Here is a 72,089-nt window from a genome sequence, read left to right on the forward strand (position 1 = left end):
CGGGCGTCGTCTCGGGGTTATACCTTCAAAGCGTGTGTTGTCGGAACGGACCAAGTTCGATGCGGTGTAGGGGAAGTAGACGTTCTCGTCACGTTCGTAGTGGTAGTAGTTGTACTCATGCCGTAGTGGAAGTAGTGGTTCGCGTCGAAGGTAGTGGTACTTGGCAAAATGCATGTCGACAGCAGTTGTTCTCGTATCGTCGTGGAACTTGGCGCTTGCGGTATTGATAGCTCGAAGGGGTACTTGGCGTGTCCGAGGTCTCCGGCCATAGTGGTACTTGATGAAACGGGTAGTCGAACTTAACGAAAAACGGGTCTCCTCGGGGACTTGATGCATCCGAATTCTTTGGGTATGTAGTAGTACTTGGCGTTCGGAGTCCGGGTCTTGCGGGTGGTGTACTTGGTGCTTGCGGTTCCGATCCGGGGGTGCATGCGTCCACCGTAACACTGCATTGGCGCAAAGAGGCGACGACTTGGGCGGCTCTGGACAAGGACTCGGGCAGCTTGTGTATGAGCTCGATGGGGCTTGGCTGCTGCTCGTCTCCTTCAACAGGTGACAGAACGAAGGTGCAGCGGCACTGAACAGCGAAGCAGCAGCTACAGCGAGGCAGCGGTGCCATGGTGAGGTCGCAGGCGAGAACGACGACGAACTTGGCACGCTGGAGGTGGAGGGGAACACGACAAGGCGGACGACAGCGGCAAGCTCGCTGGCACGGCTGGTGGCGGAGCTCGCCGGGCGACGGAGGCGCGGCGCTGGCGAAGGGAGGCCACGGTAGAGGAACGGGTCTCCGGCGACGAGGCACAGCAGCGGCAGCGGCCATGGAGGACGGCGGCGTTGAGGCAGGAATGGCCGCTCGGCTCCGCAAGCTCCTGGCGGAAGAGGAGAAGTTGCAGGGGCGGAGTTTGGCGGCGTCTCCTTGACGCGTGCGGGGCTGGAAGTAGCGGAGCAGGGACGGCAGGGCGTGGTGCCTCGCTCCTCTCTTTGGTGAAGCAGGGAAGGAGGAGATCGAGGGAAAGGGCGCTGCCAGCGAGGGAGAGGGTGGCGCAGGTGGGAATGACCGAACGAGGAGGGGATCGGCCAGGAGATGGAGATCGGGCCTCTCCTGGCGGCGCTGGTGGGAAGACGAGGGAAAGGAGTGGGGAGCGAGAGGCTGGGCCTAGGTTTAGGAGAAGTGGCCTTGGAAGCCGGCCTGGGTGCGGGATGGGCCGGCGCTGGCTGAGCTAATGGGCCGGCCGGGTGGCCGAGGCCCAGGTAGCTGATGCCGCTGCTTTTCTATTTCTTCAGACAGAAATACAAAAAGGAAAAAGCAGGGGGAAAAGGAGAGGAGCTAGAGAAATATAAAAATATATTCATGATCCTGAAAATGTGCTCTATTTAACAAAATTGGTTTGGAGATTTTAAAGGAAGTAAAAATAATTCAAGTTTGAATTAAATTCAAACTTGAACCATTTTAAACCCTAACCAAAACAATTTCAAAAGAGATGAAATTTGACAGAGAGGTTGAGGGCATGGTCGAGAATTTATAGGAAAAGACTGAACATAAATAGAGAAGGGGAAAGTGGCACTTGCAAAAGAAAGGAACTAGAAGGAAAAGAGAAGGAGATGATGCATGGGACAAAGGCATTGGGATATTTTGCAAGTGTGTTTGCGGTAATTCCAAACGAGTGGAATATTTTTATTTAGCTCCCTAATATTGGGAGGATATGTTATAAAGAGAATCACCATGTGAATTCCCTCGATTTAAATGGACAGAAGATCCATGCAATTTATTTAGGTGAGTTACAAAAGATTTATGAGATGATGGCATGATGACATGATGCGATGCACATGATGCACCGAACCAAACAAAACACACGACGAAACCCGAAAACCACGGAAGGCATCTGAAGCTCTGGTCTTGGGGTGTCACATAGCCGTTGCATCTCAGTACGACCCCAACTACTATTATGGATATCCGCCAGGCCAGCCGTGGCCATAGACCAACTTAGGCCAAAAGCCTAAGCTTGGGGGAGTACGTATTTCCCACCGACATTACATTTATGTTTTCACACTTATTGCTAGATGTCGGTGCTCATACTTTTTCATTGTATCATCCATGCTAGTTTAATTTCCTTTTTGTGCTTTCTTCTTGTGCGTTTGATAAACCTTAAGAAAAACCAAAAAATTAGTTATAGCTTTAAATTAGTTTACTTTCCATGCTTGTAGTAGTAATTAAAAATAAAACCCAAAAAGATTTCTTGTCCTTCTTTTACTTGTTGGGAGCTCTCCCGTGTAAATAGTTTTATTTCTTTTCTTTTCTTTGGGGTCGATAGGAGAAGACCATAATTAAATTGTTGAAGTGGCTCTTGTATGCATACTTGTTGATCTGACAAAAGAGCCCATATTGCCTTGTCTTCTCTTGTTTATTGAATGCTTGCAGATTCCAGCTTAGTCGAATGCATGTGCACTATTATTATTATTCACATCGTTCGGTCGTGCAAGTGAAAGGCAATTATGACGATATATGATGGACTGGCTGAGATAAGAAAGGCTGGTATGAAGTCGACCTCTTTTGTTTTTGTAAATATGATTAGTTCATCGTTCCTGATTCAGCCTATTATGAATAAACATGTTTGCAATGACAACTAGAGATCTTAGTTTCTTGTGCCATGCTTGATTAGCTATGAGTTATAATGGTTTACCTTGCGTGCCAACATGCTATTAAATGGTTATGATGTGGTAAGATAGGGTGGTATCCTCCTCTGAATGATTTAAGTGACTTGACTTGGCGCATGTTCACGCATGTAGTTGAAACAAAATCAACATAGCCTTCACGATATTTATGTTCATGGTGGATTATATCCTACTCATGCTTGCATTCGGTGTTGATTAATTTTAATGCATGTTCATGACTATTGTCGCTCTCTAGCTAGTCGCTTCTCAGTCTTTTGCTAGCCTTCACCTATACTAAGCGGGAATACTGCTTGTGCATCCAAACTCCATAAACCCCAAAGTTATTCCACATGAGTCCACTATACCTACCTATATACGGTATCTACCTGCCGTTCCAAGTAAATTTGTATGTGCCAAACTCTAAACCTTCAAATAAATATCTTGTTTTGTATGCTCGAATAGCTCATGTATCAACTAGGGCTGTCCGTATCTTCCATGTTAGGAGGGTTATCCTCAAGAGGAGTGGACTCCGCTCCTCACTCACGAGAAAGTGGCTGGTCACCGGGATGCCCAGTCCCATGCTTTATGCAAACTAAATCAAAATAATTGCAAACAAAACTCCCCCTGGGACTCTTGTTAGTTGGAGGCGCTCGTTGTTTCGAGCAAGCCATGGATTGATGCTTGTTGGTGGAAGGGGGAGTATAAACTTTACCATTCTGTTTGGGAACCGCCTATAATGTGTGTAGCATGGAAGATATTTCCATCTCTTCGTTGTTATGTTGACAATGAAAGTATACCTCTCAAAATATTATTCACCTCTATTTCAAAACCGAGCTCTGGCACCTCTACAAATCCCTGCTTCCCTCTACGAAGGGCCTATCCATTTACTTTTATGTTGGGTCATCATCCTCTTATTAAAAAGCACCACTTGGAGAGCACCGCTGTCATTTTCATTCATTATTGTTAGTTTACATTGAGTATGACTTGACTGGATCTCTTTTACCATGAATTACAATGTCTAGTCAGTCCTTGGTCTTTAAAGGTGCTCTGCATTTATGTTTTGCCGTCTCAGAAAGGGCTAGCGAGATACCATCTTGTTATATCATATTATGATTGTTTTGAGAAAGTGTTGTCATCCGAGATTTATTATTATTGCTCGCTAGTTGATTATGCTATTGATATGAGTAAACTTGAGACCTAAGCGTTATTGCGAATGTGGTTAGTCATAACCTTTGCTGAAAACTTGAATGTTGGCTTTACATATTTACAACAACAAGAGCAAACAGAGTTTGTAAAAGTTTTTCTTTATCACTTTCAGTTTGTCAACTGAATTGCTTGAGGTCAAGCAAAGGTTTAAGCTTGGGGGAGTTGATACGTCTCCGTCGTATCTACTTTTGCAAACACTTTTGCCCTTGTTTTGGACTCTAACTTGCATGATTTGAATGGAACTACCCCGGACTAACGCTGTTTTCAGCAGAATTACCATGGTGTTATTTATGTGCAGAAACAAACGTTCTCGGAATGACCTGAAACTTCACGGAGCAACTTTTTGGAAAATATAAAAAATACCTGCAAAAGATGAAGGCCAGGGGGCCCACCACCTGTCCACGAGGGTGGGGGGCGCGCCCCCCTACCTCGTGGGCCCCCTGGAGGTCCTCCGACTCCAACTCCAACTCTATATGTGTTTCGGGGAGAAAAAATAAGAGAGAAGAATTCATAGCATTTTACGATATGGAGCCGCTGCCAAGCCCTAAAACCTCTCGGGAGGGCTGATCTGGAGTCCGTTCGAGGCTCCGGAGAGGGGAATCCGTCGCCATCATCATCATCAACCATCCTCCATCACCAATTTCATGATGCTCACCGTCGTGCGTGAGTAATTCCATCGTAGGCTTGCTGGACGGTGATGGGTTGGATGGGATCTATCATGTAATCGAGTTAGTTTTGTTAGGGTTTGATCCCTAGTATCCACTATGTTCTGAGATTGATGTTGCTATGACTTTGCTATGCTTAATGCTTGTCACCAGGGCCCGAGTGCCATGATTTCAGATCTGAACCTATTATGTCTTCATCAATATATTAGAGTTCTTGATCCTATCTTGCAAGTCTATAGTCACCTATTATGTGTTATCCGTTAACCCCGAAGTGACAATAATCGGGATACTTACCGGTGATGATCGTAGTTTGAGGAGTTCATGTATTCACTATGTGTTAATGCTTTGTTCCGGTACTCTATTAAAAGGAGGCCTTAATATCCCTTAGTTTCCGTAAGGACCCCGCTGCCACGGGAGGGTAGGACAAAAGATGTCATGCAAGTTCTTTTCCATAAGCACGTATGACTATATTCGGAATACATGCCTACATTACATTGATGAACTGGAGCTAGTTCTGTGTCACCCTAGGTTATGATTGTTACATGATGAACCGCATCCGGCATAATTATCCATCACCGATCCATTGCCTACGAGCTTTCCATATATTGTTTTTCACTTATTTACTTTTCCGTTGCTATTGCTATCATCACTACAAAATACCAAAAACATTACTTTTACTACTGTTACCTTTTGCTACCGTTACCACTACTATCGTATTACTTTGCTACTAAATACTTTGTTGTAGATACTAAGTTTCCAGGTGTGGTTGAATTGACAACTCAGTTGCTAATACTTGAGAATATTCTTTGGCTCCCCTTGTGTCGAATCAATAAATTTGGGTTGAATACTTTACCCTCGAAAACTGTTGCAATCCCCTATACTTGTGGGTTATCACTTAATAGTGGAATCCACTAGATGCAAATTCAAATAACAATCATCATATTCATGGAAACCAAGCACATCACATAAAGTTTTCGGAATAGTGGAGACACTATCACCCAAATCACACAAAGCATTGCACTCATAATCTTTAATTGTAACCTTAATAGTAGGTTCCCACTCATCATAATGCTTTCTAGGGATAGGAACTTCCAACTCAAGTTTTTCTTCAAAAGGTTTCATCATAGCATCAACAATATGTTTAGTAAAAGCTTTATTTTGATTATAAGCATGTGGTGAATTCAACATGGATTGCAAAAGGGAAATACAATCTATCAAAGAACAATTATCATAATTAAAATCCTTTAAATCAAAAAGAGTGGGTTCATTGCTACTTAAAGTTTTGACCTCTCCAATCCCACTTTTATCAATTTTTTCATTAAGATATTTACACTCCGAATCATTGGGACGCCTTCTAGCTAAAGTTGACTCATCCCCGGTCCCATCTTTATCAAGATTTATATTAGAAAAGAAAGATTCAATAGGAGTCACGCCAATCACTTTAAGATCTTCATTATTAGTTTCACAAAAACTAGAAGAACACGCTTTTACAAACCAATCTCGCTTAGCACGCATCCTATCGGTTCTTTCTTTACATTCATCAATAAAATTTTAATAGCTTTCAGAGATTCATTAATATCATGCTTGGGAGGCATAGATCTAATCTTTAAAGAATCAGTCTCAAGAGAAATTCTATCAACGTTCCTAGCCAAATCATCAATCTTGAGCAATTTTTCTTCACCATAGCATTGAAAACATTTTAAGAATTAATGAAATCTTTAATATTATTCTCAAGATCAGTGGGTATTCTATAATAATTTCCATAAGAATTTTTGTAGGAATTACCATAATTATTAGAGGAATTACTAGGAAACGGCCTAGGGTTGAAATTACCTCTATATGCGTTATTACAAAAATTGTTCCTACCAACAAAATTCACATCCATAGATTCAATATTATTCTCAATCAAAGTGGACAAATGAATATCATTAGGATCAATAGGATCACTCTTACTAGCAATCAATTTCATAAGTTCATCCATCTTTCCACTCAAAGTATTAATTTCGGTATGCCATTGAGAGTAATTAGCCATAATATTATCTAGGAGTTTAGTAGCTTCTCCTAAAGTAATTTCCATAAACTTAAACCATGAGTAGGGCAATTTTTACTAGTGGAAGATCTTTCGGTATGCCATTGAGAGTAATTAGCCATAATATTATCTAGGAGTTTAGTAGCTTCTCCTAAAGTAATTTCCATAAATGTACCTCCCGCGTCGGAATCTAAAAGATTTCTAGATGCAAAATTCAATTCGGCATAAAAAAATTGTATGACCATCCATAAACTTAAACCATGAGTAGGGCAATTTTTATCATCAATTTCATCCTCTCCCAAGATTGTGCAACATGTTAATGATCAAGTTTCTTAAAATTCATTATATTGTTCCTAAGGGAGATGATCTTAGTGGGAGGAAAATACTTGGAAATAAAAGCATCTTTACACTTGTTCCATGAAACAATACTCAAGATGAAAACCAAGTTTTAGCACAATCTCATAGTGAGAACGGAAATAGCTTAAATTTAACAATATCATTATCCACATCTTTTTTATTTTGCATATCACACAACTCAAGGAAAGTATTTAGATGGGATGCGGCATCTTCACAAGGAAGGGCGGAAAATTGCTCTTTCATAACAAGATTCAACAAAGCGGCATTAATTTCGTAAGATTCCGTAGTGGCGGGAGCAATTGGAGTACTAATAAAATAATTATTATTAGTGTTGGAAAAGTCACACAACTTGGTATTTTCTTGAGACATCGTCACAAAGCAAGCAATCTAACACACGAGCAAAAAAAGAGCAAACAAAAAGATGAAGGAAAGGAGGGCGACAAAAAGGCAAATATTTTTCGGATTTCCTGAAAACATTTTATAAGTGGGGGAATGGAAAACGAGAGTCAAACGGCAAATAATGTAATGCAAGAGATGAGATTTTATGGTGGGTACTTGGTAGGCTTGTTGTAGAACCTCCCCGGGAACGGCGCCAGAAATTCTTCCTGCTACTTCTTGAGCTTGCGTTGATTTTTCCCTTGAAGAGGAAAGGGTGATGCAGCAAAGTAGAGATAAGTATTTCCCTCAGTTAAGAACCAAGGTATCAATCCAGTAGGAGGCACAAGCAAGTCTCCAATCTATGCACTTGCACAAACTAACAGACACTTGCACTCAACGTGAAAAAGGGGTTGTCAATCCCTTCATGGTCTCGAACAAGAGTGAGATCTAATAGAGATAGGTATAAACGATAAATAAAAATAAAAACTAAAGTAAATATAAATAAATTGCAACAAGGTATTTGAGGTTTTTTGGTTTATAGATCTGAAAATATATTATGGAAAATAGACCGGCCGCCATAGGTTTCACTACAGGCTTCTCTCTTGAAAGAAAACATACGGTGGGTAAACAAATTACTATCGAGCAATTGATAGAAAAGCGCAAAGTTATGATGATATCCAAGGTAATGATTATGAATATAGGCATCACGTCTGTGTCAAGTAGACCGACTCCTGCCTACATCTACTACTATTACTCCACACATCGACCGCTATCCAGCATGCATCTAGAGTATTAAGTTCATAAGAACAAAGTAATGCCTTAAGTAAGATGACATGATGTAGAGCGATAGACTCAAGCAATATGATGAAAACCCCATATTTTTACCCTTGATGGCAACAAGACAATATGTGCCTCGCTAGCCCTACTATGTCACTGGGTGAGGACACCGCAAGACTGAACCCAGAACTAAGCACCTCTCCCATTGCAAGAAATACCAATCTAGTTGGCCAAACCAAACCGATAATTTGAAGAGAAATACAAATATATTTAATCATGCATAAAATATTTCAGAAAAGACTCTAATAATATTCATAGATAATCTGATCATAAATTCACAATTCATCGGATCTCGACAAAGACACCGCAAAAGAACATTACATCAGATAGAACTCCAAGAACATCGAGGAGAACATTGTATTGAAGATCAAAGAAGGAGAAGAAGCCATCTAGCTACTAGCTATGGACCCATAGGTCTGTGGTAAACTACTCATGCTTCATCGGAAGGGCAATAAGGTTGACGTAGATGCCCTTCATGATCGAATCCCCCTCCGGCGGGGTGCCGGAAAAGGTCCCAAGATGGGATCTCACGGGAACAGAGGATTGCGATGGCGGAAAAGTATTTTGGTGGATGCTTCTATTAGTTTGGGAATATTTGGGAATTTATAGTGCAAGAATTAGGGTTGGAGGAGTCCCGAGGGGTCCACAAGCCCTTCCCCCCCCCCGGCACGCCTCGCAGGCTTGTGGCCTCCTCGACCATCTTCTAACACCCTCTCCAAGTTCCGTGGATGTCTTATGGTCCAAGAAAAATCATCATAAAGTTTTATTCCGTTTGGACTCCGTTTGATATTCCTTTTCTGTAAAACTCAAAAACAAGGAAAAACAACAGAAACTGGCACTGGGCTCTAGGTTAATAGGTTAGTCCCAATAATAATACTCCCTCCGTCCGGAAATACTTGTCACATAGATGAATAAAAATGGATGCATCTAAAAATAAGTATTTTCAGACGAAGGGAGTATAAAATAGCATATTAATGCATATAAAAACATCCAAAACAGATAATATAATAGCATGGAACAATCAAAAATTGTTGATCCATTGGAGACGTATCGCCCCCTCGGTCGCCTTCTACCTCCTCATACAGGAGGGTGACCAAGGGCGCCTGTGCCCATCCGTCCCCGTCGAACCGGCTCGCCGCCCCGCGCCACTACAACGCCAAGGGGATAAGGACGAGCCTCTCGGCCTCGTCCTGCCCCCCTCGAGATTTTTCCCTCTTATCCCTCGCCCTACATCGCTGCTCCCAACCTTCCGAACACCGTCGTCGCCATGGCCGCCTCATAGCCGCGCTCACCGTTGTCCCCGTGCCTCCTCGTCGTGTATGGGATCTCCGTCGCGCTTGTCCACATCCCCTGCATCGAGTCGTACGAGTCGGGGAGCTGCATTCACGCCACCTTCGTCGTCTTTGTCTACGTCAACCATCATGAGCTTGACATTGATTCACCGCCATCTTGCGCTCCGGACTCTCAATGGGCCTTCGTGCGCCTGCTAAGTGAGCCGCGCCTCCCCTTTGCCTCCCCCTTGAGCTCGGACTCGAGCTCTTGCACGCACCCCGTCGTAGCCGTAGCTCCACCGCCGCCGCACCTTGCTATTGCCATGGCAAGGGCTCGCACCCATTGTCGCCGAGCGCGACAACGCACTCCTGGCCCTCCCGGGAGGCCAGCGAGCCCATCAACTAGCCCGCTAACACCCCACAGCCTTGCGGCCGTGTAAGGCCGAATGCCGGTCGCCGCTCCACTCGTCACCGTCGCCCCTGTGGACCACCTCAGCCCACACCCATGTCGCCACGAGGCTCACTCCGCCCGTTTGAAGGGGACCGGTCGCACCCATTTTGGCGGCCAGTAGACAAATCCCGACGTCATCTGAGCCGCGCCGTTGTTGTTTTGGTCACCGGCTCCTCGCCGTCAACGCGCCACCGCTGCTGGGTCACCAACAGGTGGGCCCGCATGGGTTAGCCACTAACCCCCAACCAAACCTTCACTAACGCATGGGCCCCACTGTTTTTAATTAGGTTAGTTTAAAACTAAACATGTTAATTAATCTGACGCTGACAGAGTGGGCCCACTGTTGGGGAACGTAGTAATTTCAAAAAAAATCCTACGCACACGCAAGATCATGGTGATGCATAGCAACGAGAGGGGAGAGTGTTGTCTACGTACCCTCGTAGACTGGAAGCGGAAGCGTTATAACAACGCGGTTGATGTAGTCATACGTCTTCACGGCCCGACCGATCAAGCACCGAAACTACGACACCTCTGAGTTTCTGCACACGTTCAGCTCGATGACAATCCCCGGACTCCGATCCAGCAAAGTGTCGGGGATGAGTTCCGTCAGCACGACGGCATGGTGACGATCTTGATGTTCTACCGTCGCAGGGCTTCGCCTAAGCACCGCTACAATATTATCGATGATTATGGTGGAGGGGGGCACCCCACACGGCTAAGAGATCAATGATCAATTGTTGTGTCTCTGGGGTGCCCCCCTGCCCCCGTATATAAAGGAGTGGAGGAGGGGGCGGCCAAGGAGGGTGGCGCGCCCAAGGGGGGGAGTCCAACTCCCATCGGGAGTAGGACTCCCCTTTTTCCTATTAGGAGTAGGAGAGGGAAGGAAGAGGAAGGAGGGAGGAAGGAAGGAAAGGGGGCCCCGGCCCCCCTCCCAATTCGGATTGGGCTTGGGGGTCGCACCCCCTCCCTTGCTCCTTTCCCCTCCTTTCCACTAAGGCCCAATAAGGCCCATATACCTCCCGGGGGGTTCCGATAACCTCCCGGTGATCCGGTATTGTCCCAATCTTACCCGGAACCTTTTCGGTGTCCAAATATAGTCGTCCAATATATCGATCTTTATGTCTCGACCATTTCGAGACTCCTCGTCAAGTCCGTGATCACATCCGGGACTCCGAACAACCTTCGGTACATCAAAATATATAAACTCATAATGAAACTGTCATCGTAACGTTAAGCGTGCGGACCCTACGGGTTCGAGAATAATGTAGACATGACCGAGACGCGTCTCCGGTCAATAACCAATAGCGGAACCTGGATGCTCATATTGGCTCCTACATATTCTACGAAGATCTTTATCGGTCAGACCGCATAACAACATACGTTGTTCCCTTTGTCATCGGTATGTTACTTTCCCGAGATTCGATCGTCGGTATCTCAATACCTAGTTCAATCTCTTTACCGGCAAGTCTCTTTACTCGTTCCATAATACATCATCTTGCAACTAACTTATTAGTTGCATTGCTTTCAAGGCTTAAGTGATGTGTATTACCGAGAGGGCCCAGAGATACCTCTCCGACAATCGGAGCGACAAATCCTAATCTCGAAATACGCCAACCCAACATGTACCTTTGGAGACACCTGTAGAGCACCTTTATAATCACCCATTTACGTTGTGACGTTTGGTAGCACACAAAGTGTTCCTCCGGTAAACGGGAGTTGCATAATCTCATAGTCATAGGAACATGTATAAGTCATGAAGAAAGCAATAGCAACATACTAAACGATCGGGTGCTAAGCTAATGGAATGGGTCATGTCAATCACATCATTCTCCTAATGATGTGATCCCGTTAATCAAATGACAACTCATGTCTATGGTTAGGAAACATAACCATCTTCGATTAACGAGCTAGTCAAGTAGAGGCATACTAGTGACACTTTGTTTGTCTATGTATTCACACATGTATTATGTTTCCGGTTAATACAATTCTAGCATGAATAATAAACATTTATCATGAAATAAGGAAATAAAATAATAACTTTATTATTGCCTCTAGGGCATATTTCCTTCAGTCTCCCACTTGCACTAGAGTCAATAATCTAGTCCACATCGCCATGTGATTTAACATCAATAGTTCACATCACTATGTGATTAACACCCATAGTTCACATCGTCATGTGACCAACACCCAAAGGGTTTACTAGATTCAATAATCTAGTTCACATCGCTATGTGATTAACGCCCAAAGAGTACTAAGGTGTGATCATGTTTTGTTTGTGAGAGAAGTTTAGTCAACGGGTCTGCCACATTCAGATCCGTAAGTATTTTGCAAATTTCTATGTCAACAATGCTCTGCGCTAAGCTACTCTAGCTAATTGCTCCCACTTTCAATATGTATCCAGATTGAGACTTTGAGTCATCTAGATCCGTGTCAAAACTTGCATCGACGTAACCTTTTACGACGAACCTTTTGTCACCTCCATAATCGAGAAACATATCCTTATTCCACTAAGGATAATTTTGACCAATGTCCAGTGAACTAATCCTAGATCACTATTGTACTCCCTTGCCAAACTCAGGGCAGGGTATACAATAGGTCTGGTACACAGCATGGCATACTTTATAGAACCTATGGCTGAGGCATAGGGAATGACTTTCATTCTCTCTCTATCTTCTGTCATGGTCGGGTTTTGAGTCTTACTCAACTTCACACCTTGTAACAAAGGCAAGAACTCCTTCTTTGACTGTTCCATTTTGAACTACTTCAAAAAAACTTGTCAAGGTATGTACTCATTGAAAAACTTATCAAGCGTCTTGATCTATCTCTATAGATCTTGATGCTCAATATGTAAGCAGCTTCACCGAGGTCTTTCTTTGAAAAACTCCTTTCAAACATTCCTTTATGCTTTGCAGAATAATTCTACATTATCTCCGATCAACAATATGTCATTCACATATACTTATCAGAAATGTTGTAGTGCTCCCACTCACTTTCTTGTAAATACAGGCTTCACCGCAAGTCTGTATAAAACTATATGCTTTGATCAACTTATCAAAGCGTATATTCCAACTCCGAGATGCTTGCACCAGTCCATAGATGGATCGCTAGAGCTTGCATATTTTGTTAGCTCCCTTTGGATCGACAAAACCTTCCTGTTGCATCATATACAACTCTTCTTCCAGAAATCCATTCAGGAATGCAGTTTTGACATCCATCTGCCAAATTTCATAATCATAAAAAGCAGCAATTGCTAACATGATTCGGACAGACTTAAGCATAGATACGAGTAAGAAACTCTCATCGTAGTCAACACTTTGAACTTGTTGAAAACCTTTTTGCGACGATTCTAGCTTTGTAGATGGTAACACTACTATCAGCGTCCGTCTTCCTCTTGAAGATCCATTTAATCTCAATGGCTCGCCGATCATTGGGCAAGTCAATCAAAGTCCATACTTTGCTCTCATACATGGATCTCATCTCAGATTTCATGGCCTCAAGCCATTTCGTGGAATCTGGGCTCATCATCGCTTCCTCATAGTTCGTAGGTTCATCATGGTCAAGTAACATGACCTCTAGAACAGGATTACCGTACCACTTTGGTGCGGATCTCACTCTGGTTTACCTACGAGGTTCGGTAGTAACTTGATTTGAAGTTACATGATCATCATCATTAGCTTCCTCACTAATTGGTGTAGTAGTCACAGGAACAGATTTCTGTGATGAACTACTTTCCAATAAGGGAGCAGGTATAGTTACCTCATCAAGTTCTACTTTCCTCCCACTCACTTCTTTCGAGAGAAACTCCTTCTCTAGAAAGGATCCATTCTCAGCAATGAATATCTTGCCTTCAGATCTGTGATAGAAGGTGTACCCAACATTTTCTTTTGGGTATCCTATGAAGATTTACTTCTCCGATTTGGGTTCGAGCTTATCATGTTGAAACTTTTTCACATAAGCATCGCAGTCCCAAACTTTAAGAAACGACAGCTTAGGTTTCTTGCCAAACCATAGTTCATACGGTGTCATCTCAACGGATTTAGATGGTGCCCTATTTAATGTGAATGTAGCTGTCTCTAATGCATAACCCCAAAACAATAGCGGTAAATCAGTAAGAGACGTCATAGATCGCACAATATCTAATAAAGCACGGTTACAACGTTCGGACACACCATTACACTATGGTGTTCCAGGTGGCGTGAGTAGTGAAACTATTTCACATTGTTTTAACTAAAGGCCAAACTCGTAACTCAAATATTTTACTTCTGCGATCATATCGTAGAAACTTTATTTTTGTTACGATGATTCTCCACTTCACTCTGAAATTCTTTGAACTTTTCAAATATTTCAGACTTGTGTTTCATCAAGTAGATATACTCATATCTGCTCAAATCATCTGTGAAGATCAGAAAATAATGATACCTGCCGAGAGCCTCAATATTCATCGGACCACATACATCAGTATGTATGATTTCCAACAAATCTATTGCTCGCTCCATTGTTCCGGAGAACGGAGTCTTAGTCATCTTGCCCATGAGGCATGGTTCGCAAGCTTCAACTGATTCATAATCAAGTGATTCCAAAAGCCCATCAGCATGGATTTTCTTCATGCGCTTTACACCAATATGACCTAAACGGCAGTGCCACAAATAAGTTGCACTATCATTATTAACTTTGCATCTTTTGGCTTCAATATTATGAAAATGTGTATCACCACGATCGAGATCCAACAAACCATTTTCATTGGGTGTATGACCATAGAAGGTTTTATTCATGTAAACAGAACAACAATTATTCTCTAACTTACATGAATAACCATATTGCAATAGACATGATCCAATCATATTTATGCTCAACACAAACACCAAATAATATTTATTTAGGTTCAACACTAATCCCGAAAGTATAGGGAGTGTGCGATGATGATCATATCAATCTTGGAACCACTTCCAACACACATCATCACTTCACCCTTAACTAGTCTCTGTTTATTTTGCAACTCCCATTTCGAGTTACTACTCTTAGCAACTGAACCAGTATCAAATACTGAGGGGTTGCTATAAACACTAGTAAAGTACACATCAATAACATGTATATCAAAATATACCTTTGTTCACTTTGCCATCCTTCTTATCCGCCAAATACTTGGGGTAGTTCCGCTTCCGGTGACCAGTCCCTTTGCAGTAGAAGCACTTAGTCTCAGGCTTAGGTCTAGACTTGGGCTCCTTCACTTGAGCAGCAACTTGCTTGCCATTCTTCTTAAAGTTCCCCTTCTTCCCTTTGCCCTTTTCTTGAAACTAGTGATCTTGTCAACCATCAACACTTGATGTTTTTCTTTGATTTCTACCTTCGTCGATTTTAGCATCGCGAAGAGCTTGGGAATCGTTTCCGTTATCCCTTGCATATTATAGTTCATCACGAAGTTCTACTAACTTGGTGATGGTGACTAGAGAATTTTGTCAATCACTATCTTATCTGGAAGATTAACTCCCATTTGATTCAAGCGATTGTAGTACCCAGACAATCTGAGCACATGCTCACTGCTTGAGCTATTCTCCTCCATCTTTTAGCTATAGAACTTGTTGGAGACTTCATATCTCTCAACTCGGGTATTTACTTATTAACTTCAACTCCTGGAACATCTCATATGGTCCATGACGTTCAAAACGTCTTTGAAATCCCGATTCTAAGCTGTTAAGCATGGTGCACTAAACTATCAAGTAGTCATCATATTGAGCTAGCCAAACGTTCATAATGTCTGCATCTACTCCTGCAATAGGTCAGTCACCTAGCGGTGCATTAAGGACATAATTCTTCTGTGCAGCAATGAGGATAAACCTCAGATCACGGATCCAATCCGCATCATTGCTACTAACATCTTTCAACTTAGTTTTCTCTAGGAACATATCAAAAATAAAACAGGGGAGCTAAACGCGAGCTATTGATCTATAACATAGATATGCTAATACTACCAGGACTAAGTTCATGATAAATTTAAGTTCAATTAATCATATTACTTAAGAACTCCCACTTAGAAAGACATCCCTCTAATCTTCTAAGTGATCACGTGATCCAAATCAACTAAACCATAACCGATCATCATGTGAAATGGAGTAGTTTTCAATGGTGAACATCACTATGTTGATCATATCTACTATATGATTCACGCTTGACCTTTCGGTCTCAGTGTTCCGAGGCCATATCTGCATATGCTAGGCTCGTCAAGTTTAACCTAAGTATTCTGCGTGTGCAAAACTGGCTTGCACCCATTGTAGATGGACGTAGAGCTTATCACACCCGATCATCACGTGGTGTGTGGGCATGACGAACTTTGGCAACGGTGCATACTCAGGGAGAACACTTTTATCTTGAAATTTAGTGAGAGATCATCTTATAATGCTACCATCAATCAAAGCAAGATAAGATGCATAAAAGATAAACATCACATGCAATCAATATAAGTGATATGATATGGCCATCATCATCTTGTGCTTGTGATCTCCATCTCCGAAGCATCGTCATGATCACCATCGTCACCGGCGCGACACCTTGATCTCCATCGTAGCATCGTTGTCGTCTCGCCAATCTTATGCTTCTACGACTATCGCTACCGCTTAGTGATAAAGTAAAGCATTACAGGGCGATTGCATTGCATACAATAAAGCGACAACCATATGGCTCCTGCCAGTTGCCAATAACTTGGTTACAAAACATGATCATCTCATACAATAAAATTTAGCATCATGCCTTGACCATATCACATCAAAACATGCCCTGCAAAAACAAGTTAGATGTCCTCTACTTTGTTTGTTGCAAGTTTTACGTGGCTGCTACGGGCTTAGCAAGAACCAATCTTACCTACGCATCAAAAACCACAACGATAGTTTGTCAAGTTGGTGCTGTTTTAACCTTCGCAAGGACCGGGCGTAGCCACACTCGGTTCAACTAAAGTTGGAGAAACTGACACCCGTCGGTAGAACCAGTCTCGCGTAAGCGTACGCGTAATGTCGGTCCGGGCCGCTTCATCCAACAATACCGCCAAACCAAAGTATGACATGCTGGTAAGCAGTATGACTTATATCGCCCACAACTCACTTGTGTTCTACTCGTGCATATAACATCAACGCATAAAACCTAGGCTCGGATGCCACTGTTGGGGAACGTAGTAATTTCAAAAAAATTCCTATGCACACGCAAGATCATGGTGATGCACAGCAACGAGAGAGGGGAGAGTGTTGTCTACGTACCCTCGTAGACCGGAAGCGGAAGCGTTATAACAACGCGGTTGATGTAGTCGTACGTCTTCACGGCCCGACCGATCAAGCACCGAAACTACGGCACCTCCGAGTTTTTGCACACGTTCAGCTCGATGACGATCCCCGGACTCCGATCCAGCAAAGTGTCGGGGATGAGTTCCGTCAGCATGACGGCGTGGTGACGATCTTGATGTTCTATCGTCACAGTGCTTCGCATAAGCACCGCTACAATATTATCGAGGATTATGGTGGAGGGGGGCACCGCACACGGCTAAGAGATCAATGATCAATTGTTGTGTCTCTGGGGTGCCCCCCTGCCCCCGTATATAAAGGAGTGGAGGAGGTGCCGGCCAAGGAGGGTGGCGCGCCCAAGGGGGGGAGTCCAACTCCCACCGGGAGTAGGACTCCCCTTTTTCCTATTAGGAGTAGGAGAGGGAAGGAAGAGGAAGGAGGGAGGAAGGAAAGGGGGGCGGCCACCCCTTGTCCAATTCGGACCAGAGGGGGCACGCGCCTTCTTCCTTTTGGCCTCTCTCCTCTATTCCCGTATGGCCCAATAAGGACCATATACTCCCCGGCGAATTCCCGTAACTCTCCGGTACTCCGAAAAATACCCGAATCACTCGGAACCTTTCCGATGTCCGAATATAGTCGTCCAATATATCGATCTTTACGTCTCGACCATTTCGAGACTCCTCGTCATGTCCCCGATCTCATCCGGGACTCCGAACAACCTTCGGTACATCAAAATATATAAACTCATAATGAAACTGTCATCGTAACGTTAAGCGTGCGGACCCTACGGGTTCGAGAACAATGTAGACATGACCGAGACACGTCTCCGGTCAATAACCAATAGCGGAACCTGGATGCTCATATTGGCTCCCACATATTCTACGAAGATCTTTATCGGTCAGACCGCATAACAACATACGTTGTTCCCTTTGTCATCGGTATGTTACTTTCCTGAGATTCGATCGTCGGTATCTCAATACCTAGTTCAATCTCGTTACCGGCAAGTCTCTTTACTCGTTCCGTAATACATCATCATGCAACTAACTCATTAGTTGCAATGCTAGCAAGGCTTAAGTGATGTGCATTACCGAGAGGGCCCAGAGATACCTCTCCGACAATCGGAGTGACAAATCCTAATCTCGGAAATACGCCAACCCAACATGTACCTTTGGAGACACCTGTAGAGCACCTTTATAATCACCCATTTACGTTGTGACGTTTGGTAGCACACAAAGTGTTCCTCCGGTAAACGGGAGTTGCATAATCTCATAGTCATAGGAACATGTATAAGTCATGAAGAAAGCAATAGCAACATACTAAACGATCGGGTGCTAAGCTAATGGAATGGGCCATGTCAATCACATCATTCTCCTAATGATGTGATCCTGTTAATCAAATGACAACTCATGTCTATGGTTAGGAAACATAACCATCTTCGATTAACGAGCTAGTCAAGTAGAGGCATACTAGTGACACTTTGTTTGTCTATGTATTCACACATGTATTATGCTTCCGGTTAATACAATTCTAGCATGAATAATAAACATTTATCATGAAATAAGGAAATAAATAATAACTTTATTATTGCCTCTAGGGCATATTTCCTTCACCCACAACCTAACTAAATTAGTTAGACTAACCTAAGCATTGGTAAACTAACCTGAGGCTGACAGTTGGGTCCCCTTGGGCCCAGTTGGCCCAGTTGACCTGGTCAACCTACTGACTGGGCCAGTCCAGTCACTCACAGGTGGGCCCAGTGGGCCTCTTTGACCAGTCAGTGTGGTCAAAGTTGACTACTAAGCCAGCTCGACCCGGCCCCAACTGTCATCCACTATGGCTAGCTCACAGTGGGTGTAAATATTTATTTACTATTTATCTTCGAAATTAAAAATAATTCTAGAAATAAAAGAAAATGTTTAAAACTTTGAAAAATCATATAAAATAATCTTTAACTCAGATGAAAATACTTTATATATGAAAATTGCTTGGAAAAATAAGACGAATCTGAATATGCTATCCACATACGTGTCACATGCCTTCAAGACTGCAAACATAGAACCTTCCCCTCCGGTTCATCTATTCGAAAACTGCCTAAAGCCGGGAAAACATTCCCAGATGTTTTCATGTTCCGTCTGCAACGTGTAGCACTGCAATAGGTCACTCTAGCACAGCATATTGCCATGTCAAGGAGTCCTTGCGCGCCCATTCCAGAGCCGCGTCATCGTCGTGCTCCACGTCGCCGTGCTTCGTCTTCACGGCGGGGAGACCCGGCTCCGTCTTCACCGGCTCGAGCCCCGGCTTCGTCTTTGGCTTGACGAAGCGCGGAGGAGCCGACGAGGAGGCGCATCGGCCGCCCTCGTTGATGACGATGCCGGCGCTGCGAGTGCGCTGGCCGAGCGGCGTCTCCGCCGCCGGCTCGGTCTTGACGCCGAGCAGCGCCGGAGAGCCGGAGGAGTGGGAAGAAGAGTATGAGGAGGAAGAGGAGGAGGAGCCGAACCTCCTGGGCATCCATTGCCCGCCGCGTCGGCGGTGTGCCGAGGCGGCCGCCCTCGCCGGGGGGTATGCCAACGGCGGGTTGTTGCCGCCCTCGAGGTGCGTCAGCACGCCCTCGAGCATGCAGCCGGGGACGCCCCACCACAGGTGGCGCCCCTCGCTGTTCTTCGCGCCGCCCACCACCGGTGCCCCGTTGGTGGACGCCAGCCTCTGCTGCTGACGGCGCTCGAAGTATGCCACCCACGCCGCGTGGTTGTCGGCGGCGTACTGGGGGAGGGCGAGCTGGTCGTCGGTGAGGGAGGCGCGCACGATCTCTACCTCGTCAGCGAAGTAGGAGGGGCACGCCACGGCGTCGGGCAACGGAGGAATGGGCACTCTGTCGTTGCTGAGCCTCCACCCCGTCGGCCCGGCGCGCATGTCCGGCGGCGCCGGGATGTTGGCCTGGAACAGGAGCCATGACTCCTGTTCGCGGAGCGAGCGGCAGCCGAAGCCGTTGGCCGCCGCCTCGTCTCCGGGGAACCGTTCGGCCATCGGGAGAGGGAGAGGGAGGGCTCGGCGGCGGCGGCGCACGAGTGAGGGAGGGCTCGGCGGCGGCGCACGGGAGAGGAAGAGGGAGGGTTCGGCGGCGCACCGGAGAGGTATAGCTCGGCGGCTAGGGCTGGTGTGGCCAGAGGCGAGGGAGGCCACCGGTTTATTTAGCCGCGCTCCGCCCGTGTGTACGCGTGCGAGGGAGGGGAGGCGTCGGTGCGCCGCCCCGTGACGCGCCGCCCGTGAGGAATCAATGACAAGGTTGACCGGTGGCAGCCTTGCCATTGATTCCCCGCGGGAAACCGAGGCGTTGGGGGAAGACGAGGGCGGTGTCACTGACACGGCTGGCCCACGGCTCTTTCACGCCAAAACCGCTCGCCCCGGCGCCCCCCAGCGTGCCGAGTTCGGTCTGGATCCGCCGGTGCTGATTTCGGCTCAGGTCGGCGAAAATCGGTCTCTTGGGGGCACGACTGGGCCTTCCTGAGGGCACGGCTGGAGATGCTCTTACCACGAACAATATGATAAGTAATCATGTAGTCTGCCCTGCTTTTGGTGTAATAATCAAGATTCTTAATTTTCTTTGATAGTATGATTTTACTTCTCCCGTCCTCTGTCCTGTCAGATATATCCATAATTATAGAATATTCTGTGCAATATTTTCTGATTCCTATTTGAGGTTTGCATCTTCTCCAGTTCGCTCTATGCTGCAATACAATATATTTTCAAAGTATTTACTGCCATGCCGCTTTCTTCTATATTTATACATTGCAATTTTATATTGTGTTTAATTCCATATTCGTATGCAACTGCAAACAAGTTTGTATGCTAACCAAACTGTGCATAGTCATATTTTTTTATCATGGATAGATTAGCTTATGGCACTGCCAATCTTTTTCTAATAATAAAGCATAAATTGATTTTGTCGGATTCATCGTCATAATACGCTTTCACATAGTTGTAATATGTTTTTACGATTCATATAGACAAAATCATAATATAAACAAGGTGGTACTAATAGCACGATCTTTTCTTCTCTCTCCATCTGTTGTTCATTCGCAACCTCCCGAGCTGGCCTCGATCCATGGCCTCTCCTTCCACCCAGATCCGATCCGTCACCGATCGTCCGTGGCGCGAGCGCCGGGCCTCCTCCTCAATCTCCTCGTTCTGCGCCGCCCCGATTACACTGTGCACACGTGCTCCGGAGCCATGGCCGCCTTTTGTCGAGCCGCGTGATCGATGTCCGACCGGCGCCGCGACCGGCCTCTTGCGCAGTTCCCGACCGTCGTCCCCTGTGCCTCCTCCCGCGTCTCCCCACCTCGCCTGTGCAGCACCGTTGTTGCACGTCTCCAGCGCCATCTGCTGCAGCCCCGCAGTCAACCGCTTGCACGCCATGGGCAGCGGCCATGGACCAGTTCGACAAGACCATGGTGCTTGCGGGCGGGATGCCCCTCGCCGCCGGCAGGGCAGGGAAGATGTGGGAGTCCCTGGGCACTCTTGTGTGACGCCTCTGCACTGCCTTTGAGGAGCACGATGACTGCCTGGAGGCCAAGCTGTTTGATGTGTCCGTCAGGTCCGTACTTTCCTGCCTCTTCCCTGCCCTCCCCTCTTACTCTCAAACTCAAGCACCAACTCGACGGCAAGCACCATGCAGCAGCTCAGTCAAAGCCCGGTACTCTTTCTGAATTTTATTTGTACCTACAACACATACCCGTTATGTCTGATGCTAAATTTTGAACACAGAAATACATTGAACGGACAAGTGCTGAACCGGTTCACTGACTAGCCTGATTGATTCAATCCCCATGTGCTTGTGTCAATGCCTGCAAGGGAGCAAGCGTACTGGCGGGATGGTTGGAAGGAGAGTAATTTGCTACAAAGCTTATTATTTATGGTTATTTCCTGAATCTCTGATATAATATACAATACATTATGTAGAAACCAAAATGATGTTCATAGAGATCTCAGAATTAGGTGAATATCATTATGCTTGTGTTATCTTTTTCATTTTATGATTTAGCACCAGTCGCCAACTATGGTTACCGTGTGTGGCTTGAATCCAATAGCATGTGATTGAACAAATGAACGAAATATAGGTGAAACATTTAATTTTTAGAAGAGATGGGTGATACGTACTTCCGTTCAAGTGTTCCCTAAATTTTTTCATAGTTTGCATTGGGACACAGTAATTGCTTAAAGCATTTATTTGACTGCAATGTTGCTTGCCGGCATCTCCACCATTCATCTTGTCATTGACAGAAACCCCATCTTGTCACTGATAGAACCCCAGGCTCTTCCACCTATAGCAAACAAATAAAAGGACTTGATTTATGGGCTTGTAAATTGGTTGTATCTACATGGAAGGTTTATGGATTGTGAACCTTTTACTCCGTCTTATCCTTAGGCTGCACAACATTTACTTTAGCAAAGGTCTCTCTGTTGCTGAGATTCTTAAAAATGGATGGGAGTCGGTGCAAAGTACATGGACACATTGGTGCGATATTTTAAAATTGAGAAACAGCCTCCAAGCTACTTGTGAAGGTGTCAATTTCTGCATTGATAAAGATTCAATTATACTTCTGATGGGATTTTTTCTGTTAGCTGTCTCTACAAGAGAATGAACTTGAGAAATATTAATTTCTAGATAAATTTCTTTGGAAAGTGAAGCTTCCCCTGAAAATTAAAGTTTTTCATTGCTGGTTTTGAAAAAATAAACATACTAACTAAAGCCAATTTATTCAAATGATGTTTTCAGGGAGATAAAACCTGTCAATTACGTGGTAGAGATTAGATTATTGGTGCAAAGGAATCGGTATTACAACAGAACTTGAAGCTGACGAGGATGGTTGACGTTTGGTTTTGGTGGAAAGTCAGGTGCATATGAACAACCTATTATCTTCCATTTGTTTTTCATCATTCAATGGGGGCAATTTCCTAATTCTTTTTTAGTACTGTCTGGAAAGGTTATTAGTACGGATATAAGTTTGTCAAAATTTATTAGCACATATGAGGTTCTTTGTTCGGACCCCCATTGGCTCTACATAATTTTTTGGAGTGGGATTCTAGATAGCTGCTTTTATATGAACCTCGTAAAAAAGTATTATGCCGTTGATCCTAACTGACTGTTTATATGTCGGACGATTTCAACTTGCTATGTCCCAACATACTTTTTTTAACAAAAACTGTAGAAGTCCTAACAGTCTACACTTCTGCATTGTATCTTGAAATGTAGATCATTTCTCTAGCATTCCGGCAAATGGTAGTTTGCAGATTGATGAGTTGGTTCCAGTTCCTTTAGCAGGTACATCACATCTCAATCATAATTCTGCCCCACTACCCAACAAAAAAAATACGACGGTGATGTTCATTGGTGCTAGGTCTCCAGAAGTGGGTTTGTCGGATTTTCATTTTCTTTGTATAATAAATGTAATACATAACTCCTGGAGCCTATGGATTTTGGGGAGATAGTGTATGTACTGTAGGTTCATTCTGTTTTCTCCTAATGAAACTTGGGGTGTGTGCACAATTACAGAATTACCAAGGAGACATTTTTCGGACAGAAAGAAAATCTAATATTTGGTTTCCGTCCATTTTCTACTTGCATTAGCATTATAAAACACAATGAATGTCCCAGTGATTAATCACAAATGATGCCCCGGTCTATCCATAGTAGCATAATGGGCCAATGCTAGAATAATTGACAAATCTACAATCTTTTTTTTTTGTAATGGTGGTGTTATTTCTGCTAGAATGATTGCATTTTATGTAATATTGCAAATATACTCTTGGTCAATAGAAATGATATCTCCCTGTTTGGTCTCAGTAGGAACAAATGCTCAATATCAAACATCGTGAGATAGTTTTTTCTCCCGTTGCAACACACGGGTTTAAAAGGAAAAAAGAAAAAGTATATGAGATAGTGAGGGTTAGGGATGATTTGGAAATAGGTCTAGGTTTAGGAAATGTCGCATACAACCCATGTTATGGTTATTGGGTTAGGGCAGTGTGATATTTTCTTCTCCCGTTGCAACGCACGGGCTCTTTTGCTAGTAATTATATGTAACCTTATGTTCACATGGAAGTTGTAATGTATCCCCAAGTGAAGATGAGCTACATACGAGCTACAGGTACAATTAGATTTCTCTCTTTACTTACATACCATTACTTTTTTAAATAATGAAAAATACAAATTATAGGAAATCATAATATTTCAAAACAATGCAAGCAAATATATACAAACCACATTACATCCCTAACCTAATAATAACTAAGAATCAAAATAGACGGGCGCAGCAACGCGCGCCATCAATCATCTAGTACACTGTAAAACACGTCGTGATGTCAGCTCCACCCCCTATTCATCACGCTGGTGGGCGATTCAGAAGCACAGAACAGCACACTAAACGGCAATTTAAACTCGTGTTTGTTGCGCCGGCTAGAGGCGTTTGTGATGCATGCGACAGGTGCACCCGGGCCGGCATGTGGGCTGTTTTCTCTTTTTTGCGGGAGACGCAATCGTTCAGCAAACACATGATCATCCTATGGTGGGATCATGCGTTGTTCCGAATGATGGCTGCATCTTCGTGTCACAAATATTCTGCTGTAATCAGTTTGTTCATTTTAATTTTGCGCAAACTGCAATAACTCAAACAATTGCCCAGAGACTCCGTACACTTCCAGGCTCCGGATAATGAATTTGTTAGCAAGACTGCATACGCCTCCAGATAAACTGAGATTTACTAACAGCAGCCACAAGCACAGGAGGTAGGACACAATGGAGAAACAAATAAGCTTTGTTAGCAAGATTATGTACATTGTAAACAAGCACAGAAATGTCCTGCTGATCAATCAAGCCACAGTTGTTTGAAAGAATTTATTTATATGCTAATTAATTACAGAAGAGTTAGGAAAAGCTGAACTTCAACAAGGGTTGAGTATTTCTCGACCACAAGTCAAGGTCGGTCAGAAGAAACTCACCTACTCATATTGAGAATTACAAAGCCCTTCTGACCGGAGCTCTATATGTGATTAGTAATTCACACTATAGTTTGACCTAAGAATAGATATGTCAACATGGCATGCCGTTCTCAATCAATGATCTTTGGGCCTGTATTTGCCACCAAGGTCAAATGATCTGTGTGAAACTGTCGAGCAAAAAGCTTGTCCCTTTAATTAAAAACAAGGTATATGCTTGCCACTTCAAATGGCATAATAGGCTATTGAACAGTAACCACCTGCTTCATGGCAATTCATATTTCAATCTCAGATCAAATACCCCAACCAGTCCATGTGATCACGGAAGTGCCAAAACAACGTGAAATGCCGCAGAATGATTGTCTCTTGGAGGCTTAGGCATTGTGAGGTCAGTAGCTCTCTGGTATCATAACCCTTTTTTAAAAGCAAGACAACTTTAACCTTGGCGACTATTCACTGGACCCGCTATTTCTCGATGACGAATCTGTAGCAAGTTAACAATACATAAGGAAAAAGTTTATGTACTTCATACTCCCTCCATTCCACAATGTAGTGCATATTTGGTTTTTAGAAACTCAAACATGTCTACGTTTGACCAAGTTTATAGAATAAACTATCAGCATTTAAAATAGTAAATATTTAAAATATGAAAACAGACTTCATGATGAATCTAATGATTCTAGTTTTGGCTTTTAGATGTTGATATTTTCCCTACAATCTTGGTCAAATGTAGACTTGACTTTCTAAAAATCAAACATGCACTACATTGTGGAACAGAGGGAGTATCCATCCCAAAATAAGTGTCGCTGATTTAGTACAAAGTTGTACTAAATCAGCGACACTTATTTTGGGACGGAGGGAGTAGTATATAAACAGCTCTGCAAACAATACCTTGTGAACGGCGCTTTCCCTCCATGGCTTCTTTTTTTTCCTGACAGCTTTGGCAAAGGAACGGACCATCCCATCGACGCAAGTTCCCAGGTTGTGATGAATCTTCATGTACAGATATCCCTTGATTTGGCTTTAACTCTACTTGACAAATAGCACATATAAAGAGTTTGAACATATTTCGAACAGGGTATTCAGAATCCAGCCTGCGGTTAAAAAATGAAATTTGAGCCATATGCAAACTGAAGGAATTCAACCAAACAAGGTTGCGCTCAGCAGCAGATAGGAAGATAATGTGAATGAACAAAATATTTTGAGGGTTTTGCATGCAATAGAACGGAAGGTCAGATCCAAATACTTCAAACATGACAATGTTATGCTGTTTGAATGAGTTTATGTGCTCTATATGTTTGCACTTTAACTTCATCTAACTTTCCTCATGGTGTGCATCTTTATAAATTACTTCAGCCAGAATCCAAAAGGATGGTACGTGTCCTCAAGTTGTTTTTCATTTTGTAGCGAGAAACCATCCGTAAGTTTATTCCAGGCCCGTGAGAAGGTTATTGGTTAAGCTAACACTGTTGGTCGTCAAAATGGAAAATGAATGTGCAAACTTCTAGAGAACAAGAAGTAAGAATGCAAAAGAATTTATTAATCGACTTTCTCATTTTTCTTTCAGTAAGAATCTATTATGGTTGATGATGCGTTGGAAACCTTCAACACGATTATATAATCATAACTGAACTTCATGACCATTTGCTCTTTTGATGATCGAAAATAGAATTATAGAACCAACCGTCTAGAGAGCAATGCACATTCATCCTCAAATATCTCTTCTACAACGTCTGGATCCATATATTCTCTATCTGCATGGGATGATGAGTCGGAAGATGTTTTCTTGCGAAACATATTTTTGAAAACACCCATTCCTGGTTGCTTTTTAGGAGCTGACATAGCTGGGTTGCCTTTTTCTGGTACTAGGTCAACGACTATACAAGTGGTGTCATCCCTCAGTCCCTTTGAGTGCACTGCGTCCTGAAAAATATTTGAATGTGTAAAGAAGAGCATCATGAAAGAGTCAGGGTTAGAGAGAGAGGAGGGGTGTACTTTAACAATTTGCTCGGCTGCAGCTTCAGGAGGAAGTCCTCTTGAACAGTTCAGAGCCTGTTCTGCAGTCAAAGCATCCCAAACACCATCGCTTGAAATAATAAGCCGGCCTCCAGCAGTAGATAACTAGACACATTAAAAAATATATCGGTACTTTTCAGAATCCAGGGATCAGATTAACACAAACAATACACTAGGTTACTCGGAGATGGCAGCAAACTGCTGTGTCAGGGGTTAGATACGTCCGGATACCCGCTGAAACATATCAAAGTACGTATCCGCCGATATTTTTTTCCAAATAATTAAACTAATTCAGATACGTCTGGGATACCCCAGATACTGATCGGACACGGGGAAACCAGGAAAAGCCTAACCCCGTACGTATCATTACCCACGAACCACCGTTCCCCTTTTCTCGCCTCATCCTGCCTTCACCCGACCTGAGCTCTGCGCCGCCACTGCTGCCGCTCCCTCCCCTTGCTGGAGTGCCACCGCACTGGATATGAAGAGACCCAGTGGCCGGCCCACCGGACAAGAGAAGGGGAGCCCAGCCGCCGCCACTCCGTCGCATACCCCCCTGCTGGAGTGCAGCCGCACAGGATAAGAAGAGACCCAGTGGCCAGCCCACCGGACCAGAGAAGGGGAGCCCAGCCGCCGCAACTCCGTCGCATACCCCCTTGCTGGTGTACCGCCGCACTGGAGAAGAAGAGACCCAATGGCCAGGCCACCGGACCAGAGAAGAAGGGGAGCCCAGCCGCCGCCGCTCCGTCGCATACCCCTAGATCTCAGCGCCCCTCCCTTCCCAGATTAGATGACTGTAATCTACCCACTTCCTCTGAGCGCAACCACCGTGCTCCAGCCTTAAGTTAAAACTGTTATAATGTGTTCTGCATTTCCAGACATACCTTTACTTGCTTGACGAGAGGAACAGGAACGATAAATTCACCCACGTCCTGATCTCCGATTGTCCTTGACAGGCACAAACCCCCAGGCCAGCATCTAAGGGGGCCAATCTGGAGGTGAAGAAAAGCATGCATTAGTAAAGCAAATGAAAAGAATATGAAAACTAGAAAAAACACATGCAAAATGTATCAATGAAGAAAAAACAATGTCCCTCATCTTACACCCTCCACCTATATTGGGCACTTCCTCCTGTTCCACTCCTAACACGAATGCACGATTGGGAACCATGTCTCTTGCATAAACTAATATGTTATATGCCGTTAAAACTCTAAAAATCCAATCAAGGTTTTAAAAATTGGCATTTAACAGCTGTGTAGCAAACACTTTGGATCAAGTTCAAAAGCAAATTCAATACTAGGGAGCACATTTAACATGAAACAAAAAAGTTAACACTAGAGGGCAACATACAATTAACATATGCAGCTAAAATGCTACTTCCTCCGGTCCTAATTACTGTCGCGACACCCAACTCCGATGAGCAAGCACACCCGCGACGATTAAAAAGGGCCGGGGGGAGTAGATATATCTGTGGCTAATGTTAATCAATGTCACCAAAGACTGCATAAATTTTTCAGTACTGAAGAACAGGTTAAAGGATAATATGTCTCCTAACAGTCACCATAAATACTGCAAATTTCCAAGTCGAGTACGAGTATCTCATAAACTGAAGCAACAAAAATGGCAACAATGAACCTTGATGCAAGAAAATTAACTTGAATGGCAAAATAAGCAAAGTTGAAACCTCAGCACCACCAACAACATTTAGCCTTCCAACATCACCTCCAGCTTCTGTTACACGATCAACCCTGCACATCAAAATCAAGTGGCAACAGATAAGTTTTTGCCATGAGAAGTGAGAAGGCTTATATCAGGAGAACAATCTTACTCCTCTTTACTGGCATCGAAACGATGATCCGAAGATAACTGATAAATTGAACCTTCAGCTTCTAATACACAACGCGAATCACCAACAGATGCAACAGTAACAACCAATCCATCTATTATGACAAATGTCACTGTTGTTCCTGAAGAGCGTGCTGTAAAGAAAGAAAGTGATATCAGTAGGACATTTAATTTAGGTTGATGCTAGTAATGTTTGAACAAGTTATTCCAAATGTTTCACAAATGTATGTCATTAGAGACCAAAGAACAGGAATAAACAAGATCCATGCCAGCATATGGAAGATTCTAATGACCGATCAAAAGATCTCTTTTTGCTGGCTCTGATGACAGATAAATCTCCTTTTTATAAGATAACTCAGAATACTGGAGGATTAGTGAAAATTGCTTTAATTATCACTTGACGCACCTACTGTTTGGAAATCTTTATCGGTTTTGACAAATGCTGCAACCATCGCCCTTGGAAGCGCAGCAAGCCAGTCCTCCCTGTTGAGATCAGCAGGGACTGCACCCAAGATGTTGTTCAAGAGATTCTCCTTTGTATAAATAGCGGCTCCATTCCCATTGTGCCCATCAAACAGCTGCAATAAAACCACCGCGCTGAGAGGCTCTGAACAATTGCTTCTAGTTGATTATTCATCAAAATTATTGCCTCCAAAATTTCTTCAAAAAAGTCTAAAATGTGGAACTACAGCAAATTAAGATACTTTGTGCTATTTTTTCAAAAAAAAGATACTTTGTGCTATAGCCAGCAAGTCCAGCATTACATAATTCAATTGGACACATGCATTCATTCATTGTTGACGATAAATTAACCTTAATTTCATTGTGAAACTAGTACTCCCTCCGTTCCTAAATACTCCCTCCGTTCCTAAATACTCCCTCCATCCGAAAAAGCTTTTTCGGACGGAGGGAGTATTTGTCTTTCTAAAGATTTCAACAAATGACTACATACGGAGCAAAATGAGTGAATCTACACTCTAAAATATGTCTATATACATCCGTATGTGGTAGTACATTTGAAATCTCTAAAAAAACAAATACGTATTTAGGAACAGAGGGAATATCTGTTATGCACACATAAACCATATATAGAGTCAGCATCCCAATCTCCAAACGAATTCAAAGCTTCCCTCCAAACGAATTCCAGAATCCAGAATTCTCCAACAACCGAGCATAAACAAAATCGAGCAAGCCTCACAATTCACGCACGCACGCACGCACGCATCCAACCCGATCCACGTGAACTTAGAATTATTGAGCACCAACGTAACGTATCCACGTGACGCACGGCGCTGCCAGATCGGGCACGCACGAAATGCGATTGTAAGGGTGTGGGGCGCTTACGCCGAAGGCAGAGAAGGAGGATGGCGGGAAGCCGGGGAGACGCTCGCAGTCGGGCTTGAGGAAGACAAAATCCTCGCCCTTCTTGGCTTGGCTGAAGAGGCCGTGCTGGAGCTCCGGGCGCTCGGCGGCGGTCCTCTCGCTGACCACCTCCCGCCGCAGAAGCACGGCGAGCGGCACGGCCGAGCCCCCAGCCGTGCTGCCGCCGCCGCCCACGGAGCCCTGCACCGACCTCGACCGCGTGGACATCCCCCTGCCCTGCGACCACCGCCGCGCCGATCCGCTATAGAGGCGCGGTCCCCAATTCGTCCCGTCTCACCCGTATTGGTGAGGGGCTTTTTTGGGGGGAGAGAGAGAGAGGAGGTGAGGAAGGAAGGGAGGAGGAGGTCACATGGGTACAGAACGCGGAAATCCAGCCCGCCACGCGCATTCGACATTTTTCGGCAAAAGTTGGCAATGGACGACGAGGGCCATGTTCGGACTTCGGATTAGGGTTATTAGGGTGGCGTTTGGTTCATGGGCAAGGTTAAGTTGGCTAAGGATATCCTCAACCACTTGGTTGGGGATAGTCAATTTTCGTTGTTTTGTTGGGAGGGATGGGGTAGGTTGGACAACCATATTTTACTGTTTGAATAGAAGGATAAGAAGTGGCTAGCTAGGGGGTAGCAGCAGTTTCAATACAACGTTGATTTTGTCAATTTCATAGTCCAAATCAGACAAGTTGCAACTACTCACATAGTCCAACTGTTAATTACGTTATGGATATTGAGTCCCTTTGTAAACAAGCAGAACTGGAGAAGCGAACTAGTTGCAGTTCAGAGAGAGAAGAAAATCAAGGAGAGGGATGAAAAATAGCTGCAGTTCATTCGCAGTTTATGGAGAAACAAATGGAACATATTAAAGGGTAGAATTTCAAAGAGGGTAATCGGAGCATGGGGAATGGTGCACTTGGATATGAGGCGAGATAGGACATGGGCGAACCGCCCAAGCAGCCGTTCCCGCTGCATGCCCCATCGGCCCAGCCGCCGTCGCTGCTGCTATGCGCCCGAGCTGTAGCCTCCACACTGCCAGACGCCCAGGCTGCCGCCACCTTGCCGCGCGTGGGACGGGCAAGAGAGCCCAGATAGGCAAGGAGAAGGGGAGAGGGCAAGGACTGCCGCCTTTGTGCTTCTCCGGCCGGCGCCGGCACCGGCCACCGCCGCCAGCCGTGATCGAGAAAGTGGGGAGAGCAGGGGTGTTCAGAGATGGGTTTCGTTGGGGAGAGGCGATTCAGCGAAAAAAACGTTTCGCGTGCGACGCGAGCGCGCATGGCTGCCCTCATCCGGCATATTTCGGCGACTCTGGTTAACCAGCTTTTAGAGGAATATTCTCAGCATCTTGGCTATCCCTATCCTTTGCTGCCTACAAACCAAACGAGTGACATCCTTCAAAAAACTGGTTATCCCCAACCCACCTAGAGATAGCCATTGAACCAAACGCCACCTAGAGCAACCCCGCAAAACGCATAGACCCGTAAAATTTCGATGAGTATATAGGCTCGGTCCAATTTTTCGGGCAGAACAGAGCCCGCATACTCGTCCGGCCCGTAAAAAAATTTGCCGCAACTTGCAAACCGCACGCCTCGCCCGCTATAACTGCGGTTCCGCGACTCTTTTATGGGTCCAAACCCTATCCTTCGCCGCCGCCGAGCCCGATTCCCCTTCTCCCATCTTCACATTTCTCGCCGTCGGCGACCACCCGCCCCACCTCCAGCCACCATGTGGGGCCGAATGTGGAGCTCCGGATGCGGCTCCGGCAGTAGATCCGGCGGTAGAAGGGACCCAGAGCGCGAGCTGCGCGTCCGGTCCGACGGCGCGAGGAAGCACGGCACCCGGAAACAAGACCGAAGAGTACGACCGCCGGTGCGCATCCCTCTCCTCCGCAAGGTCGTCGTTCGTCGGGAGCTCTTCCTCCTCCGACGCGGGCTTCCTCCCCGTGAAGAGGGAGTGGTTGGAGGACGAGGAGGAGCTGGTGCCGTTCGCCTTCGTCCCCGTGAAGGAGAAGCCTGCTCCGCTCGGCCGCCGCGGAGTCGTCGAACCCGAGGACTACGTCGCGGACATCAACGCCGTTGCGGGCCCCCATCGCCGAGCGGAGCATGCGCGAGGAGGAGGAGCGTCGGCGCCACGCCGAGGAGCTCGAAGACCTCGAGTGGCGGCAGGCGGTCGCCGCCAACGAGAAGGCCGAGGAGTGGCGCCGCATCCGCGCGGAGCAGGTGGCGAAGTACGTCGACCTGTGCAGCTCCGGCGAGAGGATTGAGCGTCGCTCGGCCTCCACGGTGTCGTCCTCACCGCCGTCAGATCAGACCCCCTCTAGTACTAGTTAAAGTAGCATGTAGTATGATCTATGCTTGTATGAACTATGTAGTATGTGATGTGATGAACTATGTTTGTGCAATTTCTCCCACGAAAGTGTTTTTTCAAATTATGCAGGTTTAGATGCAGTATTTGTTCTGCCACGCTAGTTTTCGACCAGCAAACGCGATCTTTGTGAAACCGCAAACGCGTTTTGCGGGTCAAGTTTTTGCGGGGTCTGCTAGAGTTGCTCTTAGAGCAACTCCAACGCGGCCACGCGTGAACATCGTCCCAACGCTGTCAATTCAAACCGAAAACTAGTGCGCTCGTGTCTGGCATATTTTTAGCCCATATTTGCATCTGATTTCTGTCCACACGACACGAGGTAGATGCACCGCTTTTCGCTCGGTGTCTGCCACGGCCCCACCTGTCAGCCGCCCAACCACTACCGCGGCCTTAGTCGATGCGACCACCTAACTCGGGCCCACACGGCAGCATCTCGGAGTTCCAAGTTTACATCTAATGCAGGCGTGTGGGACGAGGGGGGCTCATCCACTTCTCCTCCCCGTTCATATATGGCCACACTCACTCCCTTCCCGGCGACAGCAAAACCCTAGGTTGCCATGGGTTTCTTCGGCAAGGGCAAGAGCAAGCTCGATGTCGGCGGAGGCTCATCCCGCATGCCGCCGCTAGCGCCACCGTCGCGTGCCTCCGAGTTGGAGCCACGTGCGGCAAGGAGGCGCCGATCACGGGACCGGCTTGACATCCCAGTGTACCGCACGTGTTGTGATAGAGGCAAAGGTGTCCCGATGTTTCGATGAGATGGTGGCTATCATTTTCTGTGGGAGTCGACCTTGGCGATCCGACTACGAGCGTGGGAGACGTCGCGCCTTAGCAATCGCTAAACCAACTTCCGAGGGTTATTGACCACGCCGGAGCACGATCAACCTGACCACGAGGGCCTGTTTCCTGCGAGCAAACGAAGAACAAGCAAGAAACTGAGATTGCAATCGGGATATTGCGAATATAAGAGGAAAGCTTTATTAATGAAGGTGGGGTTCTGTGACGCCTTGGTCTGGTCGTTGAACACAAACGAAGTACGCGAAGTTGCAGCTATGGCGAACTTTTGATCTAAACAAAACCCAAAGTCTAAACGGTGCCCTAAGGGCTGTATATATGGAGGAAGAGGGGGTAATTTCGTGGCCCTTGGGGAAGGGGTCCGAAACCAACCCTATCTCTTATTTCCCCACACATACAGACTCTAAAAACAGCCTATACTTATGCATTTCGAAATTACATGGGCCTGACCCAATAATAAGGTGACGCGGCACCTAGAATAGCCTCTGGACGAAATTTATGAAGTGGCATCTTGTATATTTCGTCCAAGGCTTCATGCACTCATTATGGTGGCTTCAAAGTCCTGAAATCATCACTTGTAACTCTGTTCTTGTTCCCCTTGCGCGTGCCATCAACTCCATACTTGTTCGTGCTCCAATGTTCATCCCTCTTATCCATGCCAGGCCCTTCATTTGTAAGCAAAACAAATATATCCAATTTAGGCAGCATCATATTCTCATGAACATTAGAATCATTACCAAGAAACGAAAGTACCTGATAATTTAACTGGCGTGCGCGAGCTCTAGTAATTGGTCCAGTATATGTAGTAGTAGGGGCTGTGGGTGTAACAATGGTATTGATGTCCTCATCATCCTCCCCTTCTTGAAATGAAGTTGTCCTCGACGGAAGCTCATCTTCCTCACCCAAATAAGGCTTCAAATCTGCAATGTTAAAAGTGGGACTAACCCCAAAATCTGCAGGCAGCTCAAGTTTATATGCATTATCATTTATTTTCTCTAACACCTTAAATGGACCATCAGCATGTGGCATTAGCTTTGATTTGCGCAAATTAGGAAACCTATCCTTACGCAAATGTAACCAAACAAGATCTCCAGGTGCAAAGACAACATGTTTTCTACCCTTATCTCCAGCAAGTTTATATTTAGAATTCATACGCTCAATGTTGTCCTTAGTAAACTCATGCATTTTTAAGATCAATTCAGCACGTTGTTTAGCATCGAAATTAACCTTCTCCGAAGATGGAAGAGGCAACAAATCAATGGGTGCACGAGGTAGGAAACCATACACAATTTCAAAAGGGCACATCTTAGTAGTAGAATGCAATGAACGATTATAAGAAAATTCAATATGAGGCAAGCATTCTTCCCACATTTTCTTATTATTCTTTAAAATAGCCCTAAGCATAGTAGACAATGTTCTATTGACTACTTCAGTTTGTCCATCAGTTTGGGGGTGACAAGTAGTACAAAAAAGCAGTTTAGTCCCCAACTTAGCCCATAAACATCTCCAAAAGTGGCTATGAAATTTAGTATCACGGTCTGAAACAATAGTATTTGGCACACCATGCAAGCGAATAATTTCACGAAAGAACAAATCAGCAACATTAACAGCATCATCGCTTTTATGACATGGTATAAAGTGTGCCATTTTCGAGAATCTATCCACGACAACAAATATGCTATCCCTCCCCTTCTTTGTTCGAGGTAAACCTAAAACAAAGTCCATAGATATATCCTCCCAAGGAACATTAGGTACATGCAAAGGCATATATAAACCATGAGGATTGAGTCGTGACTTAGCTTTTTGACATGTAGTGCAGCGAGTAACAAAACGCTCAACATCCCGTCTCATCTTTGGCCAAAAGAAATGTGTAGCAAGTATATCCTCCGTCTTCTTCACGCCAAAGTGTCCCATTAGTCCTCCTCCATGCGCCTCCTGCAACAACAAGAGACGAACGGAGCTAGCTGGAATGCATAGCTTGTTAGCACGAAACACAAATCCATCGTTAACGACGAACTTGTTCCATGTTCTACCTTCTTTACAATTCTGCAATACATCTTTAAATTCAGCATCATGCACATATTGATCTTTGATGGTCTCCAAACCAAATATTTTAAAGTCAAGTTGTGAAAGCATAGTATAACGACGAGACAATGCATCAGCAATAACATTTTCTTTACCCTTCTTGTGTTTAATGACATAAGGGAAAGTCTCAATGAATTCAACCCATTTAGCATGTCTACGGTTCAGTTTTGCTTGACTTTTAATGTGTTTCAAGGATTCATGATCAGAATGTATAACAAATTCTTTGGGCCATAAATAATGTTTCCATGTTTCTAAAGTCCGAACAAGAGCATATAATTCTTTATCATAAGTAGAATAGTTCAGACTAGGCCCACTCAATTTTTTAGAAAAGTATGCAACAGGTTTGCCATCTTGTAATAACACACCTCCTAATCCAATTCCACTAGCATCACATTCAAGCTCAAAAGTCTTATTAAAATCAGGAAGTTGGAGTAAAGGAGCATGTGTCAACTTATCTTTCAATACCGTGAAGGCTTCTTCCTGTGCGGTACCCCAAACAAAAGGCACATCCTTCTTTGTAAGCTCGTTGAGAGGTGCAGCAATGGTGCTAAAATCTCTCACAAAACGCCTATAGAAACCAGCGAGTCCAAGAAAACTCCACACTTGTGTGACCGTTTTGGGTTGCGGCCAACTCTCAATAGATTCAATCTTGGCTTTATCAACTTCAATTCCCTGTGGAGTAACAACATAGCCAAGAAAAGATACTCGGTCGGTGCAAAAGGTGCACTTCCCAAGGTTACCAAACAAACGTGCATCACGTAGAGCAATAAAAACAGCACGTAAATGTTCCAAATGTTCTTCCAAAGATTTGCTATAAATCAGTATATCATCAAAATAGACTACCACAAATCGTCCAGTGAAAGCACGTAAAACTTCGTTCATTAGTCTCATGAAAGTACTAGGTGCATTAGTTAACCCAAAAGCCATGACTAACCACTCATATAAACCAAACTTAGTTTTAAATGTTGTTTTCCATTCATCTCCCAATTTCATACGAATTTGATGGTATCCACTACGCAAATCAACTTTGGAGAATATTGTAGAGCCACTCAATTCATCAAGCATATCATCTAGCCTAGGGATAGGATGACGATAACGAATAGTAATATTATTAATGCCTCTACAATCAACACACATACGTGACGTACCATCCTTTTTAGGCACTAGTATAATAGGAACAACACAAGGAGTAAGAGATTCACGTATATAACCTTTGTCGAGCAGCTCCTGTACTTGACGCATAATCTCCTTCGTCTCCTCTGGATTGGTACGGTATGGTGCACGGTTGGGTAGCGATGCACCAGGAATTAAGTCAATTTGATGCTCAATCCCTCGAATAGGTGGTAATCCCGGTGGCACGTCTGGTGGGAAGACATCAGCGAACTCCTGCAAAATGTTAGTGACAGCAGGGGGCAAAGAGGAAGGCACGTCCTCGAATGAAAATAATACCTCTTGGCACACAAAAGCATAGCAAACAGATTTGCTAAAATCTAGCTCATCAATATCAGATTTGGTGGCAAGTAAACATGCACTTTTCAATTTAATTTCAGAAGCAACACTAGATGGTTTATTATTAGGCTTCATTTGTTGCTCAAATTCTTTTGCCACAATCTGATTTTCACTCTTATTTTTCTCCTGTTTTGCTTTATTAGCTCTATGAATATCATCTTTCAAAATGGAATCAGGAGTCATAGGGAGCAAAGTAATATTTTTATCCTTATGAACAAGAGTATACTGATTGTTTCTACCATGGTGTACAAATTTTTTATCAAATTGCCATGGTCTACCAAGTAATAAGGAACATGCTTGCATAGGTACCACATCACAATCAACATAATCAGCATATGTAGAGATACTAAAATGCACACGAACAGTACGTGTTACCTTAACCTTGCCGCTGTTGTTGAACCATTGGATGTAGTAAGGATGTGGATGTGGTCTTGTGGTAAGAGATAACTTCTCCACCATCTCCATGCTAGCCAAGTTGTTGTAGCTCCCTCCATCTATGATGACGCGAATAGAACGTTCCTTCACAACTCCCTTTGTATGGAACAAAATATGCCTCTGATTTTGCTCAGCTTGTGTAACCTGCACACTCAAAACATGTTGAGCAACTAAACATTCATACCTGTCAGCATCTTCAGCAGCCATGTATTGCGTCTCATGATCAGAATCATCTCCACCGTGTTCTTCATGTGTAATAAGAGCCAAAGTCTCCTCATCATAGTCACTAGCGGACTCATACCCACCATCCTCAGTAGCAATCATCACACGCTGAGATTGGCATTCTCTCGCAAAATGTCCTCTTCCCTTACAATGAAGACAAATAATATCACTTGTGTGCCCTGTTGACGCCATGGAAGAAGAAGAGTTCTGTGCAGGCCCAGCAGGTGTGCTCTTGGCAGATAGTGGTGGTTGTGCCTGCTTTCTTGTATCACGGTTGGAGGTTGCACCTGAAGGAGGTGATGGTGCAGTGGAAGTAGATGATGCACGTGGTGTCCATGATGAAGGTCGGCCTGCAGAAAAGTTAGTTCGCGCCAATGCCTGTCGATCCCGCACTTCACGTTCAGCTTTACAAGCAAGATGGAATAAACGAGTGATATTATTATAATCCTTATAGTCTAGAATGGTCTGAATCTCTCTATTTAATCCACCCAGAAAACGTGCAAGCATAGCTTCATTCTCCTCAACTATACCACATCTAATCAAGCCAGTTTGTAATTCCCGATAATATTCTTCTACCGAATTTTGTCCTTGTCTTAAGCGCTGCAATTTTTGAAGTAATTCACGTTGATAATATGTTGGGACCCAACGAGTACGCATAGCAGTTTTCAAAGCAGCCCAAGTAGCAGGAACATGATATAATCAACAATATTCAGACCACCAAACACATGCAAAGCTAGTGAAAGCACAAACAGCAGCAGGAACACGTCTCTCCTCAGGATATTGTAAACATGTAAATCGTTGTTCAGTTTCTAACTCCCACGTAAGATATATATCAGGAACATATCTACCCTCAAATGGTGGAATATTCAATTTCAGTTTAGGGAGATGGTCATGATCTCGTACCTGAGGGGGAGCCCTAACATTGCCATTATTTGCATGTGGACGACCTGGTGGTTGTGGTGCTGGTGGTTGCACGTAGTTCTGATTTTGATCAACCTCATCCTCGTAATCTCCCGCATACTCATCCTCCTCCACATCAGCAGCAGGGGCCACAGAAGTATCAACAGCAGCACCAGCAGTTTGGCCAGGGTGAAGAGGGACACGGCTCGCTCGGCGGAGGGCTGTTTCCCGACGTGGAGGTAGTCATCGTTGTTGCTGTTGTAGAGGTGCGTTAGGTGCGGCCGGTGGTGGTGGTGGAAGATGCGCGAGCAATTCATTAAACTTGTTATCGAGCTTTGTTTTGAATGTCTTCTCCATGCCATCTATCTTCTCCATGGCCTCTTCAAATCTGTTTAGCACATCTTGCACCTGTCCACTCATCATTTGCTGAAATTTATCATGCAACTCCTTATTCATCATGTTCTCCCAGTCAGTCTCGTCGGCTTGTGATCCTGGCATGGTTAGCAGCAATAGAAACACACAAGAGTATGATCCTACAGACTACTAACAGAGGTGGTGGTGGGTGTCACAAATCCGTCAAGCAAATCTTAAAGTCTTACCAGTTCTTACCCAGCAGCAGGCGGTGATCGGCAACCGTTGTAGTCAAAACTCTCAAAAGCTTGGATAGAGCGATTGCCAGGGAGAGTCAAATGCACGATGTAGATGTATGTGGAGCTGGGAAGGCTTATAATATGGTAGCAAAAAGGGTCAGCAATAATCAATTCAGAGATGCAAAGTTGAATAAACGCTCAATGACGGTACTGTGCTGGTCCTAGGCTAGACCGTGCTAGAGACGCGAGCCTAGAACACTAACAAAATCACGGCGCTGCACATAAACAAGGGAGGAGCACACTCTGATTTTTTTTCTTTTTTTGCACTTTTTCCTCTTTTTTTTGCTCCGCAACAATTTTTTTTCGAAAAAGTCTACAAATGGCCTAAAAACTGCCTATCCAGAATTTTCCAGATTTAGTTTTTTTTAAACTGGAACTATTTTTCTTCTGCGGATGGCACATAAGTTGGGGGGTCCTTCTCTGTCACGACTCGAAGTACGGCGTGATCTGGAAATCCAAAACAGAGTAACAAAATACTGGACTCGGAATAGGACTGGTGGCGGAGATGAATCTGGTGGAACTCGGACTGGTGGCGGAGATGAATCTGGTGGAACTCGGACTGGTGGCGGATATATGTTGCAGGTGGACTCGGATTGGCGTGATGGCGGCGGATATGTGGTGGCGTATATGGACTCGGATTGGTGGTGAATATGTGGTGATATATGGCAGCGGCGATGATGATGATTCGGTGGTGATATATGGCAGTGGCGATGTGACAACCTGTGAACAGAACTCGAAACTCTAAAGGACTAGACGCTAAGACCAGTAACTTGACACGACGATGCAACCGCAAATTCAATAAAGCAAATATAGAAAAGATTATGCAAAGGCTCAGATTGGTTCAGATTTGATGAACTAACCCTAATTTTTTTTGGCTTTTTCATGGACTGTAGGTATGAAAAACAGACTCGATCTAAACTATGAAAAACTATAAAATCTCACCGAGCAACCTGGAGCTCTGATACCACTTGATAGAGGCAAAGGTGTCCCGATATTTCGATGAGATGGTGGCTATCGTTTTCTGTGGGAGTCGACCTTGACGATCTGACTACGAGCGTGCGAGACGTCGCGCCTTAGCAATCGCTAAACCAACTTCCGAGGGTTATTGACCACGCCGGAGCATGATCAACCTGACCATGAGGGCCTGTTTCCTGCGAGCAAAAGAAGAACAAGCAAGAAACTAAGATTGCAATCGGGATATTGCGAATATAAGAGGAAAGCTTTATTAATGAAGGTGGGGTTCTGTGACGCCTTGGTCTGGTCGTTGAACACAAACGAAGTACGCGAAGTTGCAGCTATGGCGAACTTTTGATCTAAACAAAACCCAAAGTCTAAACGGTGCCCTAAGGGCTGTATATATGGAGGAAGAGGGGGGAATTTCGTGGCCCTTGGGGAAGGGGTCCGAAACCAACCCTATCCCTTGTTTCCACACACATACAGACTCTAAAAACAGCCTATACTTATGTATTTCGAAATTACATGGGCCTGGCCCAATAATAAGGTGACGCAACACCTAGAATAGCCTCTGGACGAAATTTATGAAGTGGCATCTTGTATATTTCGTCTAAGGCTTCATGCACTCATTATGGTGGCTTCAAAGTCCTGAAATCATCACTTGTAACTCCGTTCTTGTTCCCCTTGCGCATGCCATCAACTCCATACTTGTTCGTGCTCCAATGTTCATCCCTCTTATCCATGCCAGGCCCATCATTTGTAAGCAAAACAAATGTATCCAATTTAGGCAGCATCATATTCTCATGAACATTAGAATCATTACCAAGAAACGGAAGTACCTGATAATTTAACTAGCATGCGCGAGCTCTAGTAATTGGTCCAGTATATGTAGTAGTAGGGGCTGTGGGTGTAACAATGGTATTGATGTCCTCATCATGTTGGCATTGGTATTACCGCCAGCCATGGCCGGGTATTAACCTCCCCACGACTGGCACATTGACCCACGCCGCATCCTGGTGTCGCAGTCACCGTGGGTGCACACGGAGGAGGTGTGCAAGCACCATGCCCTCTGGACGCCCACCCAGTACTGGGGAGAGTGATGAGATGTATTGCCACAACTAGTATATCAGATATTTTCGAAGGTTTGAGGTACACGATTTCCGAGGTTTTCTTGGTTATGTGTTGACGGATGGATACAGTTGGAGTTTAGGATTTGTTAATTGTGTGAAATATTTGTGCCTCCCGGTATCCCCAACACCAGATTGCATAACCAGAAAGTTTCAGGAGTTCATAGGTGGGAATTCAAGTAGTTACCTAGGTTTATCTTTCCAACAAATGCATGAGGGTTTATGTATTTGTTTCCAGCTTATTCCGCAAGCCAATCCCTTGTTTTGTTTTGAGTTGTGGTATTTGAGTTGCTTCAATGTCAAGTGTTGATTCCATACCTTTTCCTAAGCGGTGTTCTCATATTTTTATGTGAATACTAATCCTTCTTGATCATCGAGGCTGTCATGTTAATTCTTTTCCAACCGGCGTGCTTCTCTTCAAGTGGATCCGATCATTTCAACATCCCGCAAGATCAATTCTAAGTTTTCTCAACGGTGTCTGTTTCATCCGTCCCCAAGTTGCCTTTGTTTTCCCACCCTTTTTCTTCAAGGACTCAGGTTTCTTAATCAAGTATCCATCTTATGGATGTGAAGTTTCTTCATTCTTTCCTTCTATGTTCTTATCCGGTGATTGTCATGAAGATGGTCAGGAGTTTCAAGTTCATCATTCTTCGTTCTTTTTTCTTCTCCGGTGGATTCAATTCAAGCTTTCGGTGTTGATCATATTCATTTCCTTGTTTCAAATGCTTTCTCATGTCGATGCACCTCTTAATCATTCACTTCTCGCTATTCATTTGTTTTGGAGTGCTGAAGATATCTCTGAAGATTCATGTTTCCATTCTTAATCCATTCAAGCTATTTCGAGGTTGTTATCTCATTCAAGCCATTTAAATCAACCGGTGCAATCTCTATTTTAAAATCGTTCAATGGTGTTCTCTTTTGAGTGGGCCCTAACCCACATGTCTTTTCCCAGGATCTTACCTGACTCTTCTAAATTTTTCGGAGTTATTCTCAAATTCTTTTAAAGTGTGACGTAAGAATGGATTCCATTAGTCATATGTTTTCTCTAAGATTGCTTTCAAAACATTTTTCATCGTTGGCTCAACCTCTTCGCTTTTCATTCTTCCGGAGTGTCTCATCAATTATCATGGTGGTTCTCATCATCATTCTCAACATTTGAAGACCAAAGAAGAATTTTTCCTAAATCTTGGTCCGTTCTCTTGAAGATTCGTGGTTTTAGCTTCATGCCATCCTCTCAAATCATTTTCAGTCGTGAGAATTCTTTTCATGCCCATCCGAAGAATTTCATGAGTTCTTTCCATTTTATTCCTACGAAGGCCATCATTTCGGGTTTATTCATTCTCAATGTTCAGCTCTCATTCCCCAATTGTTCCGGTGCATCGTTCAAGTATTCTCTAGTCAGCTCGTGATCTATTCGTTCTCATGTATCTAAATTTTGTCAAGTATCTTTATTCATTTTCTAATTCTTCCTGGTGAATTGTGCCTTTGCTACGTTCATTTTCAATTCTTACGGTGGTTCGTTCAAAATTTCTCTTCCTTCGTTATCGTATCAATTCATTCGTTATTTCCAAATCCCACCGGTGGATCCATCAAGACCTTCTCAAGTTTGCGCTATATCTCTCCTCAATCCTTTTCAAGAGGAATAAGTAGTATGCCAAATCTGTTGCTTGTCATCAATTTAAATTGGTGAAGGATACGCATAACATAATTCTTATTCTTGTTTCATCCAAGTGATTCATCTTTCTTTTCGGAGTTGTTTGTCATATCACATTCTCGGTTCGAGATGCTTCATCTTTTTTCGGAGTTCCAAGCTCTCTCAATTATTTCATCGCGAAGCTCCATCTAAATCATCACAAGGTTTTCATCTTGTTATTTTTCAACGTTCACTTCCTTCCTACTATTTCTTTTGTTACCAGAGTTCTTCATGGAGGCTCTACATGATGGTTCATCAAGGATTTAATTCATTCTCGAAGTGTTCTTCAAGATACTTGTTGGAGGAGCTCAAGTATTCTTCATCTTGCATTCCGAAGTGCAATTCTTTTTATCTTATCTTTTGAGGTGGTGTTATGTCATTCTTGATAATTTCCCTTCGTGTTTCATGATGCACATGTTGTCAAGAATGAGGTATTTTAAAACCATCAATCTCTTCGTTGGAGTTATCTTGGTAAAGATTTCACCTAAAGCCTTCCCTAAGGAATGGTGCTATTTGTGGTGCTTATCAATGATCCAAGTTTTCTCTCCTCTCGGCGAAATAAGTGTTCGTCTCTTCGTTGATCTCAAGCAAGGAATTGTTTTTGTTAGTGGCAGAATTTCACCTCTAGTTTTGAGATGTTTTCCACAAGCCCACAACAAGCTTATTCTTTTGTTGTTGATTTTTTCAACAACTCTGTTCAACCCTTCTTCGTAAGGATGCCCTTTCAATTTTAATTGGGAGAGTTGTCATTCTTCTTCTCCGTTCTTTTCTTCCAACCATCTAGTTTTCCATTCATTTGTTCCGGAGGCATTGTGATGTTGCTCTCTTCACCCATCATATCGCTTTGTCAAGATCTTGTTCTCTTCTTTCTTACCCATTTAACCGGAATGTTGCGTCCTATTTTCAAGCTCTTTCCATCTTATCAATTTCCTTCCATTTTCAATGGAGTGCTGCCCAAATTCTTTCGCTTTTACTCTTTGTCTATTTCATTTTAATCAGAGTGGTTTCAAATCTATTGTGTCCCTTGAGCTCTTGGTTCTCGTTCTATTACTTGCTCCTCTTCTTAACGGGATGTTTTCAATTTCGTTCATCTCCGTTGTGTCATTCATTCAAGTTGTTCAACCGCCAAGGTTCATGGTTTCACTCGTTTGTCAAAGAAGCAACTTTGTTTTACCTCTTCCTCTTCCGCTTCTCTCCGGTGCCATCCTTAGATCTTGGGGTGAGATCTCTTGTAAGTGGAGGAGTGTTGTGACGACCCGAGACCGACGCTCTAGAGGACTTCCATGGATTCCGAGTTTCGTCGTGTGATTTATTTGTTTGTTGCATATATCATCGCATCATCCGCATTACATCTGCATGTTTTCATAAAAACTCGTAGTCGTTTGTAGTGTCGCTTCTCTCTCGGTCCCTGTTGTCCTGTTGTCAGCCTGCTTGTCTTTGTCGACCTCTCTCAGACCCCCCCGCTTGCTTGTCCGAAACTACCCCGGTCCCGACCCGGGCTGTCGTGACCGATGGGTCCGGATCATCCCCAAACATCCCTAAAATATCTTCGTTTTCTTATTTGGTCTCCCTGCCTATTTATTTCTCGACCGTCCGATTGCGATCGGAGGGACGAGGTAGCCTGATACGTCTACAACGTATCTATAATTTTTGATTGTTACATGCTATTATATTATCCGTTTTGGATGTTTAATGGGCTTTAATATGCTCTTTTATATTATTTTTGGGACTAACCTATTAACCGAGGTCCGATGCGAGTTTCTATTTCTTTTTGCCTATTTTAGAGTTTCGCGGAAAAGGAATACCAAACGGAGTCCAAACGGAATGAAACCTTCGCGATGATCTTTCCTGGACCGAAAGCAATCCAGAAGACTTGGAGTTGAAGTCTGGAACTCCACGAGGCGGCCACAAGGCAGGAGGGCGCGCCCAGGGGGGTAAGCGCGCCCCCCACCCTCGTGGGCCCCTCGTAGCTCCACCGACGTACTTCTTTCGCCTATATATACTCGTATACCCTAGATCGATCACAGAGAGCCACGAAACCACTTTTGCACCGCCGCAACCTTCTATACCCGTGAGATCCCATCTTGGGGCCTCTTCCGGCGATCTGCCAGAGAGGGAATCGATCACGAAGGGCTTCTACATCAACACCATTGCCTCTCCGATGAAGAGTGAGTAGTTTACCAAAGACCTTTGGGTCCATAGTTATTAGCTAGATGGCTTCTTCTCTCTCTTTGATTCTCAATACAAAGTTCTCCTCGATGTTCTTGGAGATCTATTCGATGTAATATTCTTTTGCGGTGTGTTTGCCGAGATCCGATGAATTGTGGGTTTATGAACAAAATTATCTATGAATATTATTTGGTTCTTCTCTGAATTCTTATATACATGATTTGATATCTTTGCAAGTCTCTTCGAATTACCGGTTTAGTTTGGCCTACTAGATTGATCATTCTTGCAATGGGAGAAGTGCTTAGCTTTGGGTTCAATCTTGCGGTGTCCTTTCCTAGTGATAGTAGGGGCAGCAAGGCACGTATTGTATTGTTGCCATCGAGGATATAAAGATGGGGTTTTTATCATATTGTTTGAGTTTATCCCTCTACATCATGTCATCTTGCTTAATGCGTTACTCTGTTCTTATGAACTTAATACTCTAGATGCATGCTGGATAGTGGTCGATGTGTGGAGTAATAGTAGTAGATGTAGAATCGTTTCGATCTACTTGACACGAACGTGATGCCTATATTCATGATCATTGCCTTAGATATCTTCATAACTATGCGCTTTTCTATCAATTGCTCGGCAGTAATTTGTTCACCCACCGTAATACATGCTATCTTGAGAGAAGCCACTAGTGAAACCTATGGCCCCCGGGTCTCTTTCTTATTATATTGCATCTCTTTTATTTACATCACATCTCGTTTACTATTTTGCAATCTTTACTTTCCAATCTACACAACAAAAATACCAAAAATATTTACTTTACTATCTTTATCAGATCTCACTTTTGCGAGTGACCGTGAAGGGATTGACAACCCCTTTATCACGTTGGTTGCAAGGTTTTTGATTTTTTGTGCAGGTACTATGTGACTTGTGCGTTGTCTTCTACTAGATTGATACCTTGGTTCTCAAAACCGAGGGAAATACTTACGCTACTTTGCTGCATCACCCTTTCCTCTTCAAGGGAAAACCAACGCATGCTCAAGAGGTAGCAAGAAGGATTTTTGGCGCCATTGCGAGGGGGGGGGATCTATGCCAAGTCAAGACATACCAAGTACCCATCATAAACTCTTCTCCCTCACATTACATTATTTGCCATTCGCCTCTCGTTTTCCTCCCCCCACTTCTAAAACGATTTTCAAAAACCTTTGCCTTTTCTTCGCCCCTCTTCCGTTCGTCTCTTTTCGCTTGCTTCTTGTGTTCTTGGGTGTTAGTGTGCCTGTTTGCTTTGATGGCTCTGCCAAAAAGCGTTGATCCTCACCTTAGAAGGTTGGAAGAAATTGAAAACAACGTTAGAAGCTTTATGTCTTTGCAATTTGAGCATAATAGTTTCTTTAGAAACGAGCTTAAAGAACAGAAAAGTTTTATGGAGTACATTGTCGTGGTTCTAACTCTGACAGTGATGTAGGGGGGTGAGTATGGAGAGGCTAGATCCTAGCTATTGGGAAGTTGTTACACGCGAGGTTTACGAGTTCAGGCCCTTCTCGGAGGAAGTAATAGCCCTACGTCTCGGAGCCCGGAGGCGGTCGACTGGATTATGCGTGTATAGATTACAGGGGTGCGAACCCTTCCTACTGAGGAGGGGGGTGGCTTATATAGAGTTCGCCGGCCCCCTCCTGCCCTCAGTAATGCAGGGTTTTAAAGTACATTTAAGATGGGGCGTTACTGGTAACGCCTCTAATAAAGTGCTGTAATGACCATGAAGACTACTTAACAGCTGACCGTTTGCCTACAGAGTGACTATAGATCTCCTAGCAGTCGAGTGAATAGCTTCATGGTCAAGTGGTAGCTTCTTGGTCGAGTGTCTTGAACCCGTCGAGTGGAGTACCTTCAAGTCGATTGATGGGTGATTTCTTCTAGGGATGTCCTTGGGTAGGACTCTTTGGGACGGGTCCGTGCTCCTACCCCAGGTACATAGCTTCATCATTAGCCCCCGAATGGATCGAGGTTAGAGTGGGGGAGGAGTTGGGGATCCTTTCCGACCGGTTCTTTGAGGTTGTAAGAGTGCCTCGCTTAGGGTCAGTTGTCGCGGACGACGTCACCAACCTCTTTCAGTCGCCTTGATCCATTCCAGGCCCTTCGTCGAGTGAATATCCTTGCTTGCAACATGCCAAGTGTTGGTACGAGCAGGATACTCTGTTTTTGGCAAGCGGTTCTGCGGCCCGCGGATCTCACGGGATTTGGATTTTGGGAAGCGCGCGGGACGGGAGTAGCCGCAGTAATCGGAAGTGAAAAAGCGGAAACTCCTCGATCCTCGCGTCGCCTTTTTCACCACGTACTGCGCGCGCGTCTGTTGCGGGATTTGACTGGGCTGCCTGGGCCTACCGGTCAGTCACTCGGGAGCAGCCCCTTATAAGTTGCCGGCTCGGGGTTTCCAAGCCGCGCGCTTCTCTTCTGCTTCCTTCTTTCTTTCTTCCTCTCTCCCTTCGCGAGCTCTCCTGCGACCCTCGGCCGTACCCTAGCGCCATTAGCTCGTGCGAGACCTCGCCGGCGACGATGGTGAAGGGCAAGACCACTGCTTTGGAGCGCGCGAAGAAGGCGGCGGCGGCGGGAAAGGAAAGAAGTCTTCGCGAGGTGGATCTTCCTCCCGGACCACCCTGCCCAAGGGTTGGATTCAGGGCGATTGGATGCCATCAGTGCTCCGACAGGAAGATCTCGACGACATGGTCGAGGGAGGAGCCATTCCCCACGAGGCCGCGCGTCTCCGGGGAGGGAGATTGAGCCGCAACCCCGCGACGGTGAGTGCGTGCTCCTCGCCACCCACATCGACCAAGGGTTTTCTCTGCCTCCCCATCCATTCTTCCGGAGCTTCTTGAATTTCTTCGGAGCGCAGCTCCATCACTTTACCCCCAATTCCATAGTCTACCTTGCCGCGTTCATTTCCATGTGCGAGGCCTTCCTGGGTTGCCGTCCGCATTGGGGGCTTTTCAAGCATATCTTTACTTGCCGCTCCCAGTCGGTGAAGAAGGCCAAGTCGAGTGACGAGAAGACGCAAGTCATCCAGTTGTGCGGGGGTCTGGCGATCCAGACGAGGGGGAAGAGCTGTTTCCCCTCTATCACCTTCCCGGAGTCGGTCCGCGGCTGGCAGTCGACCTGGTTCTACTGCCAGGACCAGGCGACCCCTGGGCAGTCGACCGGTCTTCCTCCTTTTTCACTCGACCGAGCCGAGAAGCCTATCTCTCTGAAGGTCACGCCAGAGGAAAGTGCCCAAGTCAAGGTATTGGCGGGTCGAGTGGTTGAACTTGTCCGTGAGGGGGTGACTGTGATGGACCTGTTAGAGGTCTTTCTCCAGAGGCGCATCCAACCGCTCCAGGCGCGAGACCATCCGATGTGGCTGTATTCTGGCCTTGACGACACCACTCGGATCCACTCGGAGGAGGTCACCGATGAGATGCTGGAGGGGTGGCTGTCAAGTATCACGGGGAACAAAGACAACCCCCGAGGAGCCAGAAGGGTGATTCCACTCGACAACTCATATGAAGTGGATCAGGTATGTCTTTGTGTCGGATATCTGGCCTTCTGTATTAGTCTTCTTTGTGTAAGTCGACTGACTTTCGTCCTGTCCGTTGTCCTCCAGGCTACCACTGAGATGTACTCGACGCCCAACGGGGCACAAGGGCCGACCGAGGAAGGTGAGGGGAGTGGAGGCGAGAGCGGGGACGACCAGGTCGAGTGGGAGTCTGACGGTGAGGGAGAGGAGGGCGACGACATCTTCTCCAGTGAGGAGGAGGAGGAGGCTGAACCCTCCCGCCCGGAGGGACGGTCCAAGCTCGCCCACGATCCAGCGCAGGAACGTGGCAAGGCGGCCGCTCCTGTTAGGCAGTCGCCGAAACGCCCTCGGACTTCTTCTCCTCCGCCGACCGGGAAGGCTCCCAAGCACCCACGAACGGCGCCATCTAAGCCGCCCAAGGCCTTGCCCAAAATGAAGATAGCTGTTCCCACCATTTCGGGGTAACAACAACACTTGCTTTCCTTTGTCGACTGTGGACGGATCCTTGGTTGATTCACTGGGCCAACTGACTAACTTTCGAGATTTGCAGTGGTGCAACTTCTGAGGTCTCCGCCAGGAACGACGACCAAGAGATGGAGGACGCTGTCACCTCCAACCCTGGTACGATCACTGCCGTCTTGCTAACGAGTCGACTGAAGCGTTGGTCGATTGAATGTTTTCCTTGCAGCTCCTCCTCATGTTATCGACCTCCCGGACGACGACGACAACACACCACTGAGGGTGAAGAGGAAGAAGAAGGTGTTGGCTGGCAAGGCTCCGCAATCCACTCCCGCGCCTGAGGCTGCAGTTCGGGATGATGGCGAACCCACTCGGGCTTCCGTGACTTTCGCTGTTCCTTTGACGAGTGTGCAGCCTTCAGCGTCGACTGCAGATCCGTCTTCGCTTTTTGCTGCGTACCCCGTCCCTGAGGACCAAGCGGCTGCTGCGAAGGAGGCTGTACGCCAGGCTGGAGTCATGATGGAGCAGGTAAAAGTGGCTCGGGAGGCTTGCCAGGCGGCTTACGGCGCAAGCTCGGCTCTCCAGAGCAATGTCCAGGTCAGTCGACTTCAACACTTGGTCTGTTTTGGTATGTTCTTTGAAGAATCTCTTTTCCGAAGATCTTTAAGTTTGTACACCCACTGGGTTTTTTTTTGGACGAGTGGGGGCACGCTAAGTGCACCCACTGGGTGTAGTCCCCGAGACTATGGTCGACTGCTGGCGGTCGGCTGTAGTCTTTAAATTGAGTCGTAGTTGAGTTTCTTCGCTCTGCCTGATCGGGCCATGTCGAATGGAAGTCGACTGCGGGCAGTCGACGTCTTTCTCTCTTTTTTTACTGGGTGTAGGCTTATTGTCTCTCAGCTGCTCGGAAGCAACTTGTCTTTGACTCAACTTCAGGGGTCGGTCGGGTGGTCTTTGACTCGACTTCAGGGGTCGGTCGGGTGGGATAGGAACCGGTGGGGGCACGCTAAGTGCACCCACTGGGTGTAGTCCCCGAGACTATGGTGGACTGCTGGCAGTCGACCGTAGTCTTAGTATTTATTGTCTTTGTTGCTCTTCTTCTTTTTTTTACTGAGATTGCAACTCCTCCCCTTCGACTTCAGAAGTCTTGTGATCTTGGAACCCGCTTGGCTGACCTGGAGAAGCAGCAAATTCAAATGAACCTCGATCTGGAGCTGGCCAGGACGGAGCTGCAGAAGGTCAGAGACGGCGCCGCAGGTAAGGCGCCTTTGTCGACTAGTTAGTTTTCAGGCTTGACTCAATCATCATTTTTGCAGAAAAACTGAAAGAAGCTCTGGCGAAGAAGGATCAGGACTTGGCTGCTGCCCGTAAGGAGGCTGATGACAAGACCGCTCTGGCCGCGCAGAAGCTGGCTTCGGTCGACCAATTAGAAGGGGAGAACACCAAGTTGAAGACCGCTCTGAAGGAAGCCAACAGGGAGTGTTCGCGTTGGAAGAAGGAGCACCTCACCCTGAGCGAGAAGATGGAAAGCCTCGCTCGCAGGAGAGACGACCTGGAGAGCTACTTGAGGAGCTTTGCCAAGAAGCTGTACATCAAGCTCGAAGGTGCACAATCAGTTCCGACTGGTTCTTTTTGTGTCGACTCAGTTTTATGAAATTTGACTTATCCTTGGGTCGTGCATGCAGAACTTTGCCAGAACTTCGAAGAGGAGACCGCGCGGATCGAAACAGGTTTGGATCCAATCAACTCTCCGGTGCAAGACGAAGCTGCCATGAACCTGCTCCGACTGGAATCCCGCGTTGACGGCGTCGTGGATTACTTGGCTCGATTGAAGGTCGCCATGACGCGGATCGACCCGACGCTTTGGCCAGAGTCCATGCTCCAGAACAATCTCGAGTCTCTAATGACTCGACTCAACGGAATCCCTGACCGAGTGCAAGAGTGGAAGAAGTCTTCAGCTCGGTGTGGTGCCGACGTGGCTCTGTCTCTGGTCCACGTCCATTGCAAGGAGGTGCGGGATGAGAAGCTGGCCGCCATCCAAGTTGCCAACACGAGGAAGCACAACTTCCAGGACTTCATGGAGACATTTATTGCTGCTGCTACCCGCATCGCAGATGGGATCGACTTGGATGAATTTGTCGCCCCTGCCAGTCCTCCTCCTGAGGAATGAAAAAACTTGCCTCGGGATGCCGAGTGTATTTTGTAATCCATTAAACTCTGCCTTAAATTTGTCTCGGAATGCCGAGTGGAAGTGTAACAATTAAACTCTGCCGAGCTGTGGGCTCGAGTACTTTGATCTGAGGTCTCTTGGATATTTTAGGCTTTATTTGAACTTGATTTGTCGTTGAATCTCTTTGTGGATGACCCGTCGAGTGGGATTTGATCTTCACTCGAAATAACTTTGTGTCTGTGGTGCAGCTCCGAAGGAGAAGGTGGCGGTCGAACTACCCCTCGTCGTCCTTGGGAAATGAGAAGTGTTTCATACTTAGGTGAGCGCGGGACTGCAGCTAAGCCCCCGAGTGGGAGGTTTGCTCTCCACTCGGTAGGATTTTTCAAACTTAGGCGAGTGCTGACCGCAGCTAAGTCTCTTCGTAAGAGAACTTAGGCGAGTGCTGGACTGCAGCTAAGCCCCCGAGTGGGAGGTTTGCTCTCCACTTGGTAGGATTTTCAAACTTAGGCGAGTGCTGACCGCAGCTAAGTCTCTTCGTAGGAGAACTTAGGCGAGTGCTTGACTGCAGCTAAGCCTCCGAGTGGGAGGTTTGCTCTTCACTCGGTAGGATTTTTCAAACTTAGGCGAGTGCTGACCGCAGCTAAGTCTCTTCGTAAGAGAACTTAGGCGAGTGCTGGACTGCAGCTAAGCCCCCGAGTGGGAGGTTTTCTCTCCACTCGGTAGGATTTTCAAACTTAGGCGAGTGCTGACCGCAGCTAAGTCTCTTCGTAGGAGAACTTAGGCGAGTGCTGGACTGCAGCTAAGACTCCGGGTGGGAGGTTTGCTCTCCACTCGGTAGGATTTTCAAACTTAGGCGAGTGCTGACCGCAGCTAAGTCTCTTCGTAAGAGAACTTAGGCGAGTGCTGGACTGCAGCTAAGCCCCCGAGTGGGAGGTTTGCTCTCCACTCGGTAGGATTTTCAAACTTAGGCGAATGCTGACCGCAGCTAAGTCTCTTCGTAGGAGAGCTTAGGCGAGTGCTGGACTGTAGCTAAGCCTCCGAGTGGGAGGTTTGCTCTCCACTCGGTAGGATTTTCAAACTTAGGCGAGTGCTGACCGCAGCTAAGTCTCTTCGTAGAAGAACTTAGGCAAGTGCTGGACTGCAGCTAAGCCTCCGAGTGGGAGGTTTGCTCTCCACTCGGTAGGATTTTCAAACTTAGGCGAGTGCTGACCGCAGCTAAGTCTCTTCGTAGGAGAACTTAGGCGAGTGCTGGACTGCAGCTAAGCCTCCGAGTGGGAGGTTTGCTCTCCACTCGGTAGGATTTTTCAAACTTAGGCGAGTGCTGACCGCAGCTAAGTCTCTTCGTAGGAGAACTTAGGCGAGTGTTGACCGCAGCTAAGCCCCCGAGTGGGAGGTTTGCTCTCCACTCGGTAGGATTCTTTTTTGAACTTAGGCGAAACGGGTTCGCGGCTAAGTCACCCACTGGGGGTTCTCGCATGTAAACAGAAGTGACAGCAATCATTGGAACACTCTTGACTTTGATAAAAATGAACTGCGGAAGTTTCTCTTATTACATCTTTATGGGAAGGAACTTAAGTATAAAAGGGGCGGAGTAGTTCCGCATTCCAAGCTCGCGGCTCGTCAATCTGGCGATCAACATTGTAGAGGTGATACGCTCCGTTGTGGAGGACTCTGGTGATGATGAAGGGGCCTTCCCAAGTAGGAGCAAGCTTGTGTGGTTTCTGTTGATCCACTCGGAGGACCAAATCTCCTTCTTGGAAGGCTCGACTCTTCACGTGTCGGGCATGGAATCGACGCAAGTCTTGCTGATAAATGGTCGATCTGATCATGGCCATCTCTCTTTCTTCTTCCAGGAGGTCTACTGCATCTTGCCGAGCCTGTTCTGCTTCATCTTCGGTGTAAAGCTCGACTCGGGGAGCGTTGTGAAGGAGATCACTTGGCAGAACGGCTTCGGCTCCATAAACAAGAAAGAACGGGGTTCTTCCAGTCGACCGGTTAGGGGTGGTCCTTAATCCCCACAAAACTGACGGAAGCTCATCGACCCAGGCACCTGCTGCGTGCTTGAGATCACGCATTAGCCGAGGCTTTAGTCCTTTGAGGATCAGACCATTTGCTCTTTCAGCTTGTCCATTCGACTGGGGATGGGCGACTGACGCATAGTCGACACGAGTGCCTTGAGAGGCGCAAAAGGTTCTGAACTGGTCTGAATCAAAGTTTGACCCATTGTCAGTGATGATGCTGTGAGGGACTCCATATCTGAATGTTAGTCCTCTGACGAAACTAATAGCAGTGCCAGCATCGAGGTTCTTGATGGGTTTAGCTTCAATCCACTTGGTAAACTTGTCGACTGCCACAAGCACATGGGTAAAACCGCTCCTGCCTGTTCTCAGAGGACCGACCATGTCCAGTCCCTAGACAGCGAAGGGCCAGACAAGTGGAATGGTCTTCAGGGCTGATGCGGGCTTGTGGGACATGTTGGAGTAGAACTGACACCCCTCACACTTGTCAACTATCTCCTTTGCCATCTCATTTGCTCTTGGCCAGTAAAATCCCGCCCGGTATGCTTTGGCCACAATGGTTCGGGAGGACGCATGGTGACCGCAGGTCCCCGAATGGATCTCATCAAGGATCATCTGACCTTCTTCCGGAGTTATGCACTTCTGACCGATTCCAGTCGCGCTTTCTCTGTACAACTGCCCCTTTATGACTGTGAAGGCCTTGGATCGGCGGACGATCTGTCGAGCCTCTTCCTCGTCCTCTGGGAGCTCTTTCCTTAGGATATATGCGATGTATGGTATCGTCCAGTCGGAAGTGATGGCCAAGACTTCCATGATCAGGTCGACCATAGCAGGAACTTCGACTTCAGTCGGATCTGTGGCACTTTTCGGTTGTGGGGCTTCTTCTGTGAAAGGATCCTCTTGGACTGACGGCGAGCGGATGTGCTCCAAAAACACATTGCTGGGAATGGCTTCTCTCTTGGAGCCTATCTTTGCCAGATCATCGGCTGCTTGATTTTTGAGTCGGGGGATGTGATGAAGTTCTAACCCCTCGAATTTCTTTTCTAGCTTTCTCACTGCGTTGCAATAACCAGTCATAGCCGGGCTTCTGACGTCCCACTCCTTCATTACCTGATTAACCACCAAATCTGAGTCGCCGTAGACCATGAGGCGACGGACGCCGAGTGAAATGGCCATGCGCAACCCATACAGAAGTGCTTCATACTCTGCTTCATTGTTCGAGGAATCGAAGTGAATCTGGAGGACGTATCTGAGCTTTTCTCCTCGGGGGGAGACTAGAACTACCCCAGCACCGGAACCATTCAGCATCTTAGATCCATCGAAGAACATGGTCCAGTGCTCCGAGTGAACTTGAGTCGGAAGCTGCTGTTCAATCCACTCGGCGACGAAATCTGCGATTGCTTGGGACTTAATAGCCTTCTTTGCTTCAAACCTGATATCTAAGGGAAGGAGTTCAATCGCCCACTTGGCCACTCGACTAGTTGCATCTCTGTTATGCAGTATCTCTGACAGTGGGGCGTCGCTGACGACTGTAATGGAGTGGTCAGAGAAGTAATGTGCAACCTTCTTCGTGGTCATGTAAATCCCATATACAAGCTTCTGATAGTGAGGGTATCTTTGTTTTGAAGGGGTCAAAACTTCAGACAGATAATAGACTGGGCGCTGAACTCTGAAGGCCTTTCCTTCTTCTTCCCGCTCGACCGTGAGTACTGTACTGACAACTTGTCCCGTGGCCGCAATGTACAGCAGCAGAGGCTCTTTGCTGATTGGGGCAGCAAGCACCGGCTGGGTGGAGAGCAGAGCTTTGAGTTCTGCAAATGCTGCGTCAGCTTCTGGAGTCCACTCGAACTTGTCAGACTTCTTCATCAGTCGGTAGAGAGGCAACGCCTTTTCACCGAGGCGAGAAATGAATCGACTTAAAGCGGCCAAGCAGCCTGTAAGCTTTTGGACATCGTGCATGCGTACAGGACGCTTCATCCGGAGTATGGTGCCAATTTTCTCAGGATTGGCGTCGATCCCTCGTTCGGAAACGAGAAAACCGAGTAACTTTCCGCCTAGAACTCCGAATGTGCATTTTGATGGATTGAGCTTGATATCATACCTCCTGAGGTTGGCAAAGGTTTCGGCAAGATCAGCTCGCAGGTCGGGACCTTTGCGTGACTTGACCACAATATCATCCATGTATGCCTCCACATTCCGACTGATTTGAGTGAGTAAACACTCTGAATCATTCTCATGAACGTGGCTCCGGCGTTCTTGAGGCCGAACGGCATAGTGACATAACAGAAGCATCCGAATGGGGTGATGAAAGCTGTTTTGATTTCGTCGGGTCCATACAGATGGATCTGATGGTACCCGGAATAAGCATCTAGAAAAGACAATCTCTCGCATCCCGCAGTCGAGTCGACTATTTGGTCGATGCGAGGGAGAGGAAAATGATCTTTCGGGCAGGCCCGATTGATATGTTTGAAATCAATGCACATGCGAAGTGACTTGTCCTTCTTGGGGACCGTGACGACATTGGCGAGCCACTCGGAGTGGTAAATTTCTTGGATGAACTCTGCTGCTAAGAGCCGAGCCACCTCCTCGCCAATGGCTTGCTTCTTCTGGACGGCGGACCGTCGAAGATGTTCCTTCACAGGCTTGAATTTTGGGTCGACCCGTAGACGGTGCTCAGCCAGCCCCCTGGGAACTCCAGGCATGTCGGAGGGTTTCCATGCGAAGATGTCCCAGTTCTCACGGAGGAGCTGGATGAGCGCTTCTTCCTATTTGGAGTCAAGCGTCGTTGAGATGTGAGTTGGGGCAGCATCGGGGTCGGTCGGGTGAATGTCGACTGTTTTTGTTTCACCGGACGACTGAAAAGCTGATTCTGAAGCAGGCTTCTTGGCTCGTAGCAACTCGCTTGGGTCGGCAGTCTTTTGGTACTCTTGCAGCTCGACCACTGCCATCTGAGCATCTGCAATATTTGAGCCCTTCTGAAAGCACTCTTCCGCCTTCTTCCGATTGCCTGTGACAGTGATCACACCTTTGGGGCTAGGCATCTTCAGTTTGAGGTACACGTAACATGGCCGGGCCATGAAGCGTGCGTAAGCTGGCCTGCCCAAAATGGCGTGATAAGCACTTTGGAAGTCCACGACCTCGAATGTCAACTTTTCCTTGCGGTAATTCTTTGAATCACCGAAAACCACATCAAGAGCGATCTGGCCGAGTGATTGGGCTTTCTTCCCAGGAATGACTCTATGGAAACTCATGTTACTGGTGCTGAGTCTGGACATCAGAATTCCCATTCCTTTCAATGTTTGAGCATACAGTATGTTCAGGCCACTGCCTCCATCCATCAGGACTTTAGTCAGTCGAGTGCCTTCAACAATTGGGTCGACCACCAAAGCTTGCCTCCCAGGGGTGGCAATGTGCGTCGGGTGATCAGACTGGTCGAATGTGATGGCAGTCTGAGACCACTTCAGGTAACTGGGTGTTGCCGGGGCAACCATGTTCACCTCTCGGTTAATGACTTTCAGTCGACTTTTGCTTTCGACATCGGCAAAAATCATCAGGGTGGAATTGACTTGGGGGTATCCATCGTCACTGTCTTCCTTGTCCTCGACTCTGTCCGACTCTTTTTCCTTATCCTTGGACTGTTTTCCTTGGAACTGCTGGATCAGGAGCCGGCACTGTCGAGTGGTATGCTTTGGGTAAATAAAATTACCCTCTTCATCCTTCTTGGTGTGGATGTGACATGGATGATCCAAAACATCATTTCTGTCTTGATCCTTGACTTTTTTGGGCTTCCAGGTGCCCTTGGGTTTTCCCTTGAAGTTTCCCTGGGCTACGGCCAGGGCCTCTCCAGGAGCGGCTGGCTCGGCCTTCCGCTTCTGCTTCCGACTGGAATTGCCTCCAGTTTCCTGGGCGATTGCTTTCTGCTTGCCACTCCGGAGTCGATCTTCGTCTTCTCCGTTAGCATACTTGGTGGCAATCTCCATCATCCGATTCAGAGACATCTCTCCAGTTTGACCGAACTTCAGATTCAACTCTCTGTATTTAACACCTTCCTTGAAGGCACAAACTGCTTGATGGTCTGGCACGTTCTCAACCGAGTGATGCAGTGTGATCCACCTCTGGATGTATTCCCTCAGAGTTTCATTCGGCTTCTGCACGCAAGACCGCAGCTCGGTTAGGCCTGCAGGTCGCTTGCATGTTCCTTCAAAGGTTGTGATAAACACTCGGGAGAGGTCCTCCCAAGTGTAAATGCTGCTGGGTGCCAACTGATTTAGCCATGCTCTGGCCGAGCCCTCTAACATGAGAGGCAAATGCTTCATGGCCACCTCGTGATTGCCACCGCCAATCTGTACAGCCACTCGGTAATCTTCGAGCCAGGTGTCAGGCTTAGATTCACCGGTGAACTTGCCGATTCCAGTCGCCAACCTGAAATTGGGAGGTATCACTGCGGCTCTGATGGCTCGACTGAAACACTCTGGCCCTGAAGCGCGTACTCTGCTGATGGCAGGCGCATCTCTGTTGTGGCCTTCTCGATGAGCTCTGTTCCTGTCAACCAAACCTTGAACGAGGATGGATCTCGCGTCAAAGCCTGGGTCTCTGGGGTCGACTGGAATCCTCTGCCCAACACTATGAGGGCATCTGTCATCTTGCCGTCGAGGCGCATACGACCCACTCCTCGGGGGAGGGGTTGGCACTCGACGTCGATCATCACGGTCGAATCGGTGATCATACTGTTCATTCCTCCTGTACTGATCATGCTGGCCACCACGTCCCTCATGCCTCAGGGGCGATCTCGGGCTGTGAGCTGACTGGACTGTATCTGTTGCGACAGACCGAATGTGGATCCTATTCCGCGACTGAGAGACTGCGGAATTCTGGTCTCCCGCCGCCCGGAGCAATGCTCTGATCTGTAACAAGCCCCTGCCAGCCTCCGACTGGGAGGGCTGAATCGATTCTGCTATACGGGCCGCGGCGGCCAGATTCTGAACTGGGGTTCGATATACTTGCGTCGGCGGGAAGAGCTGGCGTCGACTAGACTCGGGAGCCCGATGACGCGCTTGCTCGTCGAGTGCTCGCTGGAGATTCTCCAGTCGAGTGCGCTCGGCCAAGTTGGCCAAACGCGCGTCCTCCAAGGCCCGGGCCTCGGGGGTCTCTCCGACGATAGGAGTGCGGAGCGCGTCCATGTTCCGGCGGCGAAGCTCCTCTCGCTGCAATGACGTGAGAGGTTCGGGGAGATACTCGTCGTGGGGATGCGACGGATCGCCCCCACCCGCGCCTCCATCAGTGCGAGGGAAACCAGGGGGACTGTGTGTTCCATCGACCGCCAGAACCTTAGCCGCTGGATCGCTGCTGTCGCACTCGGATGCGGTCTCCACGGAGCCAGTCGACAGGTTGAACAGGCCGTAGAGGGATTCGACGGGCTCGATGGCCGCGACTTGCGGGGCCGCCGATTGGCGGGCCGCGGCGTGCCTCACCCACCGCTGAAGTCTTGACCGACCGGAGCGCTTGCGCTGGTGGGAGACAGGGCGGGGAGGTGATACGGGGGCCGACCCATATTGGGTCGACGGTTGCCGCAGGAGGATGCCACGAACGCATGCGCGAAAATGTGTCGCACCGCGGGCGGGGAGCGCGTCGATGTCGAGCGGTGCCTCCTGAAGCCAGGCGGAGTCGTCGACAATGAAGGTGAGCGCGCCGAGACGGATCTCGTGGTCCTCCACCAAAACTCCGCAAGAAAACATGATCAAAGGGATCGAGAAAAATCACAACTTCTCCAACTAAGCGCTAAGATTCCCGCCCCACGGTGGGCGCCAACTGTCGTGGTTCTAACTCTGACAGTGATGTAGGGGGGTGAGTATGGAGAGGCTAGATCCTAGCTATTGGGAAGTTGTTACACGCGAGGTTTATGAGTTCAGGCCCTTCTCGGAGGAAGTAATAGCCCTACGTCTCGGAGCCCGGAGGCGGTCGACTGGATTATGCGTGTATAGATTACAGGGGTGCGAACCCTTCCTACTGAGGAGGGGGGTGGCTTATATAGAGTTCGCCGGCCCCCTCCTGCCCTCAGTAATGCAGGGTTTTAAAGTACATTTAAGATGGGGCGTTACTGGTAACGCCTCTAATAAAGTGCTGTAATGACCATGAAGACTACTTAACAGCTGACCGTTTGCCTACGGAGTGACTATAGATCTCCTGGCAGTCGAGTGAATAGCTTCATGGTCGAGTGGTAGCTTCTTGGTCGAGTGTCTTGAACCCGTCGAGTGGAGTACCTTCAAGTCGATTGATGGGTGATTTCTTCTAGGGATGTCCTTGGGTAGGACTCTTTGGGACGGGTCCGTGCTCCTACCCCAGGTACATAGCTTCATCATACATGAATAAAGAGCTCGATGATATGTCTAAGGAATTTTATGGTTTGAAATCTCAGTTTGCTCATCTTGAAAATTTAGTAGGCCAAATTTCTGATAAGCAAGCCACCTTAGTTAATAAGATGGTCGCTAAACTGAAAGATCTAGATGATAATAATGATGAAGATCTAAAAGTGATTGATGTGACTCCTATTAAATCTTTGTTTTCCAACATGAATCTTGATAAAGATGGGACTGGAGATGAGTCAACTTTAGTTAAAAGGCGTCCCAATAATTCAGAGTTTTTAGATCTTGATGCAAAAATTAATAAAAGTGGGATTGAAGAGGTAAAAACTTTTCATAGCAATGAACCCACTATTTTGGATTTCAAGGAACTTAATTATGATAATTGCTCTTTGATAGATTGTATTTCCTTATTGCAATATGTGTTAAATTCTCCTCATGCTTATAGCCAAAATAAAGCTTTTACTAAACATATCACTAATGCTTTAATGCAATCCTATGAAGAAAAGCTTGAACTAGAAGTTTCTATCCCTAGAAAACTTTATGATGAGTGGGAACCTACTGTTATGGCATATCTCTCTCAAGGTAGTTTTGGTGATTGATGACAACATGTTTGCGGACTAATCTTGTGCTTTGAATAATTCACAGATTCTCCCCTGGCACGAGACGCTTTCTTCCCCTCGGAGTGTATTTCAAGACGGTGTAGCTCTTTCGTTTCTTTCTCGATGGACTAGTTGCGTAGAGGGCACCGTACTATCAAGAGGGGGTCCGCTGGGGTATTGCATGGGTGGAATCATCACGTACACATCAGCTTCTCACCCTCCGAGCATCTCCTTTCCATTGAAGAGATATCTCCTCTCTTCCTTGTCCTGTCTGGGTCCAAGCGGTAGTACCGCGCAACCCAGCGGTAGTACCGCTGAGGAGCCAAGCGGCAGTACCGCTCCACAGCAGTAGTACCGCTGGGGGCCTGGCACCTCCGCCTTGTCCTCAGCATCTTTGAGAGATTCTCTCTCTCGCGCGCGCCCTAGCGGTAGTACCGCACTGCCTGCGGTAGTACGGCCGAAGGGTCACAAGCGGCAGTACCGCTCCACAGCGGTAGTACCGCCCGTGACCCCACTGTCGTAGTACCGCTAGGCAGTCTGGCTCCTACCGCCTCGATTCGGGAGGTCTTTTTCTCGTGTTGGGTTTTGTGGCACTAGTTACGGTTGTAGAGGCGGTAGTACCGTTCCAGGAGCGGTAGTACCGCCCCTACCACCGCGGTAGTACCGCATTTGGGTCCTTTCCCTACTAGTCTCCTCAGCGTGGCAGTACCGCTGGCTGGCGCGGCAGTACCGCTGTCCTGGCGGTAGTACCGCCCCCTCTTAGCGGTAGTACTACCCTGTGCGGGGCTGGTTGGTGGGGGGCAACGGGATTGTTGCCCCCACTATAAAAGGGAGTCCCCTTCTTCTCTCTCACTCACCTCTTCCTCCCCCTAGCTCCATTTATTGCTCAAGCTCCATTAAATGCTCCAAGCTCCATTTTCGCCCGATCTATCTCTCTAGCCAATCAAACTTGTTGATTTGCTCGGGAGTGGTTGAGAAGGCCCCGATCTACACTTCCACCAAGAAATTTTCGATTCCCCCACTCATCCCTAGCGGATCTTGTTACTCTTGGGTGTTTGAGCACCCTAGATGGTTGAGGTCACCACGGAGCCATAGTCCATTGTGGTGAAGCTTCGTGGTCTTGTTGGGAGCCTCCGATTAAGTTGTGGAGATTGCCCCAACCTTGTTTGTAAAGGTTCAGTCGCCGCCTTCAAGGGCACCAATAGTGGAATCACGACATCTCGCATTGTGTGAGGGCGTGAGGAGAATACGGTGGCCCCAGTGGCTTCTTGGGGAGCATTGTGCCTCCACACCGCTCCAACGGAGACGTACTTCCCCTCAAAAGGAAGGAACTTCGGTAACACATCCTCGTCTTCACCGGATCCACTCTTGGTTATCTCTTACCTTTACTTGTGCAAGCTCTTTAGTGTTTCTTCCCTTGCTTGCTTGTATGCTTGTTGTTATTGCATCATATAGGTTGCTCACCTAGTTGCACATCTAGACAACCTACTTTGATGCAAAGTTTAATTTGGTAAAGAAAAGTAAAAATTGGTAGTTGCCTATTCACCCCCCTCTAGTCAACCATATCGATCCTTTCAATTGGTATCAGAGCCTCGTCTCTTTATTAAGGACTTTACCGTCCAAAGAGTATGGTTGATACCGTAGACGGTGTGGAGGAACACTCCGATGTGAATCCGATCTCGTCTACAGGAGATGGGGGAACCTTGGTCTCTCGTGAGGAGTTCAATGTGGCCTTGGAGACATTGAAAACCTCCATGACGACCGAAGTTGAAAGCATGTTTACTAAATTTCTTGAGGGGCTTAAACTATCCACCGCACCGTTGAAAGTGGGTAACCCCGCCAACAAGGTGACGGATGCTATCCCCGACAAGGGGGGAGCTAGTAGTGAAAAGGCTCCTTCTTCTAGTGGTAAGAATGGCACCGGCATCTTTGCCCATGTGGAACCACCACTTGTTTATGGTGGACCAGTTCCTTCTACTCATTTGAATCATGCCGGTCCTCCCCCTAAGATTGTGAAAAAATGAGGATTTTGATTCTTGGGTTTACCTCTTTAAACGTCATTTAAATCATGTGAACACTAACCTTTGGAGAATCATTGAAGAAGGTTTCTATCCACATGATCCAAGCAACTTCACTCCTCGGGAAGCCGCGGACAATCAATTCAATGAGAATGCTCTCTTCATCATTCAAGATACAATTCCACCCGAAGACCTACCTCATCTTCGTCCCTTCGCCTTGGCCAAAGATGCATGGCATTGTGTTGTCTCTCTCTACCGGGAAAGCGCAAGCATTGAATGCTCCAATTATGAAGTGGTACAAGATGAGGCCGATGAGTTTGCAATGAAAGAAGATGAAGAACCTCGTGAGCTTTATCGGAGAGTAACCAAACTCGCGGTCTCACTACGAGATCACGGGAGCAAGGACACGGATGACAATTGGATCAAGCGCAAATTCCTCAAGGCAATGATGCCCTATCACAAGGCCATGTCCTCTGTCATTTGTCAAAGACCGGACTTCCACACTTTGACCTCAAGCGAAGTGTTGGATGAGTTTGTGGCCATGAACATTTTGGACAAGACCGCCGATAATGCGGTGATCCGTTCTCAACGGGCAAAGAAGCCTAACCTTGCATTGAAGGCCAAGCTCACCGTGGAAGAAGAAGAAGAGGAAGAAGAGGAGAGCAACCCCGAAGATACGAAGTATGCATATCATGAACACATGGCACTTGCTTCAAGGCAATTTTGGAGCAAGAAAAACTCGAGGCCAAACTTTAGCAAAAACAACTCGAGTGGCACAAGGGGCAAGCAACGTGTAAGGACTTGCTACAATTGCGGAAACATGAGTCATTTCGTTGCGGAATGTCCGTATGAGAAGAGGGAAGACAATGGTGGCAAGCTCATCCGAAAGGACAAGGCCAAGTCGTTCCCAACAAGAACAACTTCACCAAGAAGACTCCTCCCAAGGCTTTGGTTGTGCAAGAAGAGTACAATGAGGATGATGACGATGATGAAGATGACGAGTCGGTTGCCATGGCCTCCGTTGCCATTGCAACAACGTCATGGGTGTCTCTCTTCGACTCACCCAATGAGAGCATCACCGCCAAGTGCCTCATGGCTAAAGCCACCAACAAGGTAACCTCCAACATCAAAACTACCATCATTAATCATCCTTCCCCGACGGATAGCATTAATGAACTTGAGGGAGCTAATGTGGCTAACGAGTTTGAGGCCTTTATGGGCAAACTCAAGGGAAAATCCAAGAAGCACTTTGTTGCTCTCTTGGAACAACTTGGTGAAGCCAATGACATGATCGAGGCTCATGAAGACACCATCTCTAAGATGGAAGGGCATAGTCGTGACTATGCTGATGAGATTTCAGATCTTTCCAATGCTCTTGAGGAAGAGCGTGGTCTTCGTTTGGCTCTTGAGGAGTCACACAACGTTGATCATGCTAAGTTAAAGAAAGATTATGATCATGTCCTCATTGTTTCTCATGTGCTAAATTCCGAGAAGGCCAAACTCGGGTTTGATCTTGCTAGACTCAAAGAGGAGTTTGATATACTTGACAAGGCCCACAAGGCCTTGAAGGATATTCACGCTAGTCTCAAGGAGTCTCATGATCAACTCCAAGTGAAGCTAACTAAGGAGAAAGCAACTTTTCCTCATATGGTTTTAATTGATAATGCAAATGCTACTAACCCGTGTTGTGAGCATATACATCTTGTTGAGGAAAATGCTAAGTTGAAGGAGCAACTTGAGAGAGGTCTTGCGACTTGCATACAAGGCAAGAAGAACCTCAACGATCTCTTGATCAACCAAAAGGGAAGTGTGGTCAAGGAAGGGGTTGGGTACGTGCCCGACTCCAAGAACAAGAAGAAGAATGACAAGACCAAACGACCTCCTCCCCTCATGCAAACCTTTGTGAGGGAGGGAGAGAGTGCCCCCGAGGAGAAGAAGAAGAACAATGTCAAGAAGGGCAATGTCACCCCTCTCAACAAAGCCGGCGATTTTAACCCTTCTTATGTGTTATGCCGTGCTAGTGATGGGCATGTTTATGCCAAATTTGTTGGTTCTCTTCATGAGTACATTGAATGGTCTATTTGGGTTCCTAAGACCCTTGTTACTAACATCAAAGGACCCATCACAAAATGGGTACCTAAAACCAAGCATTGATCTCTTGTAGGTGTTTGCTTCCGGTGGAGGATCATGGTTGCTCGATAGCGGAGCTACAAATCATATGGCCGGAAGCAAGGACTTGGTGGTGGACGTGCACAAAGTTCCATCTATGCCCACCAATGTCGAGTGGGGTGACGCCTCATCTTCTAAGGTATTGGGACTTGGCAAGGTGGTCATCTCTCATGATCTCACGATCGAGAAGGTCATGCTTGTTGAGTCCCTTGCATACAATTTACTTTTCGTTTGTCAACTTGCAATCATGGGCTTTGCCACGTTCTTTGATATCGATACCGTGGCCCTCTTGTGGAGCAAGACTCTTAAAGTAGCTTTTGTTGGGCATGTCGAGAATGGTCTATATGTGATTAACTTTTCGGAGCGACCCACTAAGACCGCAACATGCCTAATGGCTAAAGTTGATGTGGGATGGCTTTGGCATCGCCGTTTAGCCCATGTCAATATGAGATCTTTGCAAAGTCTCCTCAAGGGGGACCATGTCCGTGGACTAACGAATGTTAGTTTTGCTAAAGATCGTGCTTGCAGTGCCTGTATCGAAGGAAAGCTACATGAGAAGGCTCACCCTCCCACGACTATCATTTATTCAAAGAGGCCCTTGGAGCTCCTTCACATGGATCTCTTTGGGCCCCCATCCTTCGATAGTCTTGGAGGTAGGAAGTATTGCTTGGTGATTGTGGATGACTACTGAAGGTACACGTGGGTGTACTTCTTTAAAAGGAAGAGCGAGACCCAACAAACCGTCATTGACTTTGCAAATGAAGCACAACGTCAACACAATGCAAAGATCTTGACAATAAGAAGTGACAACGGCACCGAGTTCAAGAACTACACCTTGGATGAATTTCTTAGTGATGAGGGAATCAAGCATCAATATTCCGCACCATACACCCCTCAACAAAATGGTGTTGCGGAGAGGAAGAACCGGACGTTGATGGATGCGGCAAGGACCATGATGGCGGAGTTCAAGTCTCCGTACAACTTTTGGGCCGAAGCCATCAACACCGCGTGTCATGCATCCAATCGGCTCTACCTCCGCAAGGGCTTGAACAAGACTCCATACGAGATACTCACCGGTAACAAGCCCAACCTCAAGTACTTCCGGGTATTCGGGTGTAAGTGTTTCATTCTCAAGAAAGGTGTTCGGTTGTCTAAATTTGAGGCTAGAGCTTATGAGGGCATATTTGTTGGCTATGCTACAAACTCTCATGCTTACCATTTCCTCAATAAATCCACGAGACTTATTGAGGAGACATGTAACGTGGAGTTTGATGAGAATAACGGCTCCCAAGTGGAGCAAAGTGGCACTTGTGATGTAGGTGATGAAATTCCTCCCCAAGCCATAAGAAGAATGGGTGTTGGCTTTATCCTACCCATTGAGGAACCCCTTGTGGCCGAAGGAGAAGGAAAAAGCTCCACTCAAGTGGATCCATCACCAACCCAAGGCCCACACGCTTCCGAAGAACAACATGAAGGCCCTCATCCTCAAGAACATGACCAAGGGCAAGATCACGCTCAAGACGGTGTTGACACATCAAGTGATGCCCAAGGTCAAGTTCTCTCCTTCGAGCAAGTTCAAGAACAAGAACAAGTCCAAGACGACGCTCAAGATGATCAAGTGACCACTCCTCGTCTCACCCCCGAGGAGGAATTAGAGCATCGTGCCGCCAAGGTTTCTTCCAAGCTCTCCACCAAGGATCATCTCATGACGAATGTGCTTGGAAGCTTAAGAAAGGGGGTAAGCACTCGTAGACAATTAGCAAATTATTGTGAGCATCACGCGTTTGTGTCTTGTGTGGAACCCCAGAAGGTCTATGAAGCGCTAGAAGATCCGGATTGGCTCAATGCCATGCATGAAGAACTCAACAACTTCGAGCGCAACAAAGTGTGGAGATTGGTGCCAAGACCGACTGGGAATCACAATGTCATAGGAACCAAGTGGATATTTAAGAACAAGCAATATGCCCATGGGATTATCATTCGCAATAAGGCTCGTTTAGTAGCTCAAGGCTACTCCCAAGTCGAGGGTATCGACTACGGTGAAACCTTTGCTCCCATTGCTCGTCTTGAATCCATTCGCATGTTGATTGCATATGCTTCTCATCATAACTTTAAGTTACAACAAATGGATGTGAAGAGTGCTTTTCTTAATGGTCCTATTAATGAATTGGTTTACGTCAAGCAACCCCCCGGGTTCGAGGATCCCTACTTTCCTGATCGTGTGTATCAACTCGATAAGGCACTCTATGGCCTTAAACAAGCCCCACGTGCGTGGTATGACCACCTTACCGAGTTGCTACAAGACCATGGTTTTGAAGTTGGGCTAATCGACCCCACTCTTTTTACTAAGAAGGTCAAAGGGGAGTTGTTTGTGTGCCAATTATATGTTGATGATATTATCTTTGGTTCCCCTAACAAAGCTTTCAATGAGGAATTTGCCGCTCTCATGACCTCAAAGTTCAAGATGTCCTCCATGGGAGAGTTGAAGTTCTTTCTAGGGTTCGAAGTGAAGCAAAGAAGAGAAGGAACCTTCATCAATCAATCCAAATACACTCAAGACATGCTCAAGAGATTCAAGCTAAGTGACGTCAAGCCGGCCTCCACTCCAATGCCCACCAAGTGCCAACTTGACTTAGATCCCAATGGTAAAGTGGTGGATCAAAAGGTATATCGCTCCATGATTGGATCCTTGCTTTACCTTTGTGCATCTAGACCGGACATCATGTTGAGTGTGGGAATTTGTGCACGGTTTCAAGCCGCACCTAAGGAAAGTCACTATGTGGCGGTCAAACGAATCTTTCGATATTTGGCTCATACCCCAAACTTTGGCTTATGGTATCCAAGAGGATCAAACTTCAAGCTTGTAGGGTACTCGGATTCCGATTGGGCGGGAGACAAAGTGGATAGGAAGTCCACTTCCGTAGGGTGCCAATTCCTTGGTTGCTCTTTGGTAAGTTGGTCTTCCAAAAAGCAAAGTTGTGTGTCTCTCTCGTCCACTGAGGCGGAGTATGTTGCCGCCGGTAGTTGTTGTGCACAACTCCTATGGATGAGGCAACCTTTAAAGGAATACGGTGTCACTTGTGACAAAGTGCCTCTTTGCTGTGATAATGAAAGTGCCATCAAGATCTCCCTCAACCCGGTGCAACACTTCAAGACGAAGCATATTGAGATTTGGTATCACTTCATCCGGGATCACATTAGGCGAGGAGAGATCGAGCTCAACTATGTCAACACTCATGACAACCTTGCAGATATTTTCACGAAGCCCTTGGATGAAGCAAGATTTCGCGAGTTAAGGCATGAGCTAAATATCATTGATTTGAGCAATGTGGCTTGAACCCTTGCACACCCCACCACGCTCATTTTGTTGTCTAGTTTAGGTGTAGGCATGGACATAGGGGGAGTGTTGTTCTCTCAATGAACTCTCCCTCCCCCCATTATGCATAAATTGATCAAGTCTTTCATTTTAGCCATTGTTGATGGTACTTGTGCTTCAAAGATGAGTTTTGGTCATGGGCCCAAGGTTAAAATCTTCGTGACGCCATACCTTTTGACTCAAACATAGGTGGCCTCGGCCACCGCCCTCTTTTAAAGAGGTGTGTCTGGGTCGTTTGCTGGTGTGCTCTTTCTCTTGTCGTTTTTGTCTTTCCGTCGAGCAAAAGCCTTGTTTGTTTAGTTGCCATGGCGTGCTGGGCAGTACTACCGCTGTTGGTGCGCAGTACTACTGCTCGTTAGCGGTACTACCGCCCCCAGCACGGTACTACCACGGAGGGACGGGACCAGGGGGTTAAGTCGGGGCAGGGGGAGGTTTCTTCTCCCCCATACCCATTCACTTCGCCCCCTCTTTTCTCTTCCTCTCTCCAGCCTCCACTCGCCGCGGGAGGGCTCCGGCGGATCTCCGTCTCCGGGGCGTCCCTCTCCATTTCCTTTGGTGGAATCGATCCCCACCTCGTTCTCTTGCCATGGATGCCGGTATTGCCCCCGTTCCTTCTTTCGTTTTGTCTCGTTTCCAGATCTTGTTTCTTAGGGGCAATGGTGGTTGCATCTCTAGATTTTTGGCTAAATCTAGGCTTGAGTTGTTTGGAGAAGGCAACTAGACTATCTCGATTAGAGTTTGGTAGGATTATTTTTGAATTTGGTAGGCCGGTAGTGCCGGATCTGACCACGGTAGTAGGAAACCGCTGTTTCACCGCCTCGTGCTATAGGAAACTGCTGTTTCTCCGCCTCGAGCAGTACTACCGCTCTCTTTGGAGCGGTACTACCACTTGACCTAGAGCGGTACTACCGCTCCCTTTGGGGCGGTACTACCGCGGGCATGTCACGGTACTACCGCTGCATGCCAAATTCCATCATTTTCCTGCCTTACCTTGATCATTTTTGTTGAGTTCGTTGGCTTATGCTCGTTCTTTCTGGTTGTTTTGCGTGTTCTTGTGTTTGGCTCCAGGTGATGACCATTCCGAGCAGCAAGGTCGCCGTATCAACCCCGGGCGTGCTACATCAAAACGCTACCGCAACTCAGAGCCAGCCAGTGGTTCCTCGAGCACCCAACCGCCTCCAACAAGTGCATCTGCAAGTGTTCCTTCCCTCCTCAGCAATCGAAGCGATCCGCCAACAAGCCAAAGGGGAAGACTGTGACTGAGATGACCAACAAGGAGTTTTGGGAGAAGCGTCGCCGCAACCCCTATGCGGTGGACCAAGAACCCACTTTGGTCAACCGCCCGTTCTGGAACCGTTTTCAGTTTGCCATCTACTTTGATGTGATCAAGGCCAAGAAGAATCTTTTTGTTGATGTTCGCTCCATTGACACCGATGCTATGGAGAAGGACCCGGAGTACTTTGGCAAAGCCCTTCAGATGTGCACTCAGCTGAACATTCTCAGGATCATGCAATTCAACAAGGATTTCGATGCAGATTTAGTGGCTCAATTCTATGCCACTGTCCATCTTGGGACGGATGTCGAGAGGACTCTGACATGGATGACCAATGGCAAGCTGCTTTCGGTCAAGTGGAAGGCTTTCATGGAGTTACTTGATGTGGTGGATCACGGGCTTGAGACTCCTGTCGGTTTCCGCCCTCACCGCAACGCTACGTCCACCCACAAGCAAGCCCTTTGGCCCTACTGCACTGTGAAAGTTCACCCAGTAACTGAGAAGAAGACCTATGAGCTGTCTCCGTATCTGGACATTCTTCATCGCATCTTCCGTGAGACTCTCTTCCCTTGGATCGGGAATCTGGATATGGTCCACTCTTACCTCGTGGACATGCTCCTTTTCTGCCAGCATGAGAAGGAAGCAAGCACTAGAGAGAGCCCGGATATTTCTCATGCCATGTGGTCTGAACTTCTCTCTGCCGTGTCTAAGCACAAGTGCCCTATATATGGTCCATTCATCATGAGGCTCATTGAGAGGGCCTGGGCATAGACTTATCCCAGAGTGTTGCTAGAAACTGGAGACTTGGTTTCTCATGAGATCAAGCATCTGAGGAAGAAGGACAATTGGACAACGCCTCACACAGGGGGTCCATCTGCTACTGCTGCCACAGGGGGTCCGTCTGCTGCTGCTGCTGCCATGGGGACCGAGGGTGTGGGGCTGCTACTGATGATCATGAGGAGGACTTTGGCCCCTCTAGTATAGAACCGTCGTGGGCACAGAAGCTTAAGCGCAAGATGAAGAAGCTTTTCTGCATGGAGTCTCATGGTCAGTACATGACTCATGTGGCGGAGAAGCATGCCAAGACGCGCCACAAGGAGATCATGCGTCAGATGGGAGCAACAGTTGCCAGTGGGTCTGAGGGTCAGATCACTGAAGAGGAGGACTGGATTCATCAGAATTGCCATTGGACCGACTCCAATGCCGAGCAGTTTTCGACCCACGATGAAGATGCAGAGATGTGATGTTCGAGATCGTCTTCTTCCCATCACCTGGAGTCGTAGCGTCACTCTTTGCCCTTTTTGGTGTCTCGCTGCCAAAGGGGGAGAGAGTGTAGGGATTTGTGTTATTGCCGTGCTTTGAGTCGTTGAGTCGTCTTGTGGTTTCTTGTTGTGTGTTCTCTCGGTGTCTGTATTTGGTTTGGTTTGGTGTGAGACCTAAGTTCTAGACATATGGTGTGAGACATGTGCTCCCTATCGCTACCTTATTACTTATGTCTTTTCAGAGTACTGCAGTTTATTATGAGATGCATGCTTGTCCTGTTTATTCTCTTCTCTCATATATCTTGTGCTTAGTATTGTTGGACTATAAAATATAGGGGGAGTGTTGATCCGAATGTGTGTGTCGTGCCATATCTTGGTGCACACATTCTGGGGGAGCCCGTCTATATTTTGTAGTTCTTAGTTTTCTTCGTTTTATTCTTTTCCTTGCGCAAATCCCTAGTTGTCATCAATCCACCAAAAAGGGGGAGATTGTTACGGCATATCTCTCTCAAGGTAGTTTTGGTGATTGATGACAACATGTTTGCAGACTAATCTTGTGCTTTGAATAATTCACAGATTCTCCCCTGGCACGATACGCTTTCTTCCCCTCGGAGTGTATTTCAAGACGGTGTAGCTCTTTCGTTCTTTCTCGGTGGACTAGTTGCGTAGAGGGAACCATACTATCAAGAGGGGGTCCGCTGGGGTATTGCATGGGTGGAATCATCACATACACATCAGCTTCTCACCCTCTGAGCATCTCCTTTCCATTGAAGAGATCTCTCCTATCTTCCTTGTCCTATCTGGGTCCAAGCGGTAGTACCGCGCAACCCAGCGGTAGTACCGCTGAGGAGCCAAGCGGCAGTACCGCTCCACAGCGGTAGTACCAGCCGTGGCTCCACAGCAGTAGTACCGCTGGGGGCCTGGCACCTCCGCCTTGTCCTCAGCATCTTTGAGAGATTCTCTCTCTCTCGCGCGCGCCCCAGCGGTAGTACCGCACTGCCTGCGGTAGTACGGCCGAAGGGTCACAAGCGGCAGTACCGTTCCACAGCGGTAGTACCACCCGTGACCCCACTACCGTAGTACCGCTGGGCAGTCTGGCTCCTACCGCCTCGATTTGAGAGGTCTTTTTCTCGTGTCGGGTTTTGCGGCACTAGTTACGGTTGTAGAGGCGGTAGTACCGTTCCAGGAGCGGTAGTACCGCCCCTACCGCCGCGGTAGTACCGCATTTGGGTCCTTTCCCTACTAGTCTCCTCAGCGTGGCAGTACCGCTGGCTGGCGTGGCAGTACCGCTATCCTGGCGGTAGTACCGCCCCCTCTCAGTGGTAGTACCGCCCTGTGCGGGGCTGGTTGGTGGGGGGCAACGGGATTGTTGCCCCCACTATAAAAGGGAGTCCCCTTCTTCTCTCTCACTCACCTCTTCCTCCCCCTAGCTCCATTTATTGCTCAAGCTCCATTAAATGCTCCAAGCTCCATTTTCGCCCGATCTATCTCTCTAGCCAATCAAACTTGTTGATTTGCTCGGGAGTGGTTGAGAAGGCCCCGATCTACACTTCCACCAAGAAATTTTCGATTCCCCCACTCATCCCTAGCGGATCTTGTTACTCTTGG

At 46.6% G+C, this 72,089-nt stretch overlaps 1 protein-coding gene and 1 long non-coding RNA gene across 5 annotated transcripts; one reads left to right on the plus strand and one right to left on the minus strand.

Moving 5' to 3' along the window:
- The first annotated feature begins 21,147 nt into the window (after positions 1-21,147).
- Positions 21,148-23,951, plus strand: LOC125513266. 4 transcript variants are annotated; one of them, XR_007285835.1, is made up of 3 exons: positions 21,148-21,801; positions 21,873-23,003; positions 23,431-23,951. It is a non-coding gene; the product is annotated as an uncharacterized LOC125513266 (long non-coding RNA). The 4 variants fall into 4 exon arrangements; XR_007285834.1 differs by having other exon boundaries at positions 21,149-21,702; positions 23,419-23,951; XR_007285833.1 differs by having other exon boundaries at positions 21,149-21,702; positions 23,428-23,951.
- Positions 23,952-24,904: 953 nt separating this feature from the next.
- Positions 24,905-30,745, minus strand: LOC125513265 (probable protein phosphatase 2C 15). Its single transcript, XM_048678337.1, has 9 exons — positions 30,309-30,745; positions 29,371-29,542; positions 28,948-29,098; positions 28,804-28,867; positions 28,004-28,111; positions 27,099-27,224; positions 26,788-27,026; positions 25,995-26,197; positions 24,905-25,587 (listed from the first exon to the last, which is right to left on the minus strand). The coding sequence occupies exons 1-9, from the start codon at positions 30,552-30,554 to the stop codon at positions 25,553-25,555; spliced, it is 1,344 nt and encodes a 447-aa protein (XP_048534294.1). The 5' UTR covers positions 30,555-30,745; the 3' UTR covers positions 24,905-25,552.
- Positions 30,746-72,089: the final 41,344 nt, after the last annotated feature.

The sequence above is a fragment of the Triticum urartu genome, chromosome 6 (genome assembly GCF_003073215.2).
Source record: "Triticum urartu cultivar G1812 chromosome 6, Tu2.1, whole genome shotgun sequence".
NCBI classification, from domain to species: Eukaryota; Viridiplantae; Streptophyta; class Magnoliopsida; order Poales; family Poaceae; genus Triticum; species Triticum urartu.

Coding starts and splice junctions, on each gene's coding strand:
- LOC125513265 (XM_048678337.1), bottom strand. CDS start 30,554: ATGTCCACGCGGTCGAGGTCGGTGCAGGGCTCCGTGGGCGGCGGCGGC. Junction 29,099..29,370: donor TAAAGATTTCCAAACAGTAG/GTGCGTCAAGTG, acceptor CTTTCTTTACAG/CACGCTCTTCAGGAACAACA. Junction 26,198..26,787: donor TGTGCATTGCTCTCTAGACG/GTTGGTTCTATA, acceptor TTTTAACCGCAG/GCTGGATTCTGAATACCCTG.